The following is a 71,479-nucleotide window of genomic DNA, read 5'->3' on the forward strand; positions in this document are numbered from 1 at the left end:
CTTCTACTGGGGGTTCAGCAAATTTGGCTATTAAATCAACAAGAACTTGGCCCTTGATAGAGGTCCAAGGCATGTATTTAATATCGAAAGCTCCTAGGAGCGTGCTCCACATGGCAATTCTTCCTGTGTAATCGGCGCTCCAGAGCACTAACCTGAGGGGAAGTTGAGTCAGGAGAACAACCGTGTATGCCTGGAAATAGTGGGGGAGTTTCCATGTGGCATGTACTACTGCAAGAATTGCCTTCTCCAATGGTAAATAACGCATCTCGGCCTCATGTAACGATTTACTTACATAGTAAACTGGCCGTTGTACGCCGTTGTTAACCCGTATTAACACCAGGCTCACAGCGTGAGGGGCCACCGCTATGTAGGCAAACAGAACTTCGTCGGCCTCAGGGCTAGACATGATGGGTGGCCGCAACAGGTATTCTTTAAGTTGCTGGAACGCTAAGGCACAATCCTCGAACCATTCAAATCCCTTCCACTTGTTCATCAGGAGGTAGAAAGGACGGCATCGGTCAGTAGATCGGGAAATAAACCGATTTAATGCCGCGATCATTCCAGTGAGTTTTTGGACTTCTTTTGGGTTCCGAGGAGCTTGTAGGTTATGAATTGCTTTGATTTTGTCTGGGCTCACCTTTATTCCCCTGTGAGTTACCATATAGCCTAAAAATTTGCCGGACCCAACACCAAATGAGCACTTAGAGGCATTGAGACGCAGTTTGTGCTCTCTTAGGATGCCAAAAATGACTTCAAGATCTCTCACATGCTCGGATACAACTTTACTTTTTACTACCATATCGTCTATGTAGACTTCAATACTCTTACCTAGTTGTGGTTCGAACATTCTGGTCATCATCCTTTGGTAGGTAGACCCTACATTCTTTAAACCGAAAGGCATCACTTTATAATGGTAGTTTCCAACGGGTGTCATGAAAGCTGTTTTTTCTTGATCTTCTAGGGCCAGTGGTATTTGATGATAACCCTGGAAAGCATCCAGGAAGCTCATTCGAGGGTGGCCTACAGTTGCGTCTACCAACCGGTCTATCCGAGGTATTGGGAACGGGTCTTTTAGGCACGCCTTGTTCAAGTCCATGAAGTCTATGCAGACTCGTCATTTCCCGGTTTTCTTTTTTACCACTACTGTATTTGCCAATCACTCGAGGTAAAAGACTTCTTTGATAACCCCTGCCTTTTTCAGCTTCGTCACTTTATCCTTAACAGCGTCGGCATGCTCTTTTGACGGGCGTCGGGGTGGTTTCTTTTTGGGAATAGAGGATGGGTTAACATTTAGGTAGTGGCAAATGAGATTCGGATCAACCCTCGGGGCATCATAAGCGTCCCATGCAAGTACGTCAATATTTCTTCTCAGAAACCCAATCAATTCCTCTCTCTCTCGGAGAGGTAGTTCCGAGCCGACTTGAAAGAATCTCTCTGGGTCGTTGTCAACAGTAACCCTTTCTAGACTTTCGCATTTTATCTCCTCGGCTGGCTCATCAACGGGTACTGCCGAGGTGGCTGATTGACAAGTCCTTTCTTACAGAAGCCGAGGGTTATGCACTAGATAGGCGTGAGATGGCAGCCACCATGCATTGCCTAGCCATGGCTTGATTTCCCCCAATCTCCTCCACTCGGCCCTCTGACGGGTATTTTACCTTCTGGTGAAGCGTAGAAGAAATGGCTCCCAGGGCGTGGAGCCAAGGTCTGGCCACTCTGGCCGTGTACGGTGAGTAGGCGTCGACTACGATAAAATCCACCTCCACCACCTCTGATCCGGCCTGTATGGGCAGTCTGATCTGGCCCTTTGGTGTGACAGTCTTCCCTTCGAAACTTACCAAAAGGGAATCATACGCCATTAGATCCTCGGGCTTTAGGTTCAGCCCCTTGTACAGATCAAGGTACATTACTTCCACAGCACTGCCCTAGTCTACCAGTACTCTCTTCACGTCAAACCCTTCAATCCTAAGTGTAACTACCAAAGCATCGTCATGGGGTTGGATGGTTCCAATCTTATCCTCATCCGAGAATCCCAACACAGGTGAGCTCCCCTTCTTAGACCTTTTGGACTCCCTATCACTGTCCTCAGTGGAAAGCCAAGCCACAGACATTACCCTGGAGGGAAAAAAGCTGGTTCTCCCCGGAGCGGCAAGGATGACATGTATCGTACCCATGGGAGGTCTTAAAGATACGTCTTTCCGGGGTTCTTGGATTGCCTAAGCCAGATGACTGCTAGAAGGGTGTAAGAAGTGCCGCAATTTTCCTTCTCGGACCAACTGATCCAGGTGGTTCCATAGATTCCTGTAGTCTTCGGTGGTATGTCCGTGGTCTTGGTGGTACTAACAATACAAACTCTGGTTGCGTTTTGAGGAGTCTCCGGTCATTTTATTCGGCCACTTGAAGAAAGGCTCGTTCCTGACTTTCTCCAAAACCTGTTGCACCGACTCTCTGAATACGGCATTAACGGCTTGCATGTTGGTTAGTCCAGATTGTCTCGCAAAGTCTCTTCTCGGATGGTTACTATTGTATCGTTCCGACCTATAATCATTCCCCTTATGAGGGATGATCTTCTCCTTTCCTTTCCCTTGTAGTTGGTCCTCTTCCACCCTTTTGTATTTGTCAATTCTGTCCATAAGTTGACGAATGCTAGTAACAAGTTTACCAGTTAGGGACCTCCTTAAACAATGCTCAGTGGGGAGACCACTTTTAAACGTGCTAATGGCGACGTCGTCGTGGTTATCATCCATCTCGTTGTACATCTTCCAATACCTATCCGAATATGCCTTTAAAGTTTTCCCTTTGTGCATGGATAATGATAACAACGAACTCAAAGGCCGAGGAACCCTGCTGTTCATAATAAAACAAGAGCAAAAAGCTTGGGTGAGCTGCTTATAGGAATCTATGGAGTTCGTCTTCAAACTGTTGAACCACCTCATCGCCACGGGTCCCAAACTAAACGGAAAACCTTTGCACATCAAAGCCTCATTTCAAGAATGAATAGCCATTCTTTAGTTAAACTGGCTCACGTGCTCCACAGGGTCTGTTCGGCCATTGTAAATGGTAAACGTAGGTTGGTGGAAACGCCGTGGTAGTCCAGCCCCTTCTATCCTGTGCGTGAAGGGTGACCAAGAGATCTAATCCAGAGCTTTGTTCATGGTATCATTACCCAGACACTTACTAGACGGGCTCTTATGTCTCCGTTCATGACGCTGCTCTTGTTCATAGGAGAAGGTTTCACTTGGGGGAGTTCTTGATCTCCGCCTGTAACTGACATCCTCCTCCTCATTAGAGGATATGTCGGAGTTGGAAGGGGACCGCCTTTGCTGTGCATGGCGCAACCTCTTTTTCAGGTCGTCTATCTCCCGCTGCATGGCCTAATGGTTGTTTTGCCTTTGGGATATGCGACTACCTACTTAGGAGTGGCTTTGGCTCGTCTGAGTAGTATGTACACTTCCCTCTCGGTTCCTTCCATTGCCCAGATTTGGCTCAGGGTCAGGAGGGTTATTCTACCGCTGAGGCCCAATGGGTTCTGTCTGCTGAGGATCAGCTTGGCGTGGATTTTCTTGGTGTGGACCTGATCTTGCCATGTTTAACCGTCGTACTCACTAACACTCAAGTTCCTTCCCACAAACAGCGCCAATTGTAGGGACTAGATTTGGAGCCCAAGCCCGGACTGTATAGAATCTTGGTCCAAAGAGCCCAATATAATGAATGTTTGTAGAGTATGGGTCAAAGAACTAGGCTAAAATGAGTTAAGCAACGGCTTGCATGGGATTTAGGAATAAATAAACACAGAATAAAATATGTCACGGTCAAAGGACTTTCTGTTCAAGGAGGCTAGAAGTTTTAACCTGTATATCAAGAGCATAAAGAACATGCAATTCAACGGTTAGATTTTCAAAATATATAATAATATTTATTTTATTGAGTAAGGTTGTAGTCGAAGGCTACAACCAATTTTGTTGCTAAATTTTGTCCATAATGTAATTGGTTTCTTAGTTAACTTACCAAAAAGAACTTTGTTGGTACTGTCCCTTCTCCATTATGATTTTTTTTTTTTTTTTTTGGGAAATAAAAATTAAATTAAATAACCCACAAAAAAACACACACACACAAATAACCTTCATATTCAAAGTTTGTTTTAATCTTTTTCAGTGAACTAATTTCCAAATGCTTCAATGGTAATCACCGATATTTTCTGCACTGGCAACAATATTAATTTTAAAAATTCCATAAATTATAGAATTATTAATTCTAAGTTTCATGTCTTTTGGTGTTTAGATGTACTTAAATTAGGCTAGAGTAAAATTTCTATCTTATATTAAAAAAAAAGCATTTGATAGGGTGCCATTTTTTTTTTTTTATCATTTTAGTCTGAAGTTGATAATGCATGTTAAAAAATTTTGTTGGGAAATATCTTCTCCTTTTATCTCCAAAGTGTAATTGGCCCAACCAAATAAAAAATATATATATATAATAATAATAATAATAAAGGGTAATTATACTTCTCTCCCTTAAGATTTGGGAGAATAACACTCCACCTCAAACCTGAGGAGAAAAATCACTTTCTCCCTTAAGACAAAAAATTCATTAAATTGATGTAAAAAATGTTGTGCACTAATTTGCCCTTTGCTTAAAGCTAGGTTCTCAAAATTATCCTTCCTTTCAGAATTAAAATCTTTTTTTTTTAATTTTAATTAAAGAGTATTTTAAAATATCCCCTACGACTTTTGATTTTTTTTCTTTTCTATTTTCAATGGACTATGGAGAGATTGGCTCTTTCAAGTGTTCGGTGCTTGATAAACTTTGCATTTTGATTCTAAATTTGTTTATTTAGAAATTGTTTTTCTAATCATGGTTAAACTTTGGGAAAAATAATCTTATAGAAATTTAGAATATTCCATTACAAATATAAACAGAAAGGGGGGAGTGCTATTTTCTTCAAATCTCAAGGGTGGAGGGTATTTTTTTCATCCAAATTTAGAGTAGAGTGTCATTCCACCAAACCTCAAAGGAGGGGAACGCAATTATCTCAAAAAATTATTATATGTTTTCACCATAAAATTTTATCCTATTTGTAATGTGTATCCTCCCCCAAACTATCAATTCGTTAGATTAGCACTTTAATTTGAGAGAATTGTTTCAAATTGTCAGTATTCCTAAATATCTAAATTATTAGTGTTAAATGATAGTATGGAAATGGACACATATGTACTACACATGTGATATCGGCCACAAAACAACTCTTGGGTCCCAAAAATATTATCACCAAAATTACTAATCCAAAATAGCAAGCATACACAAGAATACAAATAGTTACAAGGAAAACCCTTTCTCCTTAAAGGAAAAAATCACTGGACAAACTCTGAATCATTTCACTATTATCAAATCAATTATAATAATTCTCAAATTTACACCTAACTTGAGAGCTACCCAAATACAATAATCAATCATCTTGTGTATGTCTCACGGCTAAAGAAAAATCTCTTTATTTTCTTTGTTGTGTCACACACTCTCTTTGCATCCTACGGTTGAAGAAAAATCTCCTTATTTTTGTTTGCTTTCACACACGCACTACATCACTACGGTTTCTTCTTCTTTTTCTTCCAACGGTTCACTCTTGGTTGCTCTCTTTTTTCTTTTCACGCAACTTTCATTGGATGCATTTAGTCTTCGTCTTTCTTCACTTTTCAACATCAAATAAAACTTTAAAAATTCTACTTGATTTGTGTGCTTTACAAAAAACATTGTCAAACAAACCCAAACTTTTTTGTCTACCTCCTTGAGTTATCTTCCAAGCAAAAAATCCATTTTTTCTCCCTTGGTTTCACACAATATTTCCTTTTCTCATAGAAAAGACCCTTGGGCTGAAGCCATAAAATTCTCTATAACATTGTCTATTTATAAGACTTCAATTTCCTATTCCTTTGTGGACAATGAATATAATTTATTTTTTACAAGGAATAGACTTTCCTTCCACACTAAGGAAACCACAAAAAAAAAATATATATATATATATATATATATAAAATAATAAATAAATAAATAAATTTTCCTTCTTCAACTATCAACTAATCACATTTAGAATTAAATGCAATTTCCCAACAATTACACACAATAGTTCTAGGAATTCGAGATGGCCAAAATACCCTCCCATATCTTCTCTTCTCACTTCTTATCTTTGGGCGTGGTTGCAATTCAATGCATTGTGGATTTCAATGATTGACTGATGTTATGGAACGTATGGATTTAGGAGGAGTTTGAGGTTGGTGGGTTAAATGATTGGTCGAGTGTTGAGAGATGGGTGGTGGGTTGGCCAATGTAGTGATAAGGGGGTTGAAGCTTCATGAGTTTAGTGAGAGAGAGGTTTCCTTTGCTCGAGATTTTATCAATGCCTGGAAGAGTAAAGAGGAATTAGGTGATGTTTTTTTGGGTTGAATCCAATCCTACTTTGCTTGCTGTTAGAGAGGCCAAGAAGCTTAATTTATCCCAGGTTTATTCTTAAAAGGCTAACCTTACCCAAGGTTGAACATCTTTTATTAAGTTGAATAAGATGAGTGAAAAAAAAGCTCATGAAGTATAACATATCATGTGTATACTCCAATGATAAGTATTTTTTAGTAACCCTTGGGATTACTATAAGACAAGCAATGACCATTTTATTTGGGATTATAACCAAAAATAAAAACTGTCTACTTTACTCCTTAATAATGTTCACAATCTGAGGCTTTTAAAAAAATATATATATGTTTGAATATAATCACCTTTTTGCTTAATACAGCTCTAAAATCGTTACCAAATGCAAATAATTTCACCTTTCCCCATTGGGAGGACCTGCAATTAACCATTTCTCAAATTGGAATAGAGACATCCCAAAAATTAAGAGTTGGAAGAGGTGAGAGAGAGAGGGGAGGAAAAGGGCCAAGAAGAAGCAGTGAGATGACCGATAAACCTCTACCATAAGACAAGCAATGACTATTTTATTTGTCTTTCACAGAGAGGAGTAACAAACAGGGGGGAGATAGAAGAAATGGGAAAACTTCAAAAAGTTGCTCATCCCTCAACTGACGGGAAAAAGGGGCATTAAGATACAACAGACATGGCCCGATCAGCCTGAATTACAAAGACATATACAACAAAGATACATAAGAGATCCCTCTACCTGAAAAGGTAATATTCTCTCACTCTTTCTTCCTAAGTCCTACCCTCAAAACTGTGCCTATCTGCAGTCAGAAATCTACCCCCACTATTGAAGGAACCTAAACAATCATTGGTACAAGGACTGTAGATGAGAAAGATGGATAATTAAAGAAATTCAAACAGTATGTCCCACCAGTACAAAAGCAATCAAAACCACATTATAAGAAAGTTTAGAAACCATCAGCAGCACATAATATCCTTACCCCAATAGGCTTAAGGATCCTTACCCAGTTATCCTTCTATTACAAGTTCTCTTATATAGCCTGTAACTGGGAAAAGGAAATCCGGATTATGGACCCAGAAACTGAGGTAGCATGCTTGCACACAAGGGCTTCAGTAGCCTGCTCCTCAGTTTCAAACAGAACCAGGGCCTGCTTCTTCCCATTCATTTCGAAAAGCTTAGTGTTGACAATGGTGCCGTGTTCTTCCAAGTGGCTCACAATCTCCTCCTCAGTGAGATCCTGGGGGAGAGTAGATAGGTGTATCATTTTTGTGGGGGAGCAGCAGTAGCGGTAATTCTTTTGAGCATTACGGTTGAAGCGGTTGAGATTTGAGTTTATGTACTCATGGGTGTCAGCACCTTGGGTTATATTTGGATGCTTTGAAAAGTTCACCTCCATTGGCTTCTCAAATAGCATTGCTCCCTACATGTCCAATTTAAAAGGTATTAGTACCAACTAAAAGAAAGGATTATTAATCAGCGTTGACTCACTGCAGAAAACGAACTTAGCAATAACTCTTACACAGTGCTTTCAACAGATTCCTTCAAGTAAATAATGATTGTGACATATCATGTAGGACAATAAGGCCCATAATTTGCAACAGAGGGAAAGTGAGAAGCAATATTTTAGATGTGACGACCAAAAACTATGAAGTGCTGTTATTCAAACACTACCACCAACCACCCCTTAACTCATTCATTATCAGTGGTTTCAAATGACTGAATGCAGCATTCATGTTTTGGAAACTGAATGGTTAACAAAGATTTTGATTCATTGATTTTCAGAATCATGGAACAGTGTTTCCATATTCTATTCCATAGTTAAAATAAAAATAAAAAAATAAAAATAAATAAAAAAAAAAAAACAGCTGTTGACAACTCATGATGAGAAAATCAAAACCCTAAAAAGATAAGTAAAATCATAATCGACTTTAATTTAGATAATAAATTCATTAAACCCAATAGAAGTAAATCAGAACTTACAACCAAAATCAAGCAGTAAAAAACTGCAGAGACCAAACAATTAGATCTACAACTCAAACAATGGAAACCAGAAACAAAACAAATACTAGGGACTTAATTGGAAAGTAAAGAACTCCCATCTTTGGTTCATACGTTGGCTTTGCCTTGATCTTTTCATAGGCTTGGAAGAGAAAATTTTATCCTTAACACAGCACAGATAACGAAACAAAGACTCCTCACTTTGACACTCCCCTCCATGGATTCGAGTGTTTCTTCCAATCCAAATGTGGTAAAATATACGTGCAGTCCAGGCAAGATTAATGACAGGAACACAGAAACATTTTCTCCTCAAGTTTGTCATAACCCATTATAACTCCCTATCCCATGAGACAAATTTCTAGCTTTTTTTATTGGTAAGTTACACACCCAATGGTTTAGAACCCACAACCTTGCACTCCACTCGTTCATGTGGGAGGAACACGTGTATTTGAGCCAGAACTTATTGGCGATGATGCAGCGACTTTATGCCTTAGAATAATCAACAAGATGGCTGCAAGTCTAGAAGCAGCAGCTAGCCAAGTAGTGGTAGCTTTGGTGCAACACAGCCTAAAGCATGCCTTGCAACCCTATGCAGGAAGTCGGAGTATAGTTACTAGCTTTATGAAGTATTTCAGTGTCATTTTTTTTTTTATAAAGTAAAGAAAATTTTATTGAAAACAAAACAGACCCAAGTGCACTTGAAATGTACTATGGGTACAATACAATCAAGATCCCAAATTAAAATGATCCAACAAATCAGAAATAGAAAAACAATAAAAGTTTGTAAAACTAAACTCCACTCAAGTAAAGTATGAAAGAAAAAGGACTTAATCTCGAGAATAGAACATTCACATCCCTCAAAACTTCTAGCATTCAATTCCCTCCAAATACACCACATTTTGCAATGTGTCACAAACCTCCACAAAGCTATATTGGATTCCAAACAAGCTAAACACCATTGTCCATAATTCACACACTATATAGGCAATGAAGAAGAAGACGATTCCCCGATTCCCCACACCGTATGCACATACAAGATACAACACCAATCTATAACCATAATTCTCCTCTTCTGAAGATTATCTAGAGATAAAATCTTACCCAAAGTAGTAGACCATGAAAAGAATGGCTACACTAGGAGGGACCTTCGCTTGCCACACCAATTTCCAAGGGAATGACATGACATTAGAAGGGGATACAGAATGTTAATATCCATGAACCTCAAAACCTTAACTCTTAGCCGGCTTCCAACAGATTTTATTACAACCATCACCTTGCATAGAGGTGGCATAGATCATGTCCATAAACAGATTTGGTTAACTGTTAGTTAGGCCTTGTGCCAACCGGTGCAAGTCCATGTGCTGAGTTAGTTAGAGATCTCAAGAGCTAGTACTTGAGCCCAGCTTGTATAAATAGCCCATTGCTGCACTTGGAACTCAGTCTGATTAGAATACATATTTTAGCCTTAGTGCTAGTTTCCAAGAGAGTGCTCTTGAAGAGTTGAATTCTCATTCTTGCGCTTCTAAACAACTTAGCCTTTAATTTCATTTCAATTCCTGCTTGCCTATTGTTTTGTTTGCATCAGGAGAGCCAATCGGTCTAGTTAATGAGCATAATAAATCAACAATCCATTTCACAAATTTTCAAGTGAAGAAAGTCTTCAACTTGGACTCATAAGATTAGCTCTTGCAAATCAAAATTGACATTGCATTAGCCAATATGAAAACCAAAAAGTTGAAACACAAACTACCATCCATATTTCTCACTATTTTTATTCCAGAACTTGGAGACCCCGTAAATCAATGTAAATGGAGATTTTTTTTTTCTGACAGGTACTGTAATTATCAAGTTCTGTCAGTAAAAAGTGAGAAAGAAAAAAGGGTATTCTAGATCCTATAAAGTTCCACTTGAACAGTTAGACCAAAATATCAAGACAACTGTAAGAAAATGCGTCCGCAAATCCTGCAAGGTCTTGTATACTAAGAACATAACTTGATTCCCTCAGCAGATCTAATAAATTGACATGCTACGGGAATCAGTGACAAAAAGACAATTGAATCTTATTAATCACAGTTTAATGAAATAAATTTTAAGATACATATTTGGAAAATATATACAAACCTCACCTTCAAAAAGTTAACTGCCAGTTCAGCCTGCAAGCCATCACCCATCTGAATGAGTGCATGATCTGGTTTATTGCGGAGAAGTTTAATTCTCACAATGTTTCCATATAAAGAGAAAAGGTTGAAGAGCTTATCCTCATCTATTCTCTGAAACAAAGGATTGTAATACATGAAGACAATAGTTGAGCAAAATCTTTAAATTAAATAAAAATAAAAATTTCTTACATCAGGATTGAGATTGGAAACAAGGACTGTACACCTGTCATTTGTCCCACTTATTCCAGGAGGCAAACCTCCTCCAAAGGCAGCCGCAATGGCTGTTGTATTGGCCATCTAGATTTTGAAAAGAAACAAAATGTTCAATCAGGTGCATGTTTAGGGAAAAATTAGTGCAACTACTAAAATACATATAATTAAGGAGAACTGCAATGTATGTTAAAGATGGGGGAGTCTCATGAAGTTAAAGAAGTTGGAATAATTGTCAAAACAAGGGTCAACCAAAACCGATATCTCCTAGCAAGATCCTATGCTCAAAAAAAAGGGTATTGCAATTTTTTTGATAACTAAATAATGCTTCCTTGAAGAAAATGAAAATTAAACAAGTAACCAAAGCACACAATCAGTGTACTAAGGAGCCAGAAATACAGCAACACTACAGTGCATGCAATCAAGCAAGTAGGCTAAAGAATTAAAAGTAAAAACACCCAAAGCATTTGTCCACTCAAACAAAGTCTGAAAGAAAGACAGATTCAAGTCAGGAATTAATCTCTCACTTACTTCAAAAGTACAAGCATTTCATCTCTCACCAAATACCCCACATAAGACAATGAGGGATCATAGCCCAAATCACCGCAGATTTATGCCTGTTGAACTTGCTCAACTAGCTAGCTAGTATTGCAGTTAAAACTCCAACACTGGGGGATGGAGAAAAGAAAAATGCTGAAATTGAGTAATGTTACCAGAAGCCTTCTGAGCTTTAAGGTTAAATATGGGAAAAAAGATATTCTTATGGCATGATAGATGGCATCGAGATGGGACCCTATACCTGAAGTATTTTTATAGGGTCATATATGATGCAGCGAGCAGACTTGATGCTGAGGTTAATAGTGTACTTAATAACAAGAATTGGATCTGATATCAATCCAAAGCAAATTATGCTTTGGTGGAGGCGCGGAGCTGAAAGAAGGGGACAGGGTTATCCAGTCTGCTTCTAGATCAGGCATATTCACATGTGCAGCATCCTGGGAGGAGCTGATAACAAAGTATGAAGAAGCGCCATGGTGGAAACTAATTTGGTTTCAATGCACATTCCTAAGCATGCATTTGTCAGCTGTTTGGCACTCAAGAACAGGCTTTCTACAAGAGATAGAATGCTGCAATTGGGTTCTACAGGTGACACTGACTGTATCTTCTGCAGAATATGCATTGAATGCAAGAGCCATCTCTTTTTTTAATGCTCTTTCACCAAGAAAATTTGGAGGTCATGGGAGTTTGTCTAGTTTCTAATGCTCAGTCAGCATGGGATGAGCTGATAGGTTGGGAATCAGAAACCTGAAAGGTAGAAGCTTATGAGCTTCTCCATTTAAGCTAGCTAGGGCCTAGGTGGGAAGCTGTTTATCATTTACGGCTTTATAAGGAAATTCAGAACCAATGCAAGGAAGATAAAAAATGAGGAGCAGAGAGTTAGAAGCATAAATCATGCCAGAGCATGGATAGAATACAAAGGAGTTGGCTGCAGTTCAATTCTAAATAGTCTAGTGCTGAGTTGGGGAATTTCCATCACTGTAATTCAAAATAATTCTGCCTAACTGTGAAAGATCATTGTAGAATCTGGATGTATCTTAACCTAAGGGTCAGGCTCTGAGTGTATCTATGGATCCTTTGCTCTGAGTGTTTGGAATTGTACAATGTTAATGAGAAGAGAAAATATGGGTGAAAAATGGAGCCATTTTCCATAAAGCCCTCACTCAATCCATTACATATATAGAAAGAAAAAATTACAAAATATAACAAAGAATATTCTGATAGTGACAGTTGTAAAGACACCTCACCAATAGTATCTTCTATAAGTGTCTAGAATATGGACAACTCACTAGGGATGCCTCACCAATGGAATCTTTCTAGAAGAATACAATCATAGCATTCTTTTCCTTTCCAACATATCTTTCTAACATACAAGTCATTTCATTTAAAAATAAACTGTTGGTTTATCACCCAAAAAAAACACTCCCTACCTCCCTCCTCCAATCTCACCCACATGCACCAAACAAAAAAGATATAACAAAATAAATAGGTCTTCTCAATTGCCAAATACTTTTAAAGTAGATTTTATGATGAGTCTATAAGAATGAGTCCATTGTATGCTAGGAAATGAAAAGCTTGAATTCTTTTTTCTTTTTCTTTTTTTCTTTTTTTTTTTAAGTAAAGAAAATTTTATTCAAAGTCATAAAAAGGAGTCACCCAAGGATACAGGAAGTATACAGCAGGGGACCAAAATAATCAAATACAAAAATTACAAGCATCCATCAAAATCATAAACTGAAAAAAAGAATGACCTCCTATGATAGACATCCAATCCAATAGTGTTTTTAAAAAGAAAAGTTTTAAGGCAATCATAGTACATTTATAACAAAAATTTTAATTCAAACACAAGACTAGATAGAAAAGGAGAATAGTCAATCTGTAGACATCCCATACTATCCACCACAAAGATATAAATAGATAGCATCCTCCAACTCAGATAATTATCTTATTCAAGACTTCTTCATGGCTTGATCAATACCCACCTGTGGAAATGGAACTGGAAGACATTAAAAAGAAAAACTCATCAGTAAATGGTTGAAGAACACAAAATACAATTGACTTGTTAAAGCAATTTACAACTGTCAAATTAAGCACCTGCCCGCCCAGTAGCTTGAAGGGCATACATGCCTCCTGCATCCCCATACCCGGGCTATCACATGATGGAACAAAAAAATTTAGAATAATAGGCAAAGCACAACATTTTTACAAATGCACATAACATCAACATCAAAGGACAAAAGCACATACTTGTGATGATCTGCCTTTCTGTTCTGTAGGTAGATTTGGGTTTGTGAAATCCCTATGCAATGATGGACATAAATTAATTAATTTAGCACCAATGAAGGATTAATGTCATAGAAATAGAGTAATTGATTTCATAATCCACATGCTACCACCCACCTAGAACGCTCATTATTGTAGTTTACTTGTAACTCGTCAAGGCTTGGATCATGAAAAAAAGGGGGGGAAATTAATCTCCAGAACAGATGAATAAACAATAATGAAAGAATAAGCATACACCCAAAGACACAGGCAAGCTGACAAAAAGCTTTGGGAACCCAAATACATGCAAAATGCAAACTGCTAAAAGGTTTAAAACCTACTTCGAGTACTGAATGTCCAGCTGACAGCAACCATCATAAATATTACGTCCCTATAACATAACACCAACAACAATTAAAACTATTTTGGAAATCAAGCCAGGATTTAGACGTCAAGAAAGCTTCCAGTTCATAAAGAACAATACCTGAAGTGCAGTTCTAGCTACAACAGCACTCTGACGTGATTGATACTGAATAAGGGCTTGAAAGCCTACATAGTTTGCACACAAAAGATGAAAGGCTATTAGAAACAAAATAAGAGAGCATGAATATTTCTATTAGAGTGACCTATCTCATTCTAGATTACAAGGAATATGATCATACAAACAACAGTACACCCACTACATTTTTAAAAATTATAACTACAAGCATTTCTTATCTAAAAAGCAATTTATAAGGGCCATTCTGATGCCAATTATGAGATTAATTAACATGGCTCTTTTCCACAAAACAACATTGACCCATCCAGCTGTAAGACAAATGTAATATAAAGAGAGACAAAGGAAGAAAGAGAGAAAACTTGAAGAGGCTGACCAGCTGACTTCTGAAAAGTGACGATCTTCTCCACAAATCCATGCGGAGAAAACACTTGATGCAGCACGTCCACTGTTATTGGATATAGCATGTGGTGAATTGTAACTAGAAGAATTCGATTTGGCTGAGCATCCAGATAGTGCCCGGCAGCAAAACAGGATAGACAGAAGAGAGAGAAGAGAATAAATAGAGGAATATAGATAGAGAAAAAGATCCAGAGAAAATAATAATCTCCTATGTAAAGTAGAGATTGCCAAAAAAATGGTCAAGATGAAATGAAAAGGTAAACAAGAGAAAATAAAACGTGAGATATTAAAAAAAATCAGAAAGAAAAAAAGAAAATGGTTATTTTGATTCAAGCCAAACAATTATCCTCACAAAAAAAATTTCCTCTTCTCTTTTGATATACTATCATGTTCAAAGTTCAATGAAAAGCACAGTAGAAGCAAAGCAGTAACTGTGTGCATAAAGCACATGAATAACGTTCCTTAGATAACCTTTAGAAAGGTATCTCAGCTAGAGTAATTGAATAAGCAATATAATATGCAGTCAACAGACAAGAAACAGTTGTCCTCATTATCATGCAATTTTTCTTTTTCTTTTCTTTTCTTTTTTCTTCTTTTTTTTTTTTTTTTTTCCTTTTTTGGGGATAAGTATCCACCTTATTACTGCATTATCAGCAGACAACAATTTTTTCTTATTAGAAAAATTACTTCTACCATTTATGCAGGAAATTAGTAAAAATTATTTTGGCCACAGAAAAGTTTCTATACACATTGCTTTCCTCCATAAACATAACAAGGTATATGAATTATACTTCTCAAATAATAATTAAAAATGTACCAACCTCATCTCCTCGTCCTTGAGTGTTTTGATCCATTGTTGTTAGTTCCTGATGTGATGAGAACTGGACATAAACATTCCTCCCCCTGGGGCAAAACAAAAGAAGAGTTAAACCATATATGAAATCTTGAAATTAGACTAGTTTGGAAACAAATTGTGCATAATAGCTCTGCAGACTAAGGTGATAGTAAAATAATAAAACCTATCACAAAGAAATCAAATACCAAAGTAAACAATAAGCTCTAACATAAATGGTACTTCCTCTTCTCATAAGAATGGATGGGTAGTGAGGTCATGGGTTCAAAACCCATTGGATGCGAAACTTACCAATTTTTTTTTTTTTTTTAAAAGTAAATAATCTGTTATACCTTATGCTTGGCTGGACGTTTGCATAGAATTGCAGAGCATTAACTGCTGAAGGAATATCTTGCATTTGGATAAGAGCCTGCATGCATGGCAGAGATAAAATAAAATGTGTCAGATCTATGGTTTGGCTTAATTTAAAAAATAAAAAAACTGTCTCTACCACGTTTTGCACAAAGTCGCAACCTGATTTTTTGCTCGAAGCATCACAAGCTTAGTTATGACTCCAAATGGCTGGAATAGCTGAAGCAAATCATTCTGGTATGAATAATTTAAATTGCGTCAAAGATGTAATTATCCAAGATACAAAATCTGTAAAATATATATAGACGAGTACATGAAAATAAATGTAGAACACAACAGGCAAAAGTATAGCATATAACACATTTTAAATTTTTATTATTTTTTAATAAAGTTGTGATGCCCCAGATTAATTAGATGTTGATTGAGTGTATGCTAAGTCTCACATTGAGCATATCACATATACTGGGTTGATCTAGGCTTTATTAAAAACTACAATGAGCCTCAATTGTGACTAGACTTGTCCTTTTGGGTTATAGTGCAGATATGGCCAGCACTTATCTTTGGGTGTTACAAAATGGTATCAAAGCTCTAGGTTTGATCCTTAGGATTTTCTAAATTATAAAAAAATAAAAATAAATAAAAAATTATGAGCAGGGTAGAATTTAGGCAATTTGGGGTACGTCCTATGGTACCTAAAAGTTGATTTTCTTAACAATTTTTACTGAATTAGAATTTTCGTAACATGCTAGTGTATATTGGACATAGGTTAAGATGCCACCACGCAATAGGAGACTCATGGACATTAGCAATAACTCTTGTAATGATGGGAATCAGCAAGGCAAATTTCAAGAACCTAGGCTTAATCAAGGACAACCACTAGATATGTTTCAGTTGATGCAAACCTTAATTGGGGTGGTTCAACAGCAAGCTACTACTGGGGATAACTTGCTAGAATGATGGAGTAGCACCAAGGTCAACAAGGTGGAATGACTGAATTTAAGAGATTCCCCTCCAACTTTTGAGGGAGCCATTGAACCTATGGAAGTAGAGAAATGGATGATTGTAAAGGAAAAGGTTTTTAGAGTGCTAAAATGCTCTAAGGGTGAAAAGGTGGGTTATGCCACCTACATGTTGCAAGGAAGTTAGGATTGGTAGAAGCTAGAAGAGGACAAGCGTGGCCAAGAGTCAGAACCATGCGCTTGGGAGGTTTTTAAGGCTGCATTTCATGATAAATACTTTCCCTAGAGTGTTTGCTTCTAGAAAGAAAATGAGTTCATTAAGATGAAATAAGGAAACTCGACAATTGCCAAAAGCAGAATCTGCTAGTTAGCCAAATTTGCTCCTGCATTAGTGGCAAATGAAGAGAGCAAGGTCCCAAATCAATCAGGGAGTGTTGCCATTTTTAGTTGACCATCTTAGCAAATTCTGCTGCATACTGGGCATCATGTTTCCTTGTTCTAGCTGAATGAACTCATTTTCTTTCTAGAAGCAATCACTCTTGGGAAAGTATTTCTCATAAAATGCAGCCTTAAACACCTTCCAAGTACATGATTCTGACTCATGGCCACACTTGTCCTCTCCAACTTCCACCAATTATAAGCATCTCCTCACAACATGTAGGTGGCATAACCCACATTTTTACCCTAAGAATTTTAGCACTCTAAACACCTTCTTCATTTCAATTATCCATTTCCGCTTCCAAAGGTTCAATGGCTCCCTCAAAAACTAGAGGAGCTAGTCTCTTAAATTCATCAATTCCACCTTGTTGACCCTGGCATTGCTCCATCATTCTAGTCAAGTTATCCCTAGTAGTGGTTTGTTGCTGAACCACCCCACTTAAGGTTTGCATTAACTGAAACATATCTAGTGGTTGGCCTTGGTTAAGCCTAGGAAAAGTGTTAGCCATATCTACGTTATACCTCAAAATGATTAGTCTAGTAACAATCGAGGCTCCTTAGTTGTTACTAAAGGACATATCAACCAATTATATACCCGATGGGAATCATCACACACCCACACAACATACTCTTAATCAAATCTAGGGTATCACACTCTTCTCCAGTTAAAAAAGAAAAATGCTAGTCACATCTGCGCTATGCCCTAGTCTAGTCACAATTGAAACTCTTTGTAATTGTTAATAAAACCTAGATCAACTAGTACATGCTCGATGTCACACACCCACACATCACACACTTAATCAATATCCAATCAAATATGGGGCAGTACAAAAGGTGACTTCCAAAATTCTTAGTTCTAACCAAAATATATGACAATTATTTTGTTGGTTAGTTGTGCTTGGCACTTGATTGAGCATTAAAAATTAAATTAATGCTTAGAGTAACCTTTCGTATATATATATATCATTCTTACTTATCAAAAAAAAAAAAATTTAAATTAATGCCCCCTATAATTAGTGGTTGCCATTGAATTTACAGCTCCAGTTATGATTAAAACTACAAAGTGATGCTACCAATATTAGGAAACGCATCAATGATCCCTAATGAAATGAAAACCTTATGACCAATATCAGTTATAGAATAATCAATTTTTTGGTTCAATGTTTCAAGACCTTTCTAATTAAAAATCCTAGCTCTCTCTCTCTCTCTCTCTCTCTCTCTCTCTCTCGTCATGTCAAGAAAATCTTCAGTATGATCCATTAGAGAGGCCCGGCTACCTCAAATTAATCAGAAATATTATTCCCGGTTATTTTTTACGTTTGTCTTGGATTGATATGGGTGGATTTCGCAGTTTTTTTATTGAATCGAAGTTGTTTCAATTGGTGGTTGAGGAAGGAGGGAACTTTTTCTCCCTTAGGATTTTTGAACGGGGGAAGTATTTCACGCAATCAGCTTTTATGGGTAAGAATGCGCACGATGGTTAATGCAAAGCTTGGAACACACAGTGATTGGGATTAACCCCAAACACTTCTTCACGCTCAGGGAAGTAGACACCACATACACAGTGCAACGGGGTTCTAACTCGTTTGGGCAATATTTGTTAGTAACAGAGTTAAAAGTTGGCAGGATGAGAAGATCGATCATTATTCCTGCAGGCAAGGCACAACAAGGTTGGAGGGCCTTTGGAATTGAATTAAGGAGAATGCTTGAACCTTCTCATTATGCGTTGGGTGGTCCAAAAGCTTTACCGTACAAGTCTAAGTTGGGTTTAGAGATTCACCCTTCTCGGTCCTTTGTTGAAACGGTAAAAGCGTCTATGCAAGGAAGGAAGCATTCGCACCAGCCCTCCATTAGAGAGACAAAGAAGATTCAAGTAGTGGAGAACACTATGCCGCCTCCGAGAGATGAAGCTGGGATTCAAGTGGTGGCTTTTGAAGTTCCAACTAATAAGGCTATACCGATTGCCGTGGGTGGTGTGGAGGGGAGTCACCGTGGTATTAATGGAGATGCTAAGTTTAAGGAGAAAATCCCGGAACAAAATAAATTCAGATTGAATAATTTGAATTTGAAAGAGGTTGATTTTGGTAGGGAGCGACAAATTAGGAGGTCTAGCTGGTTATGGAAAGGTTTGATTGTGGAAGTAAATGAATTTGGTAAGAGGCGGGTGTCTTGGCAACGTTTTAGGAGTGATAAGCAAGCTGTAAAGTGGGTGGCACGTGAGGATCTTTCTGCCCAGGTTGGTATTAAGGGAATGGACAATGGGCTTTCTGAAGCCCATGCACCTTGTTTGGGTATTGATAAGAGTTGCTCAGGCCCACTATTGCCTAGCCCTTTTTCTTTTGAGGCAGGGGCTTGCTCCAAGCATTCCCATAATAAACCTAGCCCAAGTTCTACGGGCCCAATTGTGGAAGATGGTAAAGTTGAGTCAAACACTTCAAGCCCGAGCTCCATATCGTATGGTACAAGTGCTAGTGTGCTCCCTGCAAGCTCGGTGCTTGATTCTCTACCAACAAGGAGGATGGCGATGGCTCCAATGGTTGACTTGGGTTCAATCTCTTCCATATCGGCACCGGAAGTTCATGACGGGAGTGGGTCTAGCGTCCAAGTGAGCCCGAGCTGGCTGACCCAGCCCCCCACCTTGCCGATATTGGTAGCGGAAGTGGTCCAGGCCACTTGTGAGCTGGGTTCATCACCCTTAGCTCCGATATGCCCCTCGCTGGAGCCGGCGGAGATGAAGGTGTTGCCTTCAGGGGACCCCATACAAAAGTTGGTGGAGAAGTCATCATCTATGACGGCGACAAAAGATGAGGATGAAGAATTATTGGGTACGGAGGTAAGGGCGACGTTGCATGAGGCTGCTGACTGTAAGGTGGTAGCTAATGCTTCTCCCACTATTAGGGAATTGGTCAGTGATTTGGACAAATCCTGGGGAAATTCCAAGGAGTGGATGCTACAATTGCGGGATGGTCAACAAATAGTGATTCCGCTATCTCTATATCGATCTCCAGAGAGTGTATCGGATTGCTCAGTCACTGATCTAGAGACTGTAACAGGCAATGATTCTTTTATCAATGACGGTCAGATGGTTAGCTGAGCAAAGGACTGTGATGGGTTAGTTGATTCTTTGTCTAGTGTTAATAAGGCAGAGGAGGAGATGTGGGATTTTGATGAGAGGTCAATGACTTGGGAATGTAGTGGCAAGCCTTTAGTTGTGGTACCTTTGGCCACAGAAGTTCCTTTGGAGTTGGAGTGTAGTTCTGAGCTGGGGGTTGGGTGTAAGGAGTCGGTTGATGGTAATAATTTATCACAATGGGTAACTAATCGGATTAAGGCTTTTAGAAAATCAGTGGGCACTTCTTTGGAAGGTTTTGGGGAGCAGATTACGGAATTGCTGCTAGCTATAGAGGCCAGGAAGAAGAATACAAAGCTTAAGGCAGTAGGTGATCAAATGAAGCATGGCAAGTCGAGGCAGAAAGGTCAACGGGAGTTGAAAAATTTATTGACCTCTATGAATGTTGAGGTTGGTTCAATGAAATCAAGGAATGCAAGTAAAGAGCGGGCTGTGGTGGTTCATCAATGAATTTGAAGATTATTTCCTGGAATGTAGAGGGCTGAATGATAGGGATAAAAGGCTTCGGATTCGTAATATGGTCCGGAGATGGGGGCCAGGTGTTATTTGTTTTCAGGAAACTAAAATGGAGTTGAAAACTAGAGCTGTGATTCACAATTTGTGGAGGGGTCAACATGTTGATTGGTCTTATCTAGGCTCTTGTGGAGCCTCTAGAGGGGTGCTACTAATGTGGGATACACGGGTTGTGAATAAAGTGGAGGAAGTTGTGAGGCGATTTTCGGTTTCTTGTAGATTTACAAATGTGTCAGATCAATTTGTCTGGGCGTTTACTGGTGTTTATGGTCCTAATTCTGTGAGAGACAGAAGGTTCTTATGGGAGGAATTAGTTGGTTTGAACAGTTGGTGGAATGTTCCATGGTGTGTGGGTGGTGATTTTAATGTGGTAAGGTTTCCTTCCGAGCGTTCTAGTTCTACCTCCTTTACTGCTACTATGCTGGAGTTTTCCAATTTTATTTCTGAGCAAGGCCTCATTGATATTCCGCTTCAAGGGGGATCTTTCACTTGGTCTAATACTCGTGAAGTTGCTTCAAAGGCTAGGCTAGATAGATTTTTATTTTCTGCAGATTGGGAGGATAAGTTTCCATCTGTCTCTCAACAACGCTTGCCTAGGCTGTTATCTGATCACTTCCCGATTGTTTTTTAGGGGGGTTCCTTTCAGAGAGGTAGGAGGCCGTTTAGATTTGAGAATATGTGGCTTAAAGATGAGGGTTTTGTGGAGAGGGTGCGATCTTGGTGGGAATCTTATAATGTTCTAGGAGCTCCGAGTTTTGTTTTAGCAAATAAGTTGAAGCTCTTGAAATATGACTTGAAGAAATGAAATGTGGAGGTTTTTGGAAATGTTGAAGATCGGGTGAGAAAATTGTGGCAAGAGCTTAGTGATTTAGAGAAGATTGAGGATAGTCGAGCTTTATTGGAGGAGGAAAGGCTAGAGCTGGAGAGAGTTCAAGGTGAATTAGAAAAAGTTACTTTGTTGGAGGCAAAAGTCTAGAGTCCTTTGTATTAGAGAAGGAGACAGGAATACCAGATTCTTTCATCGTATAGCTAATTCTCACAAAAGATTTAATTCCATTGATAGGCTTATGGTGGATGGAAAATTGTCTTCAGATTCGGAAGCTATTGCAGGTTGTATTCTCATTTTTATAGACAACTATATGCTGAAACTGTGGCTCATAGACCTTTATTAGATGATGTGGAGTTCTCTTGTATCTCGGAGGAAGATGCACTTTGGCTAGATAGGCCATTTGATGAGGAAGAGGCGTTTGGGGTGATTTGTGATTTTAAGGGTGATAAGGCTCCTGGCCCGGATGGCTTTTCTATGGCGTTCTTTCAGTCTTGCTGGTGTATTTTGAAGGCTGAAATTATGGCAGTGTTTCAAAATTTTCATACTCAGGCTGTGTTTGAGAAGAGTCTTAATGCTTTTTTCCTTGCTCTTATTCCCAAAAAGGTGGATGCTGTGGAGATCAAGGATTTTCGACCTATTAGCTTAGTTGGTCGGATTTATAAGATTATTTCTAAGGTGTTGGCCAATCGTCTTTGAAGGGTGGCACATGGGCTTATTTCAGATTCGCAGAATGCATTCGTGAAAGGTAGACAGATTTTGGACTCGTTTTTAATTGCTTCAGAATATATTGATAGTAGATTGAAGTCAGGTGTTCCTGGAGTGTTGTGTAAGTTGGATGTGGAGAAGGCATATGACCATGTGAGTTGGGGTTTTTTAATGTATATGCTTTTCAGCGTTGTGGGTTTTCAGAGAAATGGAGAAAATGGATAATGTGTTGCATCTCTACTGTTAAATTCTCCATCCTGATCAATGGTAGTCCTTCTGATTTCTTTGATAGTTCTAGGGGGATTCGGCAAGGGGATCCCTTGTCTCCATTGCTATTTGATATTGTTATGGAGGGTTTGAGTCGTATGTTGGATGTGGCTGCTACTACTAGCCAGTTTTCATGCTTCTCTGTAGGTAATACGGCTGATAACTCGATGATGGTGTCTCATCTTTTATTTGCTGATGACACTCTTATTTTTTGTGATGCTGATCCTACGCAAATAGCTAGTTTAAGAGCAATTCTGGCTAGATTTGAGGAGGTCTCAGGTTCAAGGATTAACTTGGGGAAATTTGAGTTGGTTCCTATAGGGGTGGTGCACAATATGGATGTTTTGGTGGGGATGTTGGGGTGTACGCAATCATCTCTTTCATTGAGATATTTGGGGCTACCGTTAGGAGCTAAATATAAGGAGTTATCAATTTGGAATCCTATTTTGGAGAAGATGGAAAGGAGATTAGCAGGGTGGAAGAGGTTGTATCTATCTAAGGAGGGTAAGGTAACTCTTATCAAAAGTACTCTTTCCTCCTTACCTACATACTTCCTTTCCCTTTTGCCTTTACCTGGGAAGGTGGCAAATCGTATGGAGAAGTTACAACGTGATTTTCTGTGGAGTGGTATTAATGGTGACTCTAAATTACATTTAGTCAATTGGGCTCAGGTTTGTAAGCCGCTACAGGTTGGAGGGTTGGGTATTAGACGATTAAGGAGTTTTAACTCTGCTTTGTTAGGAAAATGGTTATGGAGGTATGGCATGGAGACCGATGCTCTATGGAGGAGGGTTATTGAGGTGAAATATGGGAATGATTGGGGTGGTTGGTGCACAAAAAAGGTGACCAGTGCGTATGGTGTTAGTTTGTGGAGACATATTAGGAGTGGTTGGATGAGTTTTTCTAAACTACTTCTATATGATGTGGGGGATGGTACTAGAGTGAAGTTTTGGAAGCATGTGTGGTGTGGAGATCGTACTCTCCAAGAGGCTTTTCAGGAACTTTATTGTATTAGTAGAACAAAGGATTCTTCAGTAGCGGAGGTGATGTGTTGGTCTGGTGGGAGGATTCATTGGGATGCCAAATTTCGTCGTCCTCCACAAGATTGGGAACAAGAATCCTTTGATCTGTTTATGGATATGATCTACTCTTCGACGGTATGGGGTTTGGGTCCGGATCGGGTGTGTTGGAAGCCAGCAAGGAGTAGAGGCTTTGAGGTTAGAGGATTCTATCTTTCCTTCTACCCTTCTACCATCTTATCCTTCCCTTGGAAGATGATTTGGAAATCGAAGGTTCCTCCAAGGGTAGCTTTTTTCATGGTCTGCTTCCTTAGGTAAGATTTTAACAACAGATAACCTTCGCAAACGACGTGTGCTAGTTCTTGATTGGTGTTATATGTGTAAGAATTGTGGGGAGTCAGTGGATCATCTTCTTCTTCATTGCCCCATTGCTTGTGAGTTGTGGTCGTTGGTGTTTTGTTTGTTTGGAATTCATTGGGTTATGCCTCAGAAGGTTATTGGGTTGTTTGAATCTTGGCAGGGTAAGTTTGGACAACATAGAAATATAGAGTTGTGGAGAATTGTGCCTCATTGCTTGTTATGGTGTATTTGGCGCGAAAGGAATGCTAGAAGCTTCGAGGGATGTGAACGCTCTATGTTAGAGATTAAGTCTTTTTTTTTACACACTCTCCTTGATTGGAGTGTGGTCTTTTGTCATTTTTCTTGTTCTTCCCTTCCTGTTTTACTTGATCGTTGTAATCTTAGTTATTGATTTATGCCCCCATAGTACATTCCCAATGTACTCGGGTTGGCTGTTTTTCGTTTTTTAATAAAATTTTCGTTACTTATCAAAAAAAAAAATTATATACAACATTAACTTTCAATATATGATGTTTGAATCAACTCATCTTAACACTTTTTACTTTTTACTCCTAATCCACGTTGCAAGAGCATGCATATATGTAATACAAATAATATATTTAGACTGCAAGAAGCTTAAAAGGAAAGTAAATAAGGAAACCCTCCAAAAAGGTTAGATTTTTGTAAAGAAGCTTAAAATGAAAGTAAAGGAGGAAACCCTCCAAAAAGGTTAGATTTTTGTATAATCTCTAAAGTTCATAGTACAAGAAGAGATTATTGTAAATTTGATTTCTCTTTTCAGTTTCATATCCTCCACTTCAATGATCAACTCTTTCAATCTTCCTATTTTCTGTGTGCAAATACACATTGAACATATGTTGAATAAAGAAGAGTAGCTGATAAGTAAATATTATGGTGAAATTTTTCTTTCAGCAATTATCTTAATCTTTTATCTACTGCTACGTAATTTCTTTAGTAAATTTAAACATAGTTGTTGCAATTTTTACTTCTTTTTTTACAATACATCCTACCAGATTGTGTTCCTATGAGTTAAACAATGGTAGCCATCCAAGTAAGACCCCAACTTCTTTCTATTTCTTCAATATAAATGGGTATGTTGGAAATTTGGAATTTGGGACTACGGAAGCACATTCACACCAAAAGAACTTAAAAACATCCACACAAATCATAAAATTTAACGTGGTTCAACCAAGTCATGCTTACTTCCATGGCCAACACCAACCAAAATCTACTATCAACAATATAGATTACAACTAAACTTAATCAAGCGTCACAAACACAAACTAACCTACATCTCTAACTCCCAATACCACTCACAAACTCAACACTCTCACAAACCCAAAACCCTAATGTACCCAACAGTGCTCTTATATTAAGAAAGTCAATAAACTCTCAAATCTCAACTCACACAAATGGGACACAGCTACCTTTTAACCAAAAAACACTACCAGGAATCTTCTAGGTTCCAAAAACAATCTATGCGTTTGTTCCAACACAAGCATTTTCCAACCTCACAGAGTGTATTGGTGAACTTACTAAAAAAAAATGGATTTCAAAACTATCTAGTTTAAGAAACTTACTAACTATAATATAGAGTCTCTCACAAGAGATTATTACCATCCATAAACACCTTTGACATATGCATGTATAAAAATGGTTTTCCTTTTGTGGGGCACTTGAACCGTAAGTAGTGGAGAAAAAGTGATCAGTTCATGCGAAAGTGATAGGCAGTCTCATTAAATTTGGACAGTAGAATTTAAAAGAAAATAGAGTGAGAATATACTTCAGATATTTCGGGGCCCACATTGCGAACGTGAATGACCTTAGAAGGTTCTGTCATTGTGCTGAAGCTGAACCACGCTCACGCTGACCCTGACCCTGACCCTGACCCTGACCCTGGCCCTGACCCTGGCTGTAACAAACCCAACCGTAAAATCAGTTCAGCATTGCTTTGAATTTAGAAGCAATCAAATTAATATATATCACACATAACAAAGTTTTTTTAAAAAAAAATTCAAAATGCAAACAATCGGACTTGATTTTGCGAAGCTGAATTACAGACAGCACTACTAAATTAAACACTCAACTGCTTGCTTGAAATGAACACGAATATAGTATCGAAATCCCTAAATCAAAACAATATAAAGAAAATCATAATTTCAAGAAGATTAAAAGAACATTTAATTATTTTTATACAACAATAACAAAAGAGGGTGTGTGCAGTGCAGGTCAAAACCCTAGGTCATAAAAGAAATCACAAAAGGAGAAAGTTCTGAATCGAAAAGAATCTACAAACAAAAAGGTGGATAGATTCCAAATTCGAAGTTCACAACTTTTTTTCTTTTTCTTTCTCGGCAACCAAACGGACCGTACATTCGAAGTAAAATAAATATGAAAAAAGAAAAGAAAAAGAAAATCAGCTTGGCTTGGCTTGCCTGAGAGAGAGAAAGTGGTGATGATTGATGAGTGAGGGATTGAGAGGGGAACTGCGCAACTGCAACGTGTATTGTGTTTATTGTCTGCTCTCTGTTTCTCAAATCTCAATCTCACTCGCACTCGCACTCGCACTTGCACCAATTGCTGCTCTCTCTTTATATTTACGCGGCCTTTTCTTTTTCTTTTTCTTTTTTAATAAATTTATATACACGTCCTTATATTAAACTAATACTATTTTTTTTTAATACAACATAGGATTTATTTATTATGGAAAATGTTTACGAGTGCCCTTGGAGCATTGGTTAATAATCTATTTAAAGAAAATTTTTATAAAAAATGAAAAAAAAAAGTAATTAATATTTTTACAGATTTTTTCATTTCCCATAAAAGTGGTATCAAAACTTTCCTAAAATGGATTATTAACGAGTGCCCTTAGGGCACTCGTTAAGGGCACTCGTTAGCATGATCAATTTATTATTTAAGGAGATTTTTGCTAGTTTTGTCCTCTGGGCACTCGTAAGAAAGACATAACGTGGAAGGATGATTCATTCTTGACCAAATAGCATCTTGCAATCCAAAATTAAAATAAAAAGTTTTGATGCCAAAACACCATAGGTTGTTAGCCAATTGAGGAGAATTTGAAAGTCAATTTCTAGGTTTATATGTTTATATTCTAATTCCCAAGTCTTTTTTAAACCATATTTATTTGAGGCATTGCCAGTGTGAATTAAGAAACATTTTATCCATCTCCCTTGACTATCTCTTAATACACCTCCACCTCCTGATTTACTAGGGTTATTTTTAGAATTACCATATGTATTTATAATAACAAAAGGGGGTTGTGGAGGATGCCAAGATATTATTTTAGTGACTTGTGTTCCTTTTGTTTTTCTATTATATGCAAGATGATAAAATTCTATAGCTAAATGTGAAGTTTTTTACATAAGCTTGTTTAGTGTTTCACAAGGAGGATTGAATATCCTATTATTCCTAGATAGCTAAAGTTGCCAAATTCCATAAGCAAATAAAATATTCCAAGGTGTCATTTGAAAAGAGTTGAGAGATGTATTAGTTAAATTTTCATGTAACCATTCTACCAGCGATTTATGAAAAAGAAGATATTTCTCGTTGCCTTGGGAAAGCAATCCAAAATTCCTTTGCCCAAGGGTAGTCTTGAATGACATGTAAAGCACTTTCAAGATTTAGACATCGAAAACACTCAGAACCAATACCATGTTGGTGGTAAGCAATAAAGGAATGCGTTGGTAATCTATTACGTGTGCATTTCCATATAAAAATTTGAATTTTTGTAGACATGGGGTTTTCAAGGTATAAGTATATTTTAGCACATTTTTAGCAAAAAAAAGGGGGGGTAATTACAGTAAACCCATTTGTGGTTTGGCCTAAATTTACGTTGTCTACTTGTGGTTTGAAAAATGTCACTTTGCCCACTTGAGATTTGCACCATTAACCTTTCGTAACCCACCTCTCAATTTGCCGTTAAAAAAACACATTTTTAGACAAAAATAAACATAACTTTGAATCAAAAGGATAGGGTTTGAAACTTTTTCAAAAATGAATGAACATTGAAAATGAAATTTCAAACCATTACAAATAAGCACTTTGCCTTTGTAATGACACAATTCTCTGGTGACCAAATAAGGATGTTGGGCTCGCGCATGAACGATCCCTCACAATATGATTTGTAGAGAGTGGGCTTGAAAAGCTAGCCATTGGTCACGGGGCAGCGCCCGGTTCTGGTTTTAGAGGAATTCGTGTAGAAAAAGGATTTAGGCTTGAACGTTTAAGCCCTACGGCATCGCATCCTATGGGATGGGCCTCCTCGGACTTGATCCGAGGACCATTAGGGTCTTACCCCGGTTACCCGACGATGGGTTTTTTCTGTAATCTCAGGTGTTGTTGAGATGTTCTCACCCAGATCGTCTCCCTTTTTTGAAGGTGGAATGGGAGTCCCCTTGTCAATGCCACAAGCTTCCCTTTTATACTAGTATTTCCTTCCCATTCTTCACCTACGTGTCCGTCTCTCCTTGGTCGGGGTGGTTACTTGTCTTGTCAATCCTCACATCAGAGTGGTTGGGAAGAGCTGGATAGCATGATATGAGTATGGGTTTGTCAGGCAATGGGCTCCACATTAAGGTGCTGGCAGCCTTCTCCCCTGCGTTGTTCCTGTACCGAATCTGTCCTTTTCCTGGGGCGTTTTATGAGATGTCGGGCGTAAAGTCGTCCTCGGCCACATCCTTGGGCCTTCAAGGAGCTTTTACTGTGTCCCTGACAATAGGGCTCCTCGGCTTGGGCTTTGGGCCCTTAATGTGAAACGAGCCGAGATTCCAAATTTTAGGCCCCACAGCCTTCTTCCTGTAAAACAAAATTATACATAAGTAGAAAACTTTCAACTTTTAAGAATTTATTTTCGAGGGAGATGCTCTAGTCATCATCAATCTGGTGCAAGGGGAGGATTTTTGGACTTCTCACTTTGATAATATCATTAAATTAAGATTGCGAAGCTTTAGCCATTTTTGTTTCAACCAAAATTGAAACTATGTTGATCATGACTACGAAAGTCAAGAATGTTGACATCTGGTTTGGTTGGATAATGTCCTAGCTGAAATGGAATGTGATGTAACTTGTGGTATTTCATTGTAGTTCTAATGAAACAAAATACCCAACAATAAAAAAAAAAGGCCTCACCTAATATTTAGATCTACCAATTTTAGCTAAAAATTTCCACTAGAGGTTACCAATTTCATTACAATAGCTAGCCAATGATCTTTACTAGGCTTGCTAGTAAATCTGCTAAGCACTCCTACTGCATATGCAATGTCAGGTCTAGTGCAATCAGTAACATAACGCAAACTACCAATGATGCTAGCATAATCTTTTGGATTAAAAATCTCGTCATCATTATTCACAAGAAATAAATGACCACTAGAATCAAAAGGAGTAGCTACACTTTTGTGATCATGAAAATTATATTTTCTCAATATTTTCTCAACATAATGTGATTGATCAAGAAATATCCCATCATATGTTTTTGTAATTTTCATGCCCAAAATAAAATTAGCCTCACCAAGATCTTTCATATCATAATGGCTTTTAAGCATATTTTTTGTCTCATTTATAACATGCATATTTAAGCTAAAAATCAACATATCATCCACATAGAGGCTAATAATAACATGTAAATTATTCCATGATTTAGAATAAATACATTTATCACATTCATTTGATTTATAACCATTCTCAATCATGTAAGAATCAAACTTTTCATGCCACTGTTTTGGTGCTTGTTTTAAGCCATATAGAGATTTAGTTAGCTTACATACCTTGCTTTCTTGTCTAGGCTCTATAAAGTCTTTAAGTTGATCCATATAAATCTCTTCCTCTTGGTCCCCATTTATAAAAACAGTTTTTACATCCATTTGATGAATTTTCAAATAAAAAATTGCAACAATAGCAATTAACAGTCTAATAGATGTAACTCTTGTTACTGGAGAAAATGTATCAAAGAAATCAAGATCAGTTTTTTGTTTAAAGCCTTTTGCAACAAGTCTAGCTTTAAACTTATTTATTGATCCATCCGGTTTCAACTTTTTTCTAAGAACCCATTTACAACCTATGGTCTTACAACCCGGTGGAAGATCTACTAATTTCCAAGTTCTATTAGAAATTAGAGATTTCATCTCATCATTTATAGCCTCTTTCCAAAATATAGCATCAGGTGATGTTAAAGCCTCTTTTAAATTTTGGGGATTTTCCTCAATGTTAAAAACATAATAATTAGGACCAAAATCCTTTTCAACTCTAGCTCTTTTACTTCTTCTAGGTTCCATTTCAAAATTTTCTTGATTTTGTAGATGTGAAGTAGAATAACTAGGTTGTGACAAAATATTTTCTTCACCCCTACTATTTTTCAATTTAAAAAGAAATTTTTCTTCATGAAAAATTGCATCACTAGATTAAAAAATTATTTTGTTTTCAAGATCAAAATATCTATAGGGCTTCACTATTAATCTCGCATATCCAAGAAAAGCAAAGGTAGTAGCTCTTATACCTAATTTAGGCATTTTAGAGTTAGTAAGCCTTACATAAGCAAAACAATCTCATACTCTCAAATATCCCAAATTTGGCTTATGTCCTTTTCACATTTCAAAAGGTGTGGTGTGTGACTTTATATGTGGCACCCTATTCAAAACATGACATGCAGTTAAAATAGTTTCACTCCAAAAATGTAAAGGTGCACCAGATTCAATTAACATGGCATTTGTTAACTCAATTAAGTTCTATTTTTTCTTTCAGCCACACCATTAGAAGCAGGTGAATATGGTGCAATAGTTTCATGGATAATTCTCAAAGATTGAACAAATGAGTTGAATGCACTTGATTCATACTCACAGCCTCTATCACTTTTTTTTTTTTTTCTACCGAATTGATTTTCAGCTTCTTTTAAAAAATCTTGAAATTTTCAAAAGCATCACTTTTATTTTTCAACAAATAAATAGTTGTATATTTTGAGAAATCATCAATAAAAGTGATGATATATCTATTTCCTCCACGAGTTAAAATTCCCTCAAATTCACATAAATTGGAGTGAATTAACTCAAGTAATTCGGTATTTCTTACAATACTTTTATGAGGCTTTTTTGTAATCTTAGCTTGACTACAAGTTTCACATTTTTCAAAATATTTTGACAATTTTGGAATTAATCCTAAAGTACTCATGATTCTCACATATCTACTATTTATATGACACAAACGAGCATGCCAAAAATTAATAGGATAAAGCATATAAACTAAACTAGTAGATGCTTTATTATTCTCAACATTCAATTTAAACATTCCATTACAAGCATAACCCTTGCCCACAAATAATCCATTTTTAGTGATTACATAATTATCAGATTCCATAATTTACTTGAAGCTAGCCTTGTTAAGCAAAAAAATTGACATCAAATTCTTCCTCATGGACGGAGTGTAAAGAACATCTTTCAATGTTAGCATGCGTCTAGAAGTGAATTTCAATTCAACCTCACCACTCCCAAGAACCTTGGTTTTGCTAGAGTCACCAAGCATAACAGTTTTTTCTTCTTCAAAAGGAGTATACAATTTGAACCAATTTTTGTCATAGTAGACGTGCCTATTAGCACCAGAATCTACCCACCACCCTTTAACATATCGCACCATATTGATGTCTGTAATCATAGCCACTAAAGGCTCTTCGGTTACGTTAGCCTGTGGGACAGGTTCACGTTTCCAAAATTTACAAAATCGAGCAATATGCCCACTCTTGCCACTGACAAAACAGGATCTATTAAATCGATCTTGTGAAGGGGGTCCTTGGTTCTTATTGTAATTTTTATTCAGGTTTCCCCTTCCTTGAGGTTTATTATTATTTTTAAAAGCTCTCTTTTTAGGCTTCAATTGACCATTTCTAGGAAAATGATTTTTGGGCATATTATTATTGGCTGAAATAAGGTTTACCTTTGTGGTGGAATTACCATTGCTCTCTTGTGTCATGAGTGGATCTTGTCCTCTAGCCTCCTCCTCCACACGGACGCGTGTGATCAAAGTCTCCAAGGATGTCTCCTTTTATTTGTGCCGCAAAATTTTTTGGAACTCCCTCCAAGATTGTGATAGTTTATCAATTATGCCAGCTACCACCAAATTATTTCCAATCTTTATGCCTTCGGATCTCAATTCTGCTACAATCATTTGGAAGTCTTATGCTTGATCCACCACCAATTTTCCATCCACCATTTGGTAATGGAAAAATCTACTAGTAGCATATTTCTTTGCACCAGCCTCCTCGGTATCATACTTACTTTGTAAATCTTTTCAAATTTTCTTAGCAAAATTATAAGTTGTATCATAATAATCATAGAAATGATCAGCAAGACAATTCAAAAGATAAGAGCAACAATTATACTCATCTCTTGTATACTTATCTATTTTTTCTTGATGGAGACTAAATTCTTCCTCACTCATCTCATTGGTAGAAACATTTTGATGGATTCTTGTCAATGAGGATGTAGGCGACTTTGAGAAGAGTCAAATATAAATGGACCTTTCCTTCCCACCTCTTGAAGTGGGCTCCTTTAAAACAAAGTCTTGGGGTCTAAATGAGTCTATTTATAGGCTCAATGGGCCTCACGAAATTACTATCCAAATTAATTAGGTCCATTATTCTAATGTAGTGGGTGTTACAAGATTAATTGCTGGATATTAATCTAATCCAATATCTGAGACAATTCATGTTAGCCTATTAATCACCACAATTAAAAAGAATAAAATAGTCTCTCTCATTTTCAATGAGGAATTAAACATTTTCACTAACTCCTCATCTTCCATATTTACTCCCACATCTTTACATTTATATTGTAACATTTATTCATTTTAATTATTTAATATTAAAATGCTCCAACAATCTGCTAATACAATCTTTCTAAGAATTACAAGGTAAATAGTTTTTCTTTTTTCTCTTGGTATTGATAATATCACATCTTTGCAACCTTGTACGTGAATTTGTATTTGGAAAACAAATTATTATGAAATAAATGAAAGCAATTAAGTAGAAGAGTTTGTAGTTGATAAAAGGTTATATCTCAAAGAAAAAAATAGTAACGAGTAAGCTACCATAGATGGCAGCTTACAGTAGTTGAAACTTAAAAATTTTTAAATATAATAACTTTGATGTGGCTTGATTTTTATGGACTGAGGTGCTAAAATAACTTTTGAATTATTTTAGCACCTTTTATTGTGAATGCTCTAAGACCTTTGATATACTGTTCAAACATTCCTCTCCCTTGTCATATTCTCCCTCGTCAGCATTAGGATTGATCAACCACACTTGTTGAATCATGTGAACTTGTATTGCTCCCAATTGGTGTGCTGCCACAAAAACTAACTTTGAAACTCTCTTTTTATATCACTAACATAGGGGTAAGAGTCCAACCTAGGATGCATCTTTAGAATGGTAGTATTTTTGTTAAAGTGATAATCCCAAATTTACTTTAATCTTCATAATCTTTAAAAATTTATCTTATAACATTGTCACATTTAAATATTTAATAAATAAACAAAATGTATAAATTACATAAACTAAATATTTTAATTTTTTCGCTTCATTTTTGGTTTTTGTATTTTTAATGATTAAAATTTGAAATCAAGCTTACGTGGCCAAGTATTTGACTTTTGTTGTTCTATCTTAAATATGTGGTTAATTGCTTCTTCATTTTTAATTTTAAACGATTCTTTAAATTGTGTCTAAAATTATTTAATTAGACAAATTTGATAGTTAAAATTTTTTTAAATGATTCTTGCAGGTAGTGAAAAACTTTTTTTTTTAATATGTGAATTAATGCATTGCTTTTAAATTGGCTTTTTGATTATGCAAATTTATAGGGCTTTTGGGACTAATTTGTATATATAAAATAATTATTAAGTGATTTGAGACTTAGAATTTTGGATATAATTTGCAAAGTGAAAATTTTGTACTTTGATTAGTATATGTTAGATGAACATATAAACTATAGCCTTTTTTAGAAAGATATAAAATCTAAAATCTAAATTATTTAGACAAAGAAGTTGATATAAACAAAAAGTAGGCTACATTTTTTGTTAAGGCACTAATTGTTACTTTATCCAAAGAAGTTGATAAGAACAAATAAGTTTTTATATATATATATATATATATATATATACAAGATAGAAATTCTACTTTAGTTTAATCTAAAATGTATATGTGTGTGAAGTTTCTTCCTGAAAACTTGAACCCTAACCCTTACCCCCCACACCCTACAAGCACCTATATTTTTCATGTCTACTCATAAAGTTCTCTACTCCTAATGTTGACCAAAACATGTTTTAACTAAAAATTTTGGGCAAGCATCATTACAAGAATTTGATACAAGCAATGATTAGAAAATTAACTAGAGAATAAATTTTCAAGGCTATAAAAAAAAATTTCATTTAAAAAAAATTGAACATGTGAAATATGGTTGTTAAAAGTGGGTGTAACTATGTGTTGATGCCCATTTTAGCAAAGAAAGAAGAAAATGGTCAATGGCAAGAAAAAGCCCAACAATATAACAAAGAGTGAAGAAATAAGAATTAGCAAAGTGAGAAAAAAAATCATTAAGCTCGAGTGGTAGGAATATGGTCCACAAGCCTATAAAAAAATAAAAATAAAAAGGCCTCAAAGAAAGCAAACGGGCCCAAAAGAGCCCAAAGAAGGAAGTAGTAAGCCCATGAGAATTATAAGAAATGGAAAGCAAGCAAAATGGGTAGGAGGAACCTAAAGAAAGGAATTAGTAAATGGGATTGGTGCAAAGGCCAACAAACCCTTGAAAGTAAAGTATGGTAATTGGGCCGAGGAAGCCCAAAAGATGTAGTAAAGGCTTATGGGAATGTAAGAATGGAATGGGCCAAGGATGCCCAAAAGAATGATATGGGCCAAGGGAACCTGAGATGACATGAGAATTAACCCAGTAGAAATACTCGGCAACGTGAATTGAATAAAGGAAAAGTACATGGCAAGCCCAAATGAGGCTCAGCAAATACAAGTCAAGTGGTAACATGATAGAAGCAATGGAGTGGCGTGGCAGGAATACTAGTCAGCCCACAAACCAGCAATAAAGAGAAACAAAGGCCGAATTGAAGAAGAAAGGGTCTTTGCCCAAGCAAGACCGAGCCTAGGAAGGAAACGAAATGCAAAGAATAAAGACCCAGACTCACCCATGCCACAAAAGGTTAAAAGTAAGTAGCAGAAACGCGCAACGAGACCAGACAAACTCACAAGCAATGGCAAACACATGAACGACAGACAAATCAAATAATCACATGGGAGTGGAGCTTGCACAAGACTCAAGCACTGCCCACTTGTACCCAGCCAATACAAGTGTGGTAGGCCATGGGCCAGAGGTAAGAGAGGGTATGGTTTGGTGGTGGGGAGAAGGGGGAAGTCTATTCTGAGATTCCCGCTCAAGCTCTTTTAGGGGAAATGTCCTGGTAGGATGACATAGCACCCAAAAGAGGGAAAAATAAGCTAGAATCACTAGGTGCATGCTATAGGAGTTAGTAAGAGAGAATACCTAACCCTTATCCAAATGGGGATGCTATGGAAAGCAAGAAAATAAAACAAAAACTCTTTTGTCTGAGAATGGAATGTGGCGCGGCTGAGCAGCTGACAAACCAGTGGATGGTCTGAGAAGGACACCTACACCTGGCCAAAAGTAGTTAAAGGGTAAAATAGTAAAACTCTTCACGACAGGTAATATAAAAAGGCCTTCCTAGACTTAAACCTGCTAAGGAACCAAGCACAGTAGACTAATCCCCCTATCCCCTTTTTTCTTTTTACTAATTGATCAAGCATTGACAGTATTCCTTCTTTTCTTTATTATTGTCACTAACCTATTTCTGCCGTACTCATATCGTTGTGTTTTCCTTATTAAAAAAGTGGTTTAATTATTGTCTTTGGTTGGTAGCAAATATATTCTTCTTATCTTATTATATTATGCCCTCTTGCTATAACATTTTTGTGATAATGTCTTCTACCATGGGCACGTGACCAAGATCTTAGCAAAGGGGCTTTAGCTTGCGCAATAGCTGGCTTGAGGTGAGTTTCAATCAAGCCAGTCCCAACTCTCTTACCCCAGAACTATTGGGCCACAACGTGGCAGGAAGCAGTCCAGTCCAGAAGTACATAAAGGCCCACCACATTATGCTATTGTGAATAAAGGCACATAGTTGGTTTTAGCACATATGTGCTAGCCAAATGGTCGTATATGCCATTGTATTTGGTCAAAAATAAGTTCTTCATGCAATTCTGTAGAGAGAGAATTATCTACCAAATCTAAAATTTGATGTAGCCCTTGGATTTGGTGTAGAAACTAGATATGATATTTCAATGCATCTTTACATGCTTTATGTAACATTGAAACAAACAATCTACATAAAATGGGAAATCAATTTTTAAAAATTTATCACATGACAATATGCACTTAAGGAGTTTTAGAGTTGATTTGTCCTCAAAGGCACTTGGCTTTCCACAATCCTCGAAAGCCTCATAAACACAAATCAAATGATTTGGAAATTCCCCTTTTTGTTGAAATGTTGCACACCTTTCAATTTTTCCTGTGAGACAATTAAAAAGTGGTATTTGAACTTCATCTAAGTTTTGAGGGATGTGGAAGTAGAATTGAAATGGATTCAGATCCTGTGCAATACCTAAGGTATTGTGCACGGGGTGCAATAGCACAAATCTCGACTGTATATTTGATCCAAAGCTCATTATTTTGAAACGTTATACATCCAACCTGGCAATCCATGTGCTTTCAATTTCTCCCACTTTCTCTTTTCATTTCAACTACCAAATTAGAATTTCAATAAAACTCTCTCTCCTCTCTCTTTCTCTCCCACTTCAACTGGGTTTCTTTTTCTCTCTCCCCTAATGCTCCACTCTTTCAACATCCACACTTGCTCTGTGCGTCTCCCTCAACCTCGTCGGTCACCGCTACTAGCGCCTAGCATACCCAACTCAGACCCATTAGCAAAAAAAAAAAATAAAAAAAATAGAGCAACTCACCATCTGAAACCAAACCCCAAACACTCACACCTACAATCCCTTTTTAGACCCAGATCAAGAGAGAGCAAGGGTTGGGGTTTGGAGAGAATCAGGTGTAGAGAGAAAACTTGATACTTTTGGGTTTGATCTGGGGAGGGAAGTGAGATTGAGAGACAGAGAAAGAGATTTTGGTTAGAAGAAGCCACCATCAGAGGTGGTGGTGAGTAGTGGTTGTGATAAGCCATGGTGAGGCTAACTTGGCCTTGTTTCAGAGACCACTGACAGGTAATTTTCCCTTTTATCTCTCTTTTTTTTTAATTAAATTTTTTAGTAAACTCTGTTTGGTTGCTGGGAAAGGAAGGAAAGTAAATAATAGTGTCACAATTTTGTTGATTGATTTATTGCTGTTGAATTTAATTTTATTTTCTTTTATTTTTTATGTTTTTGGTTTCTAGCTTAGGAATTGAAATCAAGTCTTATATTGCCTGCATTTTTGTCAGTTGTTTAAAAATGCTTAAATCCTTGTAATTTTTTTATTCAATGGGCTTATTAATAGGCATCCTAATGATACTATTTGACCAAAACATGAATGTTCAATACACTGAAAGGTTTTCACAAAAACAATTTGGCAGCATATATTCCCATTTAAAGGTAATTACACAATATTGAATTTAAAGTCTTCTTGTAGACGTGTTGTTAAAAAGGCATGCTTTTTATTGTGTTGAATGATCCATATTGAGTGTCAATCCTTAGATATAGAAGAAACTAAATGAGTAGCACAAGTGATCAACTTTCGTAATTATAAAAAATTTATTTTTTTAGATTTTCAATTATGCTGGCATCCCCAGAAATTGCTATAGATGCATTTCAATTGCCGTGAAGTTTGTTATTTAAAATTTCTATAATGAAATTGGTTCTTTAATCTTAGTCTTTTGGATTTAATTTGTAGTCACTTTGGTTACATTTTTTTTTTTAATAACTTGTAGTATTTCCACAACTCAATTGAAAACCATCACAGCTCAATACTGTGCTTTGGGTATGGCTGAATATGCTGTGATTGAATTTTTGTTTGATGGTGAGCTTGTGGGGTTATAGCTTTTATTTGGATTTGAAACCAATGAATGGTGGTTGGATGGGTGTTTTCAGATTTAGGTTGATTTCAAAATGGGTTTCTATTTATGTGCTTTATTTTGCAAAAACATGTCATGGTGCACGAGTTGTTGAGTGTGAGTGAAATTTGTGTTTCATGAGTGTGCTTATATTAGTGTAAAAAAAATGTAGTAGGTGAGTGCAAATCTCAAAATCTGGATCTATAAAGGGTAAAGTAATATGTATTAATCTTCTTGTTGTTTTTTCCCCTTTGCTTTGATTTTTGTTATTGCCTTGCTTCTTTGTTGTTGTTGTCACCTTTGAGTCTTTTGTTACCACTTTACTAGTACCTCTTGAGCAATTTTAGGATTTTTTTTTCTTCGACATTAACTAGAAATTTTGTTGCTTGGTCATGAGGTATTCTAAAAATCCGTATGACAATTTTCTTTTCTGTCCTAATTTTTCTTAAGTGCGTGTTATTTCCTAAATTTGGATTTACCATGCACTATGCAGCAATGTATTATTCTGGTAGGACAATATGTTTGGCCTGTTGTAGTCATTTTATACATACAAACTATGGCTCTTGATAGATGAACTTGTGAGGAATTTTTTTTGCTATCTTGAATTGTTACTAATCATACTTTATAAGTTCAACCCAAATTTTAGGTAATAAATTACATATTTTTATATGTTTGTTAGTGCATGCCCCAAATATTATGGGTTCTTGGATCAAAATCATCTTCCAAAATTTGGTTATTTTATTTTTCTTTTAATAAAACTTAAGTTGTAGAACTGAAAGTGTAAATTATATTAAACTAAAAGAGAAAAATGGTTTGGTGTTGTTTATGTGTTGCCAAATAGCAACGACTTGTAAAACTTGTGTTCTTTTTACTATGGTAATGAATTGTTGACAACTTATATTCTTTTTTCTATAGTAAAGAATTTATCAATGATTAATGATGGATCCTGTGATATTAGTGGGCTGAAAGTCTCAGGCGTTGATGATTTTATGACTGAGTCCTGAGAAAACAAACAAAAAATCAGAGGAGACCGGTGGAAGCCGGCCAAGAATCCTCTGATGGTAAAGTTAGTCTTTTTGTAATTCCCAGTATATTGGAAGTATCAGAATACCTTACTTTCTCGTTGGCGAGCGTTTATATAGTATGTGGGGAGCGGTTACTTGTTTGGTAACCATTTCTATTGTTGAGGAGTTCGAAAGATTCGGAGGTAACTTCCATAACTGCCATGGAAGTTACATTATTTGGATTTGCATTCCACAACGGTTGGACTTGACTTGTAATGGTTCGATTTGTCTCACACCTGGTGGAAATATGCTTGTTTAAGGCTCAACATGCTCATGGCGCAACAACCTTGTCCGTCCTTTAAGGACGGATGGACGAGGTTGAACTGGGCGAGGATGTTCCTTCTTCCTCTCTTTTCTTTGGACGACTTATATGGACAAGACAAGACTAGTGGATTTTCATTACACCATCAATTAATATAATTAAAAAATAATAATGTTCTTTACTATCGTGGACCTGTGGTAGATATGTGACTAGTAAGTTCAAATTATTGAATTTAATGATTGTAACCAAAATAAATAATAAAAATTCTACGGTTAGCGCACTAATTATAATTTGTTTTTCAACACCGCAAGATGACATAGAAGCCAAGCCTACTCAACCTACCGTAAAGCTGGATTTGTTCATGATTTTTTTTTTTTTTTTGAGAAATTGTTGTTGTAATTTTAAATATAAAGAACATGACTCATTTCTATTTTGGTTGGGATCATAATCAAGATGTGGCTATTTTGGCTTTCTTGAAACACTAAAATCACATATTCATATTGTGAAGCTAATTTAGCTTGGTTATAAAGCCTTTTTATTTTAGGTTTTTTTCATTTGGTTGTGGATAACAATTATAGTGAAATTATGTTGTTTACAAAAAGTGATAAGGGAATCTGGTGGCCCTACTATTAAGAGGAGATTAATACACAATGAGAACAAAAAATTCTCACAAGAAAAAGTACAAATTCTAATGTCATTGTGCATGTTCTAGAATTTAGCATGAATAGATTATTTCCCACATAATGTCAAGAGATTGATATACAAGAAGAAAGCATCATTTTGACTTATTATGTACACATTAAAGGCCAAAACTCATAGAGGTGATCTCAATAAACCTAATAATCACAACCTCTTAACTCATAGAAGTGATGTCTATAAACCTAATAATCACCTCTTTTCATTGGCCATTTGGCCTAGTAGCATTCACATGCTCAGTGTAAATCTTATTTACAAGGGTTTTAAGTTTAAATCTTATTTACAAAGGAAAAAAAAAGCTTATTTTCCCCTCATTCTCAAAAATACATACATTATTAGCTTTTCTTTGAGACTCAAGCCATGTGTAGAAGGAATGAAGTGCTTAATGCAGATTAAACCATTGGGAAATATCTTGACGGGTCATTGCAATGAGCATTTTTTTTATAAGTAGATTCAATACAATTTCTCTTACTCTATAATTATACAGCAGCACAACAAAAGTTCAATTTCAAATTTATGATAAATATAAGGACCACAATTAACCAAAGAAAAAGTGAATGTAATGGATAATAAATCAAATGCATATCAATAGTTATCAAAGTGTCACACTAATTTATAACAAGCAAAAAATCAGAATTTAATCTACAATACAACATAACATTGTGACTCCAACAATGTACCATTCCCCCAAGAACAATTCTAGTTAAAACAATGGCCTTGAGTAAGAGCATGTAAAAGAAATTAGTTATCCTTCCCCTAAACAAGTTCTCTTCAAGGAGCTTCTAGAATCGAGCAAGTATATGTGATGAAGTATAAAAGTCCAAGTTTGCATTGTCAAGGTTAAAAAACATGTTAAGAATGGCAAACTTGATGATTACACTCAAGCTCAACCTAACTTCAAAAAATCAACATAATTAACCCTTCAAAAAGATAACATACACAACTAAATAAATGCATCAGAATAGTGCATAATTTAATTGCAAAACAATCACAAGAATAACCAACAAACAATTAAGCATAATTTAAGATTCAGGGACATCATTTGGGAAAGTGATGTTTCTAGACAAGAAGAAACCATCAACTCCAAAGGTGCAGAAGAAAACTTGACTTCAATAGGTCAATTGAAGGAATAAAACCACTATTGCCAATTTGTTACTAAATAATTGTTAGATATTTAGAATAGAAGAATAACAACACAGAAGAATTTCCACTTATAGTAAATGTTATACATTGAGCATGGATTGGTAACAACATAATCAACATAGTACACATCAAAGCCTCACGGACCTTGGAGATCTTGGTATTTTTCAAATGAAAGAAAAGGAACCTGACATTCTTGCCAAACTGTGTTGGAGAATGGCATAGGACTTAGAAGTTCCATGGGTCCAAATGCTAATTAAAAAGTACATTACTCAATCTAGAATCAGTGAAAAAGGAAGGATGTATAGTTGGCTGCATATCTCGTATTTGGACAACGTGCAAAGATGGAGGTATAGTTCTTAATAAATGCTTTAACTAGTCCATTTCTAATGGAGATTCTGCTTGCCTATGGGGTGATTTCTAGCTGTCGCTACTAACAATAGCAGAAGTTCAACTAAGGAAAATTCTTTCAATTAATTTGTTATAAGAAAGCCCTTTGTGCCATTAATAACAATAGGACATAAATTTCCCTACATTTGAATGAAAACAAATAGATTCTAACTAAATAGAATGTCACTACCAACCAATAGAAATTACCCATTTTTTGAAACTGATATTGCTCAATCACTGGTTCAACAGATGATTTCAATTCCTAAGCTAGAAACCAAAAACATAAAAAATAAAAGAAAATAGAATTAAATTCAGCAACAATAAATCAATCAACAAAATTGTGACACTGTTATTTACTTTCCTTCATTTCCCAGCAACCAAACAGAGTTTATTAAAAAAAATGAGAGATAAAAGGGAAAACTACCTGTTGGTGGTCTCTGAAACAAGCCTAAGTCAGCCTCACCATGGCTCATCAAAACCACCACTCACCACCACCTCTGGTGGTGGCTTCCTCTAACCAAAATCTCTTTCTCTATCTCTCAATCTCACTTCCCTCCCTAGATCTAACCCAAAAGTGTCAACTTTTCTCTCTACACCCAATTCTCTCCAAACCCCAACCCTTGCTCTCTCTTGATCTAGGTCTAAAAAGGGATCGTAGGCGTGAGTGTTTGGGGTTTGGTTTCAGATGGTGAGTTTCTCTTTCTTTTCTTTTTTCTTTTTTTTTTTGCTAATGGGTCTAAGTTGGGTATGTTAGCAGTAGTGACCGACGAGGTTGTGGGAGACACACAGAGCAAGTGTGGATGTTGAGAGATTGGAGCGTTAAGGGAGAGAGAAAAAGAAACCTAGTTGAAGCGGGAGAGAAAGAGAGAGAAGAGACAGTTTTACTGAAATTCTGATTTGGTAGCTAAAATGAAAAAGAGAAAGTGGGAGAAATTGAAAGCACACGGATTGCCAGGCTGGATGTATAACGTGTCAAAATAATGAGCTTTGAATCAAATATACGGCTGAGATTTGTGCTATTGCATCCCGTGCAATACCTTAGGTATTGCACGAGATCTCAATCCAATTGAAACTAAATGAGAATGGAAATAGGCATAGACAATGTGATCGTCATGGAATTCAATGAGAACAAAGATAATCAACTCCTTCGTTGCAACAATAAGTTTTCTCATAAAATTCATAGCTATCTATGTTCGCTTACTTTAGATTTTTTTTTTTTAACTTAAATTGCAAATAATAATTAATGATTAACACATTTAAGTGGGCCTTTGTTGGTTAAAGTGGGCTGGGCTGCCTTTTGCGGTATTGGGCTCGAGTATTCTAAGTAGGGGAGTTGAGACCAGTCCAACTGCAACTTAACTTGGTTTGGCTTGTGCACAAACTATGCCTCGTTTGCCAGGAGCACGCTTACGGTGGGCAGAACTATTTCAAATGGGTTGTGGCAAGCAAATATGATAATAACAATAAAATCAAATACTTTGAGATCTTTATTAAGATAAACAGATAATCCTTACTTAAGAAAAAGATAATCACAGTTTTAATAGCAATTATTTTATAAGAAAAGTAAAGGGAATAAGTGGGTAATATATGAGTTGATTGAGAAAGGAAATAAATTAGATCAAGTCTGATCCGTAGGACCAAAACCAGAGAGGGAATAACACCTCTTCTCAAAGTGAATAATCTCTTAGGGAGATATTGTCGTGGAAATTAATCACTTTGAGGGAAGTGGACCTGAATGGTTGGCACACAGGAACACCTTTCGTTTCTGGCAGAGAGCAAGATTTTGAGAGGGAGAGAGTGAGTCAACCTATTGGTGCATGCTTGCCGTTCTAACTCTCTATCTTTTTCTTTCATTCTTTTCTAATATTCCCCCTTTTTTCTTATCTTTTTTCTTTCTTAATCCTTGTTTCTATTTCCTGGCTTTCAAGTTTTCAATACTATGGTGCTTGTTGTTGTTGTCGTTGTTTCTGTACATGGCAAGGGTCTCTTTATAGTGCTTGCCGTGACCGGATTTTACTATTTTAGCCCTTAACCACCTTTGTCTGGTCTGGGTGTACCTGTCGACCACCACTGGTCCGTCTTCCCTATCGCCAGACAAAAAAAAGCTATTTTATTTGTTTGTCTACTGTGGCACCCTTTCTTGCTACGGTGTGGGTGCCTTCTCTCTCTCTATCCCTTATGGCATGTACTTAGTGGTTCCAGCTCAGCTTTGCCCCTTTGGGTGGTATGTCATCCAGTAGGACACTTCCCCCAAAAGAGTCCTAGCAGGAACCTTAAAATAGGTTTTCCCCTCTCCCCACTGCCAAACCATGCCCTCTTACCTTTGACCCATAACCTTACCGTGTCCTATATTGGCTGGGTACAGGCTGGTGAGGTCTGGGCCTTGCGCATGCCTCTCTTCCATGTATGTCCAAAATCTGCCTGCTACTCATGCGTTTGTCGTGGTTGGCCTGCACAGTCTGCCGTCCGTTCTTGACCATTTTCTGGTTTCCCTTTCCTTTATGGCTTGCCCTATTTGGGGCTGGGCCTTGCTTGATGGTGGGCTTCGCTTTTTCTTCAGCCCACCCTTTTTCCTGCTATCATCTCCTGTCATACTACTCTATCATTCCTGCTGCGAAGTTGTCTTGCCTCAATCTGGCTGGGTCTCTTTGGGCCTGCCGTTCATTCTTCCCCTAATGGCCCAGCAAGGCCATTGGTTCTTGTGTTATATCACTAGCGGGCTCCTGTGTCCCATTTGTTTTCCCTTGAGCGTCCTGGGCTTGTTTACTTCCTTTGGCTTCCTCGGCCCTTTTCTCAACTTTGCATTATCTTGGGTTTTTACTGAATTCTTTGGGTTTCCCCGGCTCAATTACATTATTCCTCATCCATGGGGTCCATGGGCTTGCCATTGGCCTTACTTTCTTTGCTTTCATTCATTTGGGCCTGCTGTGGCCCATTCTCTCTTTTCCACATTTTATACTGTCCATGGTTTGCTTTTTCTCTCTTTCTGGGCTCCTTTTGAGCCCATTTACTTCCTCAAGGCTCATTTGTTTATTTCATGGGCTTGTGATCCATTATTCCTGCCGCTTGAGCTTAATGGGTTTTCTATCCGTTTGCCAACTCCTTTCTGTCCGTGTTGCTGGGCTTCTCCCTTCCACTTGGGCTTCCGAAATGGCTATCAACACACACAACAACTTATATATAATGGAATGGTTTGACACCTTTGGAATAAGGACAAATTAATCTATAAATTAAACTAATTTTAAAAATATTCTTGTTTAAAGAAGTGTTGCTTAAGAATTGTAACTTTTTGGAATTATGAACATTTTAGGTGACTTCAAGTTTAAGTAATGTCTTTTGGAAAGGGCACAAGATTTCATAATGGCTTCTATGTTAGTGGTGATTTGTCACAAAAGTCAAGTATACTAATAATAATTAGTTGCAAATGAACATGTGAGAAGATATGATTCAATAGTAACAATCTATTATATCAAACTACTTGTTTTAAGGTATTGGAAAAAAAATATTGGTTTTAAAATATTGATAAATAAATTCATATTAGAGTATATAAAGCTCATGTAGTGGCTCAAGGGAAGCGATACCAAATTTACGCTTGAAAGGGAAGTGTAGACCCCAATGAAATTAACCAACTACCTAAGCTGAGTAATTATTCAAATTATACAATGGTCCGATTCAAATCGTTGTGGGTACAACCTTGTCACCAAAACTAAAATGCAGTAGAAAGTAAATTTTGATACAACAATATGGTCACAATGTGAAATCCTTGCGGGAAAAAACCTTACGAGTAATTTGAAACTTACCACCAATTTGAAGAATTCACTATATAGAATAGAAGTTGTTACAATACAAGAATATACCCAATCCTAGTATAACTACTTACAATATTAATTAGGGGTATTCACTAAACTACTCAAACTGCATGGCCGCACCCAAACCGATCAAAACTACTTGCAAAATGGAGTAACCACATGCACTATATGGTGCGGTGTGCAGTTTTATGATAAGAGTACCATTTGCAGTTCACTGTAAGTACCAATATCTGTTTGCCCTATTTACGATAACAATCAGAAGCACATGCTCGTGTGTAGACTTCCTCAATTAATTTCCATCTAAATGGAAATGAAAATATGAACATATTACCTACGTAATTACCCCCATAAACTTTGTATATTGTTGACACCTTTGCAACCTGCCTTCACCATATTTGCTTTTATCAAAAGTTGAAACGAGACTATAAAATAGTATAAGCATTTTAGAGAGACATTAAGCTATAATTAATAGCCAAAATTGAGAGAAAATTCAATTAAATTCTAAATTAGAGTTTAATTTTGCACCACGTGTCTTATCTAATTTTTAAATTTGTGTGTCAAGTGAATTATTAGATGTAAAAATCAAAGAGTCTAAATTCAATTAGATTCTAAATTGAATTTTAATTGGAGTTCAATTTTGCGCTATGTGTCCTATCTAATTTTTAAATTTTTGTGGCAAGTGAATTATTGAATGCAAAAACTGAAGAATTTAGATCCAATTAGATTCTAAGTTATATATATATATATATATATATATAATTGTGATTGTTTTTAAATGTACTTATGCATATGCATAGGTTTACACACTAGTTAAGTTATAATTAAAGTCTCATGTTGTCCTAAGAACACAACTAACTCAATAGAAAAGCCTTAAAGAGTAGGAAAGACTCTGAGAACAAAGAATCTAATTCATGAAATAAAAAAGAACAAACAAACATAGCTTTTGTCTGCATTTGTTAGATCCAGGGGAAAAAAAAACTTATTGATTTCCTTTAATTAGAAGCAATTCATGTCTTCGTATCAAATGAAGCATAAAGGGTATTATTAACCACGAAAAAATAATAAACAAATATTACATAAAAATTGAAAACAAATCAAAATTGATATTATTCATTGTAACCATGTGCAATTTCAAAGCACATAATAAATATTAAAAATAAATTTTTTTAAAAAAACCCTAAAAACAAGAGAAGCTCTAAATCCCATTTTATGTACTAAAAAAGCATAGGATAAATTGCAAATTACACCCCTAAAGTTTAGGGATGTTTGAATTTTACATCTGAATTTTTAGAATTTGGATTTTACCCTCTAAAGTTTGGGGTGTTTGGATTTTACACCATGACATTTTAGAATTTGGATTTTACCCCTTAAAATTTATGGGTGTTTAGATTTTACTTTCTAAAGTTTGGGAATGTTTGAATTTTACATTCTAAAGTTTCAGAATTTAGGGGTGTAAACTAAACACTTCCAAACTTTAGGGGGTAAAATCCAAATTTCGAAATGTCAGAGTGTAAAATCCAAACACCCTAAATTTCAGGAGGTAAAATCCAAATTTCGAAACTTCAAGGTGTAAAATCTAAACACCCCTAAACCTTAGGGGTGTAATTTGCAATTTACCCTAAATTAAACCAGGCTTGATAAAAATAAATTAAAGTTTACATTTACATTATATTCTATTTGAAAATTATATTAGTATATAATTGTTTATTTATAATATTGATCAATATTTTTTTAGATAAATTTTACTTTTAATCTTGCCCCCATAAACTAAAATTGTGACTCTGCAACTAATAAGATGAGAAAGATAAAAAACAAAGGAACATGTGATGAAGAAGCTAAACAACATTGCTTGCTAGGGACTAAAGTTATATATGTTATTCAACATTTGCAGAGAGTAAGAATATTAGGTAGAGTAATCTTTAGGCCACAACAAAATCTTACTATTTTTATATTTTTTTTAAGAGAATTTCAGTTTATGACGTTCGTTCTTGATGATAGTTCTTTATTATCAGACCAAGATACCAGTTGATTTTTGGTGCAGAATCCAGATCTCTTATTTAATATGATATGTTAGCTCAACAAAAGTCAAAATAAAATAAAAATGGGTGATTAGTGAGTTGAAATACTTATATCTTAATTGATTGATGAGCAAAGAGTGTACCAATTGAGGTGAATTGAAACCACAAAACAAAGATGATTAAAATGTAATGATATATTTTTGTGCTAGTAAACATTCCCCAATAAATGATAACTTCATCATGGGAACTTTTTTTTTTTTTTTTTTTTTTAAGAAGGAAACTGATGGATTTTATTAGTGTAATTCAACTATATCCAATTGTAAAATTGAAACAAAATATGATGGGATATTTACCATCCATACTTGAAAATCTGCTATGTATAATGCATTTTTAGCCAGACTATGGCCAATCCTATTACCATTTTTCTAAATATAAGAGTATAACAATTTTACAAAATTGTTAGCAAACACTTTCATATCTCCAACCAATAAACCCGTTGGTGATAAGCTAAGGGGTCAAATCGAATGGTTCAATCCAATCTATTTCCCAACTACTATTAAAAAAAAAATTAAATAAATAAATGGGCAGGGAAGGGATTCAAAAAATTGCGTGTGAAAAAGAAAAAGAAAAAGTAGGAAAATACAGGTATGTCCCCGTTGCCGTGAAAGAAAGGGAAAATCATCTGCACTGCCCCTGCGAGTGAGTTTAATAAGGCGGTCTCATTGCCGAAACGACCGCCATCGTAAGCCCTACCTATCAATCTCTCTCTCCTTTAAAAATTAAAATCATTCTCTCTCTCTCTCTCTCTCTAGTTAGTTTAGTTACTCGTATAAAGGAAAAAAAAAAGAAAAAAAAAGGAATATCATTCATTCTCTCAGAGACTCTTTCTTCTTTCAAGGTAATTAATCTCAAACCCTAACCCTAAACCTTTCTTGAGGTTTTACGTTTCATGCGATCTGTGCAGATGGATCGGTATCAGAGGGTGGAGAAGCCGAGAGCGGAGACGCCAATGAACGAGAACGAGATTCGCATCACCACTCAGGGCAGGATGAGGAACTACATTACCTATGCCACCACTCTGCTCCAGGTCTAGAAATGTTAGCCATTGCTGGAGAAATAATAATAAATAAATAAAATTCAATGTTTTTATCTTACTGTTTTTCATTTGATGTCTCTTTCTTTAAACAGGAAAAAGGATCTAATGAAATTTCTCTGAAAGCCATGGGCAGAGCTATCAACAAAACTGTGATGATTGCTGAATTGATTAAGGTAGGCTTCCTTTTCCCTCTAGTATTAAGTGCCTGCTTGCAAATGTGTTTGTTTTTATTTTATTTTTCTTTTCCAGAGAAGAATCGCTGGTCTTCATCAGAATACTGCAATTGGTTCTACTGATATAACTGATGTGTGGGAGCCGCTAGAAGAGGGACTTCTTCCGTAAGAATCATATCATGCTCTTCTCCTATCCATCATTTTTTTTTTTTTTTTTTAAATTCATTGATTCCTCTTCTGCTTGATAATAAAATTATTAATTATTTTGATGGCTGTTGAACCTGAACAATGCAGCCTGGAAACCACTCGCCATGTATCAATTATAACAATTACTTTGTCCAAGAAGGAACTAGATACATCCTCCACAGGGTATGTTAGTATTAAATTGTATCTAAAGCTTTTTGGTTAATTTCTTTTCTTATTTTAACCTTTAACTTGTAATGAACTGGGGTTTGTTCATACATGCCATAAATTTCAATGTCTCCTTTCTCTCTCTCCTTTCTCTCTCTCTCTCTCTCTCTCTCACACACACACACACACACACAAAATTACCTTTTGCATATGCTAGGACCATGTTAGAACTCAAGCCGACTCAAAAAAGAAGACTGCAAGTTCTGTTTGGCATTCAGAACACTCAAATTGACACTTGAGGACTCACTTTAAGTGCTGAGCGGCCCTTGAAGCTCAGAAGGCTTCCGAATACAACAGTTTCCTTGGGACTAGAGACTTGTTCCAACTGGTTGGCTTGAGTTTTAGAGCTCATATTAGGGTTAATACAAGTGATTGTGATTAATTGAGTTCAATTTTAAAAGTTAGTTAGAGTTGATTAATTCTAGCGCACGCATGAATTAATTACGCACATGCATGTTTTTTAGGATCAGTTAGGAGCCTATGCAATTATTCATCTTTAGCATGCGTTAGAAAGGCCAACCAATAGGAGTGAGCCATGTGTGGCCAACATAATTAGAGCATGAGTTGTTTAAATAGATCCATGTAATCACTCAGTTGAGATATGTGGACTAATAAACTTATTTCCTAGACTATTGCAGGGCTTGCTTGGAGATTTGAGACTCTCTCCAAGTAGTCTCACTTTGAAAAATTTGACTCTCCTGAAGAAGTCACAACCCATTCCATCACTCACCATATTCATACAATCATCCCACCATTCTCATGCTAACCAAATCCTGATCTCATTCCCTTGAAACCCTAGCATCTTTTCTCATCAAGATCTCATATCTAACCCTTCACCCATCACCACCCTAAGATCTAGCCAAATTCCCTAGATCCTTAAAAACTTTAATGATTAATATTGTGAGCTACTATAGTTCCTGGTGAAACCCTGTTCCCACTACATACATCTGTACGATTGATTGTCATACTCAACATTGTGTTCTTTAGGAAAGTAACTATTGTCAACGTATTATTTATTTTGTATTTTTTTAATGTCTGTGCCCTCTTGGTTATCATTGGATTACTTATGTATAATGCTCCAGGTACCAACCACCTATTCCGGCTGATCAAGTTAGGCCCTGGACTGAATATGAGTATGAAGGAGGTAAAGCATTAATATTTTTATATGATTTTAATCCTTTTAAAGCATATTAATTAATGTTACTTGTTCTTGAGGAGTTAGAGGGCTCTCCTAGCATGCGTGGTAGAGGACGTGGTGGTCGAGGAAGGGGCAGAGGAAGAGGTTAGATATATTACTCTGCAATGATGCTTGATAATGATATTCTACTTTTTCCTGCTTTTTTATTTTTTTTTCTTTGTTTGATTCTTTAATTTTTTGGACTTAAATTTTAACTCATTGTGGAATTTCTGGTTTGAGTTATGAATCCTTTGAAGCATGTTATATTAGACCTAGCGCACAAATGAATGGATTTTGACTTTTTGCTGATTGCAAATGTTTGGGTATATGTTATTTTAATAGGGTGTGCATGGTTTTAGTCAATTTTTTTCTGGCTAGTTTTGTCGAATTATCTTAACTGAGGTTGTAACTGCTTTTCACCATTCTGCTTGACTTAGTGCCACTAGTGCCATATTGATAATTAAGTTATTTACCACCCCTTGTATACATACTGTGTACATGGGTTGCACCTCTCCATGTTTTAATGAAATATGTACTTATATATGTATGCATATAAGTTATTTACCACCTTATCCTATCTTATAGCTTAGAGTTAAGGTTGTCAATGTCAAAATGTTGGAAGTTTTTGATAGGGACTCTTCAATACTGATTTTATAATGGTTAGAGATACAATGGGAATAAAAAGAAAATTTTAATTCTTATCTATGATTCTTTTAAATGTATTTCAAATATTACCAAAATCTATTTAACTCTCTAGATTTTACAGTAATGATAAGTATATATTTTTATCAGTAAATAAAATTTCATTAAAAATATAAGTAGAAAGAGATAAGCAAACGGGTTGTTAACTTTAGTGTCCCCCTAAATTTGAAATAAAGAATATAGAGTCCAATACTTCAAACGACTATTTAAACATGCCATCTGTGGACATCCAACTAAACAACACTCATAACAGTTAATAAATGGCCAAATGTTAACCCCTAGGGGTTGGCTCATGTGGTCTGGGCCTTGGGCTTGGTGGTATGCTCCCTCCAAGTCTAAGGTTTGAATGACTTACCTAATCCATGTCATGTGGGCATGTTACATGGGTCCGGGGTTTAACTGGGTAAAACGACAGGAAGCTCTGCATGATCTCTGGGTTCCTCATCATCAATAAATAAATGGTCAAATGTTGAGCAGGTAATATGAATGTTTCATTACTGTTAATTGGTTTTCGTTTTTGGCCCCTTGCATTGAGGGCTCGTAAAATGAATATGGTGTGCATCCTTTTAGAAATAGATTGTCAATGTATTATTCTGATGTTTTCTGCATGCAAAACCAGTTTGTTCTGTTGGTTCTATGGCAGATGTCTGCAAATCTTGTCAATCATTGTCTGCCTATAATTGCCTAAAATATAATAGGTTTTTTTTCCTGTCCTAATATGTTAAAAGTGAAAAATTTTCTTGAGGAGCTTCTCTGTGTTCATTTCTTCCTTTTGCCTTTGAAGTCTCGAAAATTGAAATGGCTGAGGCTGATAGTCTATGAAGCAATCAATGGTTTTACATTGAGATTCGGTGGTTTATTTTTTGTCTTTAATGGAGTAATAAAGTTCTCGTTCATGTTTATATTTTGTGAAGAAAATTTTCTTCCTAGAGAACTGCCATTTGCTCTTTGGCAGCCTGGAACAGTTTTTAGTTATCAATAACACATCAGTATATCTCATGTGCGCACACATGCACACACAAAAATAAATAGTTGACTTATGAATTAGCTATTAACTCGATTTTCTGATGAAATGATATTGACTGTGATTTATTTTATGTACAGGGAATTTTAACAATGGAGTTGTGGAGTATAATGGAGATGGTGGCTTTGATGGTGGGCGAGGGTATGGAGGTAGAGGTCGAGGCCATGGAAGAAGTCGTGGCTATCGTAGGCGTGGAAGGGGCTATGGCGGTGGGATTTTTCAACAGGATTTTGGTGGTTATAATAACTATGGGAATAACTATGGAGGTGGGCCAGCCCCTGCACAAGGCCGCGGTATGCTTCATCTAATGTTACTTAATATATATTTTTTTAATTGTTAATTTAATATATAATCCCATTAAATAGGGAAGAAATAACAAAGTTTTAAAGCTTAATCATCTCACAAGTCACAAGTGACCACCCGCGTGTGAAAAAGCCTAATCAGTACTTATTTCATTCTTTTCCTTGTTTTTGGTTTAAGCTTGATACAGATGTATTGGTGCATAATATTTGTGATTTTTAAAAATTTTAATTTAATATATAAAATCCCATTAAATAGGGAAGAAATAGCAAAGTTTTAAAGCTTAATCATCTCACAACTCACAAGTGAACACCCGCGCATGAAAAAGCGTATTCAGTACTCATTTCATTCTTTTCATTTTTTTGGCTTTAAGCTTGATACGGATGGTATTGATGCATAATATTTGTGAGTTGTAGCCACAAGTTGTCTAGGTTTGGCATAGTTAACTTTTATAATATTAGCAAAATACTTATCAAAAAATAAACTTTTATAATATTAGCAAAATGATTATGATGTTATTTCGACTTGAGTAAAATTACAATATATATTGTAAACCTTGTATACATTTTTATGATAAATGCATTGTTTACTATGGGGGAGGAGGGATTTAAACCCTAGACATTTCCGTTAGATGTTAATTGAGCTACAAGGCTCTTGGCCATTGTAAATCTCATATTACATGCATGGTTTACAAATTATAAATCTAATGCATGGTTTACAAATTATAAATCTAATACATGGTTTACAAATTATAAAATTTTGAAGTATAGAGAAATAGGGATTTATGTGTCTATTTTCCCGTTTGTTTTTTCACAAAAAGAATGTGCAGGGGTTTAAGGGAAGGGAGAAGCCTAGTGTTGGTAAAAGCTTTATGTGCATAGACCTTTTGAAGCCTAGGCACAAAGCGTAAGCACATGGCTGATTGAATTAAAGCACACATTTTTCAAATATATTATATAATAATCTTTATTAAAAGATTCATAGCTTGTGATAAAAAAAAAAGAAAAAAAGAAAAAGAAAAAAAAGAAGTTGATAAACCAAAATAGTAAAATATTTTGTCTATTAGTTAAAATATATTGTGCAATATTTCAAAAAATGTGTTGGTTCAAATTTTATTTGAGTTATTTCAATTTCTTAAAATTTATATAGTAAATCTGAAAATAATTACCAATGGATAATATGATAATAATATAGTAATATAAAATTTAAACATGACATTTTATATGATCCCCTTGTGCCTATGGGGTTCAAGTGATAGCCTAGAGGTGATGATGGTTGTTGTGGTCCCCAATGTCTATTGTTCGAATCCCATCTCCCCCACTATTTACTTATGGAAAAAAGGAAAATGTTGAAGTTGCAAACTTTTTTACAAAATTTTTTACAAACTGCTGATGTAGTGAGTAATTATTGATAAGTGGAAAAGTGATGTCAGTGGTGGGACAAGATGAGAACCAGTAAGAATTTGCCACATTAATAGTTTGTAAAAGTGTTGTAAAAAGGTTTGTTGCTTTGGCACTACTCTTAAAAAAATGATCCTCTTGTGCCTATAAAGATGCATAACTATGATAGTTATGATTAAATGAAGTATCTGTTGAATCAAAATATAATCAATAAAACCAGAAAATCTCAAGAATAATATATATTTTTTTTTTGGTGTAATACAACACCTACATATAGTGTATTTATAATAAATCAATCCATATTACTTCCTTGAAGTCTGAATAGTAATAAATTTTAATGATTCAGTAAATGAGCTTCGCTTCTACCAAGCAAAGCACTTGGGCCTCTGAGCTTTAAGTGCATTTCAGTGCTGTAATGACTCAGGAGAAGCCTACTTTCTGTTATATAGCTCATAGAGCCGTTTGGCCTCCAGTGGACCTAATAACAATATAATAATGTTACTTATCAATGTATGTGTTGATTGAATTTGCCAAAATTTTGTGTGTATGTGCAATATGGTTTTGTCATTATTTTTTCTTGCCATTTGTATGTCAAATTATGTTATACTCTTTTTAGGTACTTTTTTTCTAAATCAAACCATTTTTTACTCTTGCAGGGCGTGGAAGAGGCAGGGGAAGAGGCCGTGGACGTGGTCGGGGTTTCAGATCAGATGGTCCTGTGCAGGCTGCTGCCTGAGTGCTAGACAAGGTATAAAATCTTGGTTGCTGAAAGTTCTGAATGCCTGCTCTCTTATTCTAGGGAAAAGAAAGAAAAAGGAAGAAGTATTGGATTTCACTAATGAATTTCTAGGCATATTAGTTATAGTGAGCTACTGCACGTTGTGTGGTGGCCTTGTTTTTGTAGTTTGAAGGTAGGCTAATTCTTATTTGATTGCTGACAACACTTTAAAGTTTTACACCTTTCTCTTTTAGGTAATAATAGGGCAGCACATTCTTTCATTTCTTTCGCAAAGGAGCAGAAGTTTTTACTATATTGTTAGGGTTTGGTGTTTTGTGTCATGAGCTCTTCTTTGGATCTTGGTTTTATGAGATAGAAAACTGTATGCCTACTTTAGATTTTATGAGTACGAAAGCATGGCACAGTCCTATAGGTTGTAGGCTTGAGTTTGGTGCATCTGTAAGTAGACTGGAGGTAAGGTTTAAAGTTAAAGCGCATTCAACATTTCTTTGAACATAACAGATATCCTCTTTGCAAGGATTGTGTTGCACTTTAGCCAAATGAATTGATGAACTCCTGAGCTGCTGCTGGCTCATACCAAAGCTGTTCCTGAGTTCGGTAATCAAAGCAAGCGGTGTATTTAAAATATGTTCAACACTTCCATAAACCAAGTTTGGAAACATTAGGCTGAATCTAAACAGGGGGTTATAAATGGTTCAGGCGAAATATATTCACAGGCCATTACCAATTATAGCCATGCCCAGTCAAAACGTTCCTTTCAGAAATGTAAAGCTAGGTATCATCAAGTGAAGTGCATGGCACTGCACTTTTTCAAAGAATTTGATTTTCTGTTAATGTAAGATAACTTGTTATTTATGGGAGAAAATAATTGGAAAAATTAAGTTTTGAAACATAAGAGAAGGTAATGCAAATGCATCATTGCGGCCTTGCAAACATACAGTGGCGTGGCGCTAAAACATTTCTGGTGAACAGAGCACAGCAGCCTTCCTATATAATCTAAGTTGTATACTTGGGTAAATTTCATGCACCCGGAAGGGTTAGGAAGCACAATTTTCACCCTAGTGAACTACTCTTAGGCTTAGCCATGTGAGATGGCAACTCATTCACCTATTCTATTGATCTCAACTTCATAACATAAGCTAGTAGATAAACCAATCTGGGCAAGTGCCAGAAATGATTGGCACTGGAACACCCATAAAATCCCCACGAAGCTTGTCTTTCTAAATGGAAAGGAAGAAGATACCGCTGCTACTTCGCCTCTATGTTGGACCCCTTACAATACAATAAAAAACAGCTTTGGTCACGTGACTCACGTCTAGTAGTTACTGCCATGAACCGGTGGCATGCTAATGCTACGGATTCAGTTCTGGTGCCATGGGTGGAAAATTCTACAAAATTAACTTTACACTCACCAGATCCAAGAAATGAGAATGAATGTTTACTTTTCACTTTCACTCAAAAAAAAATCACTTGCGCCCCTTTATAGGTATTGCTCTAAATCTCAATTCATGCATGAATCAAGGGGTTTCTCTTTTTTGCTTGAAGGAAAAATTATTATTATTTTACCAAAGGGAAAGAAGTAGCCACCAGAACCAAAGTTACAAATCTTAGCAGAACACAACTGAGATTTAAATAAAAAGAAGAAGAAAGAAGAATTGCACAAGCCAACTCATGGGCTGCTCAATTTGCAAACCTGCGAACCAAACAAAAGGATGTACAAGACATTTGACTGGTAATGGCTTGCTAAGGTAATTTGACAACAGTTGTGTGTGATTTAAATCGTCAAACATGTGGACCCCACTTTAAAAACTATATTTAGCAAGAGAACCCTAAATACAATTTTTAGAATACAATTTTCAATTCATAGTATTTAAATCATGTATTTAGAGAACACATCAGGAGGTTTTTTCAGTTTTAAAAAACATAACTCAAGATTACTATTCATTAATATATTATTATTTCATTCTCTCTCTCTCTCTCTCTCTCTCAGAGCGACGGTGGTGGCTAAGCACCACCTTGAGCATTCGATTTGGGCAACAGAGCATCAAGGTGGCATCAAATCTAAACAGAGATCACCCCATGCATTGCATCTGGATGACAGAGCCACAACGATGTCAGATGTAGAAAACACCCTGTGTGACGGATCTAAGTGGCGAAGCACCACCTTGAGCATCAGATTTGGGTTTGTCTCTTCTCTTTCACGATAGGTTTTTTGGGTTTGTGATAATTTTTCATTGGAGAAAAATTCAAAACAATTTTTAAGTGAAAAGCTCATACCAAATAGATCAAATGTGTTTGGGGTTTGAGAAAACACATCTTAAGAACAATCTTGTAATCACCTTCAAATACTAAAAATTGAAAACTGAAAGTTGGTAGGGGCGTCCAACCCGAACTGGCATCCAAAGAATCCATCCAACGCAAAGCCACCCAAACTTGAACGAACTCGATTTAAGCCTGGAGGCAATTGATGGCGAGCTTACATCTTCAACACCTAAGGGCAGTAGTTCGAGTGGCAGATTTTGCTATTTGAGACCCAAGAAACTTGATCCGACAGTCGAGTACATTGTTACCCTTTTCCCTTTGTCGTGAGCAAGCTTTATCACTGTTCTTCACAGATTCGGTAATAACTCCACTAGATCTGGTGGAGATCTTGCTGAATCTGTGAGATCTTTGCTAGATTCGATAGAGATCTCATTGAATTTGTGTCGAATCTCCTATGTTCCACCAAAAAATAGCTTTGACAGACTCGTTTGAAGACGTTTTATGGCATCTAGCAATCAATTTTGACCAAATTGGCAGTCGGCGGCAATTTTCCTTGCACAAACTTGACCCAAACCAACTGGTGGGCTCCCCTAAAAGTTGGATTCACTTACCAAACAAGCCCATATATGTTTGAGATCCTCCATGCATTTGTGGAAAAGGTGTTGGAGACCACTTCCAAAAAAAGCTACTTTAACAAGACAGCGTTGTTAGGCTAGCTGAACATTCCATATAACTGCCTTTGCTCTCGGGTGTTGAACACTATTAGTCTCGTCCATCTCTTCCTTGGTACCAATCATCATCAATATCCATGTCTAGGTCATGGTTGTCATAATAAGGGTCATTGATTGCAAAATAGTGGCCTGCTTGAAGAGGATTAGGTAGCTCCTAAGAGTCAACATGTGGCAATTGTTGATGATAAACTTTTGGAGTACTTGGACCTGGTTCTTTCGGATTTTCAATTCCTGTGTTGAGAGTTTCTGTCCGCCTGAGTGCTTTCTGGCAACATGACTAGGAGGGGTCCACATGCACATGGAGAGAGTTATTTGGATTAGTGAGCCAATGGACTTCTGGCGGGTGGAAGATTCCTTTTGCTTGAACATCATTTTTTTAATTAAGCTTGACAATTATGGATCCTGCAATAATTGTGTCCAAATCTTGGATGAACTGTGGTAGTATATTATTTCCAATCTCCATTATGAGCATCATTTTTTAGGATTTCAAACCAAAATTTTTCAAAATATTTATTATTGTGAGAGAAAAGGGGCTTGTAAAATTCTAGTTCAAAATGAAGGCATAGATAATACTCATTGAATAGATACCACATGTAAAGGTAATGGAACACAATCCAATTAAATATCCAAAAGGCAAAAGGTGTTTTCCATGGCTGGTCAGGGTCAGGGTAAATGGCAAGAAAATGGTTGTAATGTTGTTTAAGGTAATCATGGAGGACTCTGATAATTCTTTTGGATTTGGCTTCAAGGATCAGGTTTTTTATGTGGTCTTTTATATCTAAGGGAAGGCTTTCTATCATATCAGTTATGGAATATGAATGTGAGGATGAGGATGGGTCTATGATAGGGTATACACACAGTGGTGAAGAAATGACTGTGGTATTAATAGTTGGGGATTTTCTAGAAAGATAGTAGGTGATCAAATTATCTCTTCCTTTGATATGCTTGACTTGGAAGGACCACTGTGAAAACCAATTTAACGATCTGAGCAACTAGGGATGAGGGAGCATCTTCCTTTTGAACTGAAGCATTTTTGGAAAGGAGGATATGTTCATTTCTACTAGAAAATTATGCTTAAGGAGATGAAATTGGAACTTTTCAATTCCATGCTTTACCGCAAGTATTTCTTTGAACGTGGCATGGTAATGAAGTTCTGATGTCTTGAATGCACCACTTTTATATCCACAAATGTTCATCTTTCCATCATTTTCTTTAAAAAGGGCTATTGCCCAATATTCATCACTTGCATCTGTTTGTAGTATTCGTTTGCCTGGTCCTGGAATTTGCAATGGAAGAAGTTTTTCTGCTAATTTTTTCAATTGTTGGACTGCTTCCGTGTGGAGTGAATTCCATTCTGGAGGGTTCTTTTTCAAAGTTGAGTTAGACAGTTTCTGTACTTGGAAATCTTTGGTATAAAATCAAACATATAATTAACAATTCCAAGGAATTGTTGTATTTGTTTGGCAACAGAAAGCTTGTCTGGGTCATTTCCAAAAATTCTATTGATATTTACCCAATGATCATTTTTTTCTCAGAGAGCATAATCCCTTGAGATTTCACTAAATTGTAAAATTCAGTGACCAATTTTTCATGGGGAAATTTTGATGAGTATGAGTTCACATTTTTTTTTTTTTTTTGGTAATTGAGAATGTTTCTCCATTTGCTACACGGAACATCTGGTAATGATGTAACTAGAATTCTTCAGGTAATATTTTGGGATGGATGATTGTTGTTGCTTCCATGTCAAAAGGGGCAATGATAGGATTAGGTCTAGAATAAGAGTCAAGGAGAATGTGGACTTGGGCAATAGGAATGGGGCTTGCCAAAGAGACTAAAGTAGGCTGAGAGGTATAAAATGGCTTGAAGTTCTGGGTCTGAGGCCATTGATTCAAAATCTGAGTCTTCTTCTGTTGTAGAATATCCCATGACTACTAGTGTTTGGGGAGAGTATTCATCTAATGAATAAAGTGATTCCACATCAGAGAAGGGAGTGTCTTCTGCATGAATCTGTGCTTGCTCAAGGAGCTTTGTTGCTTTTTCTCTCTTCGGGCAATTTTTTGCAAAATGTCTTGGTTTTCTGCATACAAAGCAAACCTTGGAAGTCTTTTCTCTGGACTGTTTTTTTTATTTAGGAATCTCCATTTCTCTCATATCTCTCTTTCAAGCTTTGCTAGGGCGATTTTTTCTTTCTTCTTCTTGGTTGATCATCATCATCAATTGATTCTTCTTATCATTCATCACAATCACAAATATCCCACCATATATGGCCAAAGGGTGATTTTCCTTCATAACAAGGTTTTCCATCTTCACATAATGCTTTAATTACTAGGCCTTTTTCACCAACATATGGTACGGGCTGCAGCATTGCCATCTGGGTTAGAAAGACTGTTACATCTTTCTTTTCTGGTGAGGCCTTCAGGAATCTTGTCTCCACTTCTCCATTTTCTTTCTTGATAAAGAAAGGATTGTTAGACTCAATTGGCTGGACAGCTTGGTGAAGTGCCTCGTACTTTGTAATCCATGATTCTGGGAAAAGGGAAATCATCTGGTCCCTTGTAAGTTGTCTAGGGACAAATGTACACATCAGAGTTAATCTCGAGTCAACTTGGATAAGCAATGCATCATTGGTTTGGGCCATTTCTGACACTGCCATATCAAAGGCATGATTTTGGAGCCTATAAGCAAGTTGGTAATGAAGTGTGGCTGCATAAGTATCTTGTACCAGAGAAGCTCCAGTAATTTGAACTTGAACTTTGAGAGCATCACAGAGATAGAGATCCTTTAAAGGTATATTGAAATTTGGGAAGAGTGACAAAAACAGTTCTAGCATTCAAAGTTGTCTGGACAGTTCCTATAATTGCATGTTGATATTATCTGGAGTTAAGGAGTGCCATTCTGGAGACTATAGGGAGTCCCTTTCTTCTGTGGAAGGTTAATGCCAACTTTACAGCATCAAAGTGGAGATGAGTGTATCCTTGCTTTTGCCATGGGTTGACAAATTCTCTGGGGAGAGAAAGGATAATGAAGTTGTCACATTGAACTAGTCAAACTTAGAGGCTTGGACATATTCTTTTACAATAGAAGGTTGAGAATGACCAATATATTTTTTTATGGTTTTTTGGAGGGAAGATTGGGGTTTATTAAATATAGTGTAAGGATTTACAATAGGAAAGTCAGTAATAGGGATTTTACTGTCTTTAGGTACATGAGAGATTTCATATGAGTAGTCTAGTCTATTTGCTGTAGATCTACAAAGGGAATGATTAAAAGGGAATTTAGAGGTATCAATATCTACAGAAGATATACTAGCCATAGTGGTTTTCAATAAAAAGAATTGCTTTCCACAAACCTAACAGGACAACAGTCCCAACTTTGGGCTAATGGGTCCACAAGGTGACTATGAAAAACTAGCTTATTTGGTTTGCTAGAAATAGACTTCTTAGTGTTCTACTTGATTATATAGTCTAGTATTCTGATGTGATTAGTACAGAGGATCCACATATTGTGGCAACTGTAAATCATAGAACATACTAATCAAGACAATAATCCAAGTATACTAATCAAAGGAGATGAAAACGTTATATGGCTCTGATACCAAACAAAAGATAAACAAAGAAAAAGGGACACACAGAGGAAGAACACAAAGTCAAATGGGATGTAAGAAGATTATTATGGGAGCTAATATTTTGGGATGGATGATTACTGCTGCTTCAACAGTGCACCCTAAGTACATGTCAAAAAACTTTTCATGCCACTTGGAAGGAAGAGCATCATCAATGGTGAATAAATGCTTCAAATCTGTCATTGATGAATAGGTAAGACAAATCTAGTTATCAGGGACAAAAGGTGGAGGGGAAAAATGGGTGGTGGAGGTGGAGGGTGAAGAACATCATCTTCTTCAATTGTTGGCTTGTCATCTTGTTGATGCATAAATATACCTTCAAGACCAAGATCAAAAAGATCCAAATTAGTATTAGCAATGATTGGGACCACAGGTGGGGTATTTGAGTTCCAATCAACTCTACTCTACTCATTTTCAACTCCCTCTCAATCCAAACAAGCCATTAAAGATGAGCTACTCTCTTTGAGTCAACCAACCTATGTGATTGTGTCACTGTGTTTGTTTGCTTTTGATGCCTCTCCCTTTCCAACTCTACGATTATTGCTCTGCTCACAATATTAGCTCCTTGCCTTGCTTTTCTTTTTCTTTCTTTCTTGAAAGCCTTTGGATTTGGCTAGATACATCCAAAAATCAAACCGAAAATCCACCTCCAAATCAAACCCAAAATCCAAAGGCAACGAGAGAAAATTCCTATGCAAATCTCATGGGACGTATACAACTGGTTGTTTGAGAAAGACAACAATGATAAGCATGTAGTGTTCATGTCCAGGTTTGAAATAGGAGATGAATGTAAAGAAAAGGAAGGGAATTCCTTAGGTGGGAAAAATGAGAAGAGAATGAGTAACTGAGATGAGGGAGAAGAGAAATATTTTTAAGAGTGCCGTTTGTTGAGAGAAAAGTGAAACAGAAAATCAATTTAAAAATAAAGAAATTAATAAAATGGCAAAGTTTAGTTATAAAATTGGTTGTACCCTAATGCTACAACTTTACTTAATATCAGGGCTGGCTTAATATATTTGGAGGCCTAAGGCGAAAACTGAAATTGAGGCCTTTTATATATTTAAATATGATTTAAAAAAAATAAATATTACTTAAATTCTATTATCTTATTTTAGATGCAAAATTACTACAATTTAACATGAACCACATAGAATTTTTTTTTTTTTTTGGGAAAGTCTATAGACAAAAAATTTGACAAAACTTTTCACACCTGTTAATGTGGCAAATTGATAGTGGTAAGTAAAAAAATGATGTTAGTGGTGGACTTAGATAAAAACTAGTAAAAGTTTGTCAACTTAACTTGTAAAAAATGTTGTGAATTTTTTTTTTTTTTAGAAGTGTTACATTCATAATATTTTTACAACAAATCTTAGGTATTAATTTGTTACTAGTTCTAATTTGAACTCATCACTGAAATTAATTTTTTGTTATTAATAATACCCTGTAACAACCTACCACTTAGGATTTATTCTGAAAATGTTGTGAAAAATGTTGTGAACATAACATTTTTTGTCTTGTTTTTCATTTGATAAAAAATATTATCTTATTTATTGGCTAATATTTGGACTTAATTAATACTATTATAATATTTAAAAAAAAAAAACTTTATTGGTGAAAATTTGGGGGCATTTTTTCTACTTAAGGTCTTAGGCGGCCGTATTAGTTGCTTCACATATAGAGACGACACTGCTTAATATCATTAACATTACTATATATTTCCAAAATCTAACTTTTAGATTGCATGTTCTTTACACTCTTAATACACATGTTAAATTTTGTACTAATCAGATATTATTTACTATATGATCTATAAGATTATATTCTATGCATACTTATAAACTACAAAAACTTATATTTTAAATAATTTATTGATGACATAGCTATTGAATCTTAATTTTTCTAGAAATTTTGTAAGTATGAAATATATAAGAAGAAAATGTAATCTGATTGTGGATTTGTCAAAATTCACCTTCAATAAAAAGATGTTGAGTATGGTTGTAGATTTAAGCTAAAACTAATTTTGTAACAAAACTTTGTTTTCAATAACTGAGCACTCGCATTAGTTCATGTATAATAGCATAAGGGGTAAATTTTGCACATCCAGCTCCAAAAATCATCACCATCAATTCATGTGAACTTATGTAAATTTAGATTGTTGTTACAAACTATGTATAATCTACATGGTTATCATTCACATACAAATCTAATTAATACTTCTTTTACTCATATACATAAAGAGATGGGTGATTTGAGAGAGTAATAAAAAAATTGATTAAACAAATAATATTTTAATGATATATAGTGTAAAATAAATAATTTAATATGCGTGTTTTTAAAAATGGTTGTGTAAAATATAAAAATTTGTTCTTATGCTAAAATGGTGTGAATGCTCTAACCGTGTATATTTACACAACTTAAGTGATGTAGGTGATTTTAGGCTTAGATATGCAAAATTAACCTCTTATGTTATTTTACATGGACTAATGTGAGCGCTCTAAAAAATTGTATTGTCGTTGCCTCTTCTATTTGATCAATTAAGTTTCTAGGAAAAAATAGCCAATATCTTGTTTACTTCTTTGCATGCATTGCTTTGTTTTGGTCATTTTTTCCTCTTTCACTCTTCCAAATGGACAATGATAGACAAAGAATCAAGATCGAAAGCAGTCAAGGGGTGTAATGAAGGTGTCCAATTTACCCTCTATCATTTGTTTTGGAGGGAGGGGCAAATTAGCATTTTGATTTTAAATTTCGTTAGACTTTACCCCCAAAACAAACAACATAAAAAAGTGTAACAAAGTCATAAATTTTGGTCAATCATGCATTTCTACAATTCAAAGGGCAAAGTATAACTTAGGGAATAATTTATGGTGAAAAGTGTAATTTTCCCAAATTTTTATTTAAAAGAACAAGTGACAATAAAAGAAACAACTCAATGCAAGTTTCCAACTCATGCAAAACTTTGGGGTACAATTTGAAAATGAGGTTTTGATAAGTCCAGATACAATTTTAAAGCAAACACCGAACAATCAAACCATACTTCCAAGTCAACCAGACATTTTCAGGTGTTACTTGCTAAAAAACTGTGTTTTTGATTAGGCAAAATGAAGTACTACATGAAGAAAATAGGGTCTCAAAAACTAGAATCTCAATATCCAACCATAGCAAATATAAAGTGTGCACCTATTAGTATGCACCAACTTGAAAACAATTACTAAGGGTTTCTCTCACGTCACCTAGGGTTATCTGCTAGGGTTCGCTGGTCAGGTATCCCCAGCGTCGAGTGTAGAATATTGTCCCTCCCATCGTGGAGGTTTCGCTGTTCCCTTGAAGCCGTTATGCCTGGTAGGACGGTAGGTGTTGTTGTGGTTCTCTGTTACGGTGGGGTGTGGTTGAACATCTCATTATCATGGTAGAAGATGAAGTGAATGGGGTTAATGTGCCTCAGAAAAAAGAGGTTGCCATTGTTCGTTTAGCAGCAAATTTTTTTACAAAGCGAGTGGTTAATGCAGAGGCAATCAGTCAGACTTTCAAACTGCTTTGGAAACTGATTGGAGAGATGAAGATTCGAGACATAGGAGGAAACATACTGCTGTTTGAGTTTGACGATGCAATGGATTTGGAATGAGTTCTGGAATTGGAGCCATGGACCTACAACAAAAGCATAGTGGTCTTTCGGCGTGCGGTGGATATTGAATCAGCGCCCTTGGTCCCATTCGATTCTGCTAATTTTTTGGGTGCAACTCCACAACGTCCTAGATCAATGTCTCACACAAGTGACGGGTGAAGCAGTGGGGAACACAATTGGGTCTATAGTGCAGGTGGTTGATTCAGAGGATAATGGTGAGGGGGTGGGTTCCTGCGAATTTGGGTATCAATTGACATTACAAAGCCCCTTCCGCAGTGCTGTAAACTGTGGTTAGAGGGAGAACCTGTTGGATGGGCTTTGCTTAAGTTCAACCGGCTTCCCAATTTCTATTATTGGTGTGCGAGGGTTACTCACAATGAGAGAGACTGTGAAGTGTGGCTTCGGGGGAAAGGAAACTTGAAAAAAGAAGAGCAACAGTATGGGGAATGGCTTTGTGTTGAACCGATGCGTCACACTAGAAAAATAGTGGTGGTTGTTTCTGGAAGCTCCCGTGGAAAACCGCCGTGGAAGAAGGGACCTGCGATGGAGAAGAATCAGCCAATTCCCAAAGATTTGTCTAGCCAAGGTGCTCATGGCTCAAATTTTGGCAAGGGGGGTGTAGAAAATAGTTCTCGGACTGAGGCAATGTCCATGGAGGCCGAACCATCAGGTGTGATTGTTTCTAATCTTGATGTCTTGCACGGCAATGAGTTTAGTGATATTGGTGGGAATTCTGTTGATTTGAATAATAGCATGGAAAACTTGGTGGGTCAGCCACATTATACCATTCCCATGCAAAAGACTTTATGTACAGAGGGAGGGGTTGGACATAGTGAGGGGCTGCATGGAATTTTTTCTTTTAGTGCAAAACAGTCCCCATTAGCAAACATCACTAATAGGGCAGCCACAGAACCTTTGAAAAGCTTTAAGCAAAAATGGTCACGACTATTGTGTGAGGTTGGAGAAACTGATTCAAGTTCAGATATGGAGATTTTAGAAAGTAGGCGCCCGGAGTTGGAAACTTTGGACTTGACTGTTAAAAAGAAGAAAAGGGTTAGTGCGGTAAGCAAGGGGTGTAAAGAAAATGTTTAGGTGGTGGTTGGATCCTAGCAACACCAAACACAATGAGTTGCCTTAGCTGGAACTGTCGTGGACTTGGGAACCCACAGACAGAAGCTGAACTTGCTGACTTGGTTGGCAAAAAAGATCCCAAAATGTTTTTCCTCATGGAGACCAAAGTTGATAAGGAGGTCATTGAGAGGATAAGTCGTAAAATGCAATACAAAATTTTTTTGTTGTTGTTCCACGCCATAATAGGGGAGGTGGGCTAGCTTTGTTGTGGAAAGAGGATTTTGCAATGAAAGTCCTCACTTCTTCTGATAATCACATTGATGGGGTGGTGGATCAAGGAATGGATGATGCCTGGCGTTTCACAGGTTTTTATGGAGAGCCTGAAACTGCCAGCCGGGAAAATTCCTGGAATCTACTTAGAGATTTGAGCCACAGATACAATTTACCTTGGATATGCTTGGGTGACTTCAATGAAATCCTTAAACTTGAAGAGAAACAGGGATGGTTGGATAAGCCTGAAAGATAGATGCAAGGGTTCCGAGATGCATTGGATTATTGTGCTTTTAAAGATCTTGGTTTTAATGGCTTCCCTTTTACCTGGTGCAACAGAAGATCGGGTGCCCATAATGTTTGGATCAGATTAGACCGTGGGGTGGCAATTGTGGAGTGGATCTTAAGGTTTCCTACTTCTCACATTCATCACTTAGAGTGCTTTCATTCAGATCACATACTGCTCCTGCTTATTTCAGATGCTGAGCAAAAGAGGTTCTATAAAAAGGGGCGGCATTTTCAGTTTGAAGCGATGTGGCTTAAAGATAAATCGTGTGAGGATGTGGTGAAACAATCATGGGTTGATTTAAATGACTCTAACCCAGTTAGAATTTTGTTAAAAAAGATTACAAGCTATCAAGAAAACCTTAGCACATGGAACCGGGTTACCTTTGGGCATGTGAGAAATACTTTGGCCAAGAAATTGAAGGATTTGAGTCATACCGAGGAGGCTGGTCTATACAATACCAATCCGAATCAGATTGAAATGCTTCAGACTAAAATTAATTTACTTAAGATTAAGGAGGAAGCAATGTGGAAGCAGCGCTTTCATAGTGAATGGTTGAAGGAGGGAGATTGCAACACTTGATATTTTCATTGTAGGGTCAATTAGACATGGCAAAACGGTCGAGTCGGGTCGGGTTCGGGTCGGGTCAATCGAGTCACGGGTCAAGGGTCAAACGAGTCATTTTAAGCGGGTTGAAAATGGATTCGGGTCAATTAGGTTGCGGGTCAGGTCGAGTTAGGTCGGGTTGACCCGTATTTTTCACATGAAATTTTTTATTTTTTATTTTTTTTATAAAGAAAACAATATGTATTTGCCATTTGGATAGTTATGCAACATATTACTTGATGTAAAATGCATTATTTTGAATTCATTACTTATATCAAGAATAAACTTAGTTAAACTTATTAATACTTATTTAATAATTTTAAAATTATACAAATCCTAACATTGCTATCTAAAACAAAACAACACAAAGATAAGTAAAACAAATTTACAAGTTTTATTTTTACACAATATCAACATTCCAAAAAAAAAAATTACAAATGACTTATTGGATAACTCATTTGATAAAGAATAAAAACATATAAGAAAGTTACAATTTTAAAAATTAATTTTATAATCTATTATCAATTGTGGTTGACACTCTATTTCAATTTGAGATATACATTAAAATTTGATTGCTTACTTATTTATACCCAGTCTCCTTTATGAAGATCATATCATTGTTAAGCAGCACACACTCTAGGAAATATCATAATTTATTTTGAAAAACCGTTTATTTTGAAAAATCGTTTATTTTGAACATAAATTGTTAAAAAATAGATCTAAGCATTCATAATTTATGCTAATTTGATACTTTGGCTTTACTATTTTTACACTTGTGAATGTGTCTCACACATATCTACAATTTTAAATCTGTTTTTAACTTTACTGTAACCAGATTATCTTGACATGTATTTTGCTATTTGATATCTAAAAATATTTACTCATTACAGAATGCTCAACCATTTATTTTTCAATTAATTTGCATGTAGTTATGTAATGTATCAATTGTTTCCTTAAAACTCACAATAAACAATTAAACCAATATTGTCTTAATTTCACTATTTTTTTTTACTAAAAAAAAAAGTTTTAAAAAAATGGTTCGGGTTCGGGTTGGGTCGCGGGTCGAGTCGGGTTGACCTGCAGAAAACACGGGTCGGGTCACGGGTCAACCCGTTTTTGCTTCAGGTCAAACAAATCGGGTTCGGGTTTGGGTATTTTTCGGGTCGGGTCAGAATTTTCTGACCCGTTTTGCCATGTCTAGGGCCAATCAACGAAATAAGCACAATTATATTTTGGGGTTGGAAGATGATTTTGGAATTTGGATCGAAGATGAAGATCAAATGGGCAGAATGGCAAGCTCTTATTTTGATGCTATGTTTACCACTTCGAATCCAACTGGCTTTGATGAGATTTTGAGTGGATTACTTCCTATAGTCACTGATGAGATGAATGATAGTTTGAACAAACCATACAATGCTGAAGAGGTTCTCAAAGCTCTCCACCAAATGGCCCCTCTCACTGCACCAGGCCCAGATGGTATGTCCCTTATTTTTTACAAATCTTTTTGGCATATAGTTGGTAAAGATGTGACAGAGGTAGTTCAGATAGCTTTAAATTCAGGTTCCATCCTGGAATCTATTAATTCTACCTTTATTGCTCTTATCCCCAAAATAAAAGACCCCAAGAAAGTTTCAGATTTTAGGCCTATAAGTCTTTGTAATGTGGTTTACAAACTTATTGCTAAAGTGTTGGTTAACCGTTTGAAACTAATTTTGCCCTATGTAGTATCTGATTCACAAAGTGTTTTTCTTTTGAGAAGGTTGATTACTGATAATGTGCTAGTTGCATTTAAGACCCTCCATTTCTTGAAGCGGAAGACCTAAGGAAAATATGGGTATATGGCTCTAAAGCTTGATATGTGCAAAACTTATGACAGAGTGGAGTGGGATTTCTTGGAAAGGGCAATGGTGCATTTGGGGTTTTCTAGTAGTTTTGTTGCCTCTATTATGTCTTGCATCAAGACTGTGTCATACTCTGTTTTGTTTAATAGGGTGCTAGGTAGAACTATCAAGCCCAGTAGGGGGCTGAGGCAAGGTGATTTGCTGTCTCCATATTTATTTCTGCTATGTGCCATGGGTCTACAAGGTTTGCTCCACAAAGCCGAATCTGATGGAACCATTAAGGGAGTGTCAATTTGTAGAAATGGGCCACGTGTTTCTCATTTATTCTTTGCTGACGACAGTGTACTTTTCTGCTATGCTAAAGAATCTGAATGCCAGGTAATCCTTCATATTTTATCAGTTTATGAGAGAGGTTCGGCCCAAAAGATAAACAGAGATAAGACAAACATCTTTTTCAGCTCAAATACTCACTAGGATATCCAAGTCAGAATCCAACATCTGTTGGGTGTTCCAGCCATCAGGCAATATGAGAGATATCTAGCGTTGCTTGCGTTTGTGGGGAGAGCGAAGAGACAAGGGTTTGCCTACATCAAGGAGAGAATTTGGAAGAAGATTCAAGGTTGGAAGGAGAAACTTCTATCTCAAGCGGGTAGAGAGGTGCTCATTAAATCTGTAATCCAAGCCATTCCAACCTACTCTATGAGTTGTTTCAAACTTCCCAAGGGATTAATTTAGGAAATTGAGGTTATGATCCGCAAATTTTGGTGGGGCTGCAATGGTGATAGCAAGAAAGTGCATTGGGTAAAATGGGAAAGACTTTGCCAAGCTAGAGAGTGTGGAGGCATGGGGTTTAAGGAGATTGAGAAGTTTAATGATGCACTATTGGCCAAGCAAGTTTGGCGCATGTTGAAAAATCCGGAATCACTTTGTCATAGAGTTTTTAAAGCTCGTTTTTTCCCGGATTGCTCCATTCTTGAAGCTAATTCATCTGCTAATGGGTCGTATGCATGGAAGAGCATTTTAAGTGCAAGGGATGTGGTGCGGAAAGGCATGGTTTGGCGGATAGGTGATGGTAAAACAGTGAGTTTAAGGGAGGATAAGTGGCTTCCGAACCAAGTGTATCGTTCGGTTAGTTCCCCTCTCCCTTCTATTCCCCCTGATGCAAAGGTTAGTATTTTTATTGATGAGGTGAATGGAACATGGAAGGAAACTGAAATTAAACAAAATTTTCTGCCACATGAAGTAAAGAAAATCATGAGCATCCCTCTTAGCCCCAGACTACCTCAAGATAGCCCCATATGGTCCAAAAAACCTTTGGGTATTTTCTCAACTCGAAGCACTTACGAGCTGCTGGTTCATGAAGCTTCGGCCAGCAGCCTAAGTAGCTCAAATCCTCACCCCTAGAGACATCTTTGGAGAGGTGTTTGGATGCTACGAACCCCAAACAAGGTGAAACACTTTACTTGGCGAGCTTGCAATAACTTACTTCCAACAATGGACGACTTGCTTCATCGCCACATAACCTCCTTTGCTTGTTGCAACACTTGCTAGACCCAAACTGAAGATATCTTGCACGTTGTTTGGGGCTGCCCGGAGGTGGCAAATCTATGGAGTACACTCAGCTAGGTGCAACACTCAATCCCTCACTCTCCGGGGGATTTTTCTAACCTTTTCTTAAGTTTTTTGCAGGTTCGGGACAATTATAGGGGGGAGATCTTTGCTATCTCAGCTTGGCTGCTCTGGAATAGACGTAACTCCATTCATTTTCACCGCCCGATTCGGCCGTTGAACCAGGTCTTCTCTGAAGCTGCCAGAATATTGCAAGATTTCCTCGAGGCTCATGATGAGGCACCAGCCATAGTCTGGAACCTAGTCCAACACAAATGGTCTGCCCTAGCATAGCCACAGTACAAAGCCGACTTCGACGAAGTTATATTCAAAAGCATTGACTCAGTTGGTTTGGGCGTGATAATCCGAGACACCAATGGCGCAGTTATAGGCGCTCTGTTAGCCCAAGTCCCACTACCCCAATCCGTGGCAATGGTTGAAGCTCTAGCTTGTAGGAGAGCAGTACAATTCGCTGTTGAAATTGGACTACATGAAGTTGTTTTTGAAGGTGCTGCAGCAGTGGTCATCAACACTATCTCTCAGGGATCAGCCAACCAGTCCTTGTATGGTCACATAGTTGATGATATTTTAGCCCAAGTTTCCCTTTTGTCTTCCTCTGATTTTTGTTTTGTTCCTCGGTTATGTAATAAAGTAGCAGATGCCTTGGCCAAACGTGCTAAAGTAGGGCCTGACTTACAAGTTTGGTTAGAGGAAAAAAAAAAAAAACTTGAAAAGAACGTGATAAATAAAAACCCAGGTAATACTAAAACCAAAATTCTGAAGCAGCATTAATTATTTGAAATCTAAGGTATCTCAATAAAACAAAACTTGGCAAAAGACTTCCAAATCCTCATGTCAAACAAAAGGAAAAAAATAACAATACCAGACGTTTGTTCTGACGGGAAATTGCATACACATAAACAGATAGCCTAAATTAACCAGATGATAAAAAATCCCTGACAAGTTTGAATCATTAAGCCTTGACCCGTCCATAGAACTTCTGTTTCTCTTGAGTTGTCTGGAAACGGCCATGGCCAAACTTTGAGGAAGTGTCAATGAACTTGAGTTTGATCTCCTCAAGTGCAAGACGAGATGTTTGCTT

At 36.5% G+C, this 71,479-nt stretch overlaps 5 protein-coding genes across 9 annotated transcripts in view; 1 reads left to right on the forward strand and 4 right to left on the reverse strand.

Moving 5' to 3' along the window:
- Positions 1-1,553: 1,553 nt before the first annotated feature.
- LOC115964214 lies at positions 1,554-2,108 on the reverse strand. Its single transcript, XM_031083574.1, has 2 exons — positions 1,977-2,108; positions 1,554-1,883 (listed from the first exon to the last, which is right to left on the reverse strand). The coding sequence occupies exons 1-2, from the start codon at positions 2,106-2,108 to the stop codon at positions 1,554-1,556; spliced, it is 462 nt and encodes a 153-aa protein (XP_030939434.1).
- Positions 2,109-2,336: 228 nt separating this feature from the next.
- LOC115964222 lies at positions 2,337-2,804 on the reverse strand. The gene has a single exon (XM_031083582.1). The coding sequence runs from the start codon at positions 2,802-2,804 to the stop codon at positions 2,337-2,339; it is 468 nt and encodes a 155-aa protein (XP_030939442.1).
- A 4,153-nt stretch (positions 2,805-6,957) lies between these two features.
- Positions 6,958-26,501, reverse strand: LOC115975535 (polypyrimidine tract-binding protein homolog 3). Its single transcript, XM_031096343.1, has 15 exons — positions 26,366-26,501; positions 25,714-25,842; positions 15,873-15,944; positions 15,692-15,768; positions 15,328-15,409; positions 14,481-14,604; positions 14,093-14,157; positions 13,950-13,999; positions 13,747-13,788; positions 13,594-13,645; positions 13,441-13,495; positions 13,329-13,342; positions 10,768-10,875; positions 10,546-10,689; positions 6,958-7,841 (listed from the first exon to the last, which is right to left on the reverse strand). Exons 2-15 carry the CDS (start codon positions 25,768-25,770, stop codon positions 7,452-7,454), a joined length of 1,332 nt encoding a protein of 443 aa, XP_030952203.1. The 5' UTR covers positions 25,771-25,842; positions 26,366-26,501; the 3' UTR covers positions 6,958-7,451.
- A 21,542-nt stretch (positions 26,502-48,043) lies between these two features.
- LOC115975538 (ribonuclease P protein subunit p25-like) lies at positions 48,044-56,545 on the forward strand. Of its 4 annotated transcripts, none has more exons than XM_031096351.1 (10): positions 48,221-48,331; positions 48,398-48,520; positions 48,622-48,702; positions 48,779-48,867; positions 48,997-49,071; positions 50,196-50,257; positions 50,336-50,395; positions 52,097-52,309; positions 54,373-54,464; positions 56,446-56,545. In XM_031096351.1, exons 2-9 carry the CDS (start codon positions 48,398-48,400, stop codon positions 54,450-54,452), a joined length of 783 nt encoding a protein of 260 aa, XP_030952211.1. In that variant the 5' UTR covers positions 48,221-48,331; the 3' UTR covers positions 54,453-54,464; positions 56,446-56,545. The 4 variants fall into 4 exon arrangements, with proteins under 4 accessions (XP_030952208.1, XP_030952211.1, XP_030952210.1 ...); XM_031096350.1 differs by lacking the exon at positions 56,446-56,545 and adding an exon at positions 54,689-54,938; XM_031096348.1 differs by lacking the exons at positions 48,221-48,331; positions 56,446-56,545 and adding an exon at positions 48,044-48,175 and having other exon boundaries at positions 54,373-54,938.
- A 14,590-nt stretch (positions 56,546-71,135) lies between these two features.
- LOC115975537 (60S ribosomal protein L3-1) overlaps positions 71,136-71,479 on the reverse strand; it is a 2,689-nt gene continuing 2,345 nt past the window's right edge. For both annotated transcript variants that reach the window (XM_031096345.1, XM_031096346.1), the window contains exon 6: positions 71,136-71,479. This exon is cut by the window's right edge and continues 130 nt beyond it. In XM_031096345.1, the coding sequence (XP_030952205.1) occupies positions 71,351-71,479 (129 nt within the window). In that variant the 3' untranslated portion in view covers positions 71,136-71,350.

Source organism: Quercus lobata, chromosome 2, assembly GCF_001633185.2.
Source record: "Quercus lobata isolate SW786 chromosome 2, ValleyOak3.0 Primary Assembly, whole genome shotgun sequence".
Lineage (NCBI taxonomy): Eukaryota > Viridiplantae > Streptophyta > Magnoliopsida > Fagales > Fagaceae > Quercus > Quercus lobata.

What these genes read in the sequence shown, in the direction of transcription:
- LOC115964214 (XM_031083574.1), bottom strand. Translation starts at nt 2,108, where the DNA reads ATGTCTGTGGCTTGGCTTTCCACTGAGGACAGTGATAGGGAGTCCAAA. An exon ending in AACCCCATGACGATGCTTTG is followed by an intron (nt 1,884 to 1,976) that starts GTAGTTACACTT and finishes GATCTGTACAAG; the next exon opens with GGGCTGAACCTAAAGCCCGA.
- LOC115964222 (XM_031083582.1), bottom strand. Translation starts at nt 2,804, where the DNA reads ATGCACAAAGGGAAAACTTTAAAGGCATATTCGGATAGGTATTGGAAG.
- LOC115975535 (XM_031096343.1), bottom strand. Translation starts at nt 25,770, where the DNA reads ATGACAGAACCTTCTAAGGTCATTCACGTTCGCAATGTGGGCCCCGAA. An exon ending in CTCAAGGACGAGGAGATGAG is followed by an intron (nt 14,605 to 15,327) that starts GTTGGTACATTT and finishes CTGGATGCTCAG; the next exon opens with CCAAATCGAATTCTTCTAGT. An exon ending in TGGCAGTTAACTTTTTGAAG is followed by an intron (nt 7,842 to 10,545) that starts GTGAGGTTTGTA and finishes TTGGACATGTAG; the next exon opens with GGAGCAATGCTATTTGAGAA.
- LOC115975538 (XM_031096348.1), top strand. Translation starts at nt 48,398, where the DNA reads ATGGATCGGTATCAGAGGGTGGAGAAGCCGAGAGCGGAGACGCCAATG. An exon ending in CTAGATACATCCTCCACAGG is followed by an intron (nt 49,072 to 50,195) that starts GTATGTTAGTAT and finishes ATAATGCTCCAG; the next exon opens with GTACCAACCACCTATTCCGG. An exon ending in TGAATATGAGTATGAAGGAG is followed by an intron (nt 50,258 to 50,335) that starts GTAAAGCATTAA and finishes TTGAGGAGTTAG; the next exon opens with AGGGCTCTCCTAGCATGCGT.